At 38.2% G+C, this 53,065-nt stretch overlaps 2 protein-coding genes and 1 long non-coding RNA gene across 3 annotated transcripts; 1 reads left to right on the forward strand and 2 right to left on the reverse strand.

Annotated features, from left to right (window-relative positions):
- The first annotated feature begins 2,293 nt into the window (after positions 1 to 2,293).
- Positions 2,294 to 3,180, forward strand: LOC149650589 (zinc finger BED domain-containing protein 4-like). The gene is made up of 3 exons (XM_089849105.1): positions 2,294 to 2,378; positions 2,503 to 2,937; positions 2,996 to 3,180. Exons 1-3 carry the CDS (start codon positions 2,294 to 2,296, stop codon positions 3,178 to 3,180), a joined length of 705 nt encoding a protein of 234 aa, XP_089705231.1.
- A 19,044-nt stretch (positions 3,181 to 22,224) lies between these two features.
- On the reverse strand, positions 22,225 to 23,067 carry LOC149650590 (uncharacterized). Its single transcript, XR_016371519.1, has 3 exons — positions 23,019 to 23,067; positions 22,804 to 22,952; positions 22,225 to 22,258 (listed from the first exon to the last, which is right to left on the reverse strand). It is a non-coding gene; the product is annotated as an uncharacterized LOC149650590 (long non-coding RNA).
- A 260-nt stretch (positions 23,068 to 23,327) lies between these two features.
- On the reverse strand, positions 23,328 to 24,004 carry LOC149650591 (uncharacterized). Its single transcript, XM_089849091.1, has 3 exons — positions 23,968 to 24,004; positions 23,634 to 23,909; positions 23,328 to 23,558 (listed from the first exon to the last, which is right to left on the reverse strand). Exons 2-3 carry the CDS (start codon positions 23,902 to 23,904, stop codon positions 23,365 to 23,367), a joined length of 465 nt encoding a protein of 154 aa, XP_089705217.1. The 5' UTR covers positions 23,905 to 23,909; positions 23,968 to 24,004; the 3' UTR covers positions 23,328 to 23,364.
- Between the last annotated feature and the right edge of the window lie 29,061 nt (positions 24,005 to 53,065).

A 53,065-nucleotide genomic window follows, 5' to 3' on the forward strand; every position in this document is an offset into this window, starting at 1 on the left:
GTATCCCCACTTACAAAAGCGCGCCTAGAGGGAGGGATACACAGTCTACTCCCCCCTCTACCGACACTACTCTATGGTATGACGTTTGCATAGTAGAACTGACATTACTCGTGACGTCACAAATTGTTAAAATTATTTATATAAAAATGATTCCACATGTTTCGTCATGTTTAGTTAATGCATAATGTAAAATCCCATATGAAAGAAAGTAGTTACCACCAATATATGACCTACACATGTACGCGTATGGGGTATGCGTATGCTAAATCTCTCTAATTTCTTAAATTATAAAATAAAAATAGTTGTAAATCATTACCATATCTTGTAGTTTAGTTGTCTCATTAAGAGTAGTTAGTACCCCGCACAGCACCGTCTCAATCTGGAAATAGATCGCCTCTTTTTGTTTCAATTCTTCCGTACATCTTGTGGAACGTTTAATAAACTCGTCTATACCGAGCACAAAGGCACATTCCTCGAAATTTACCTGTTTATATAAAATTACAACTGTTAGATTATCCGAATAATCATAGAACCATAAAAAATAGAGTGACATTGAAGAATAGCTCCTCGACCTCATGCTTAAATCGAAAAGTGCAGCTATTCTTCAATATAGCGGAAAAGCGAAAGGGAGCTGTAAGGCTGTTTCAGCCATAGACATTAGAACACTATTAAGAACCTAGACAAACTATTGCGAGGGGGGTCTCGCGGCATTCTGTTACGAAAATTTCCATCCCACCCCTTCGCGTGTGTGATAGGGTTTTTGATACGTGGCGCCCCTATCGGCGAGCGAAGGAGCTATTCAATTTGAACAAAAAATAAATACCGTAATGTTTCATCTTGCAAATGTTTTAATTCTCTGTTAATAAGCATCTCTTTATTTTACAAACACTTTTTCTTCCATTAATTAATACGGAAATTGATAAAAATTAATTAAATATGAAACGTCCCCGGCGGGATTCGAACCCGCGTTGTCTCCCTCCCAAGTACTAACCGCGCTCGAAGCTGCTTAACTTCGAGTGTTTACATGGGGTTACTAATATTTTAGTTTACCTCGCCGCATGTAGATGGCGCTGCAAGCAACTCACCCTATCACACACGCGAAGGGGTACTTCCATTGAACCCGAATCAAAGCTGAAAATTCAACTGTTCCTCTTGTATCTCTATGGTTTCAGCCCTAGCTCGTCACTTAAAAGTAAAAAAAAAAGAAAAAATAGAAGGTCAGACGCTGATTTCAATTATACGGTGCTGTCAGAAGGCTCAGTGTGACGTCACCCATGCTATTAGCCCATTATAGAACTATCTCAGAAGACTTAGTCGTCACCCATGCTATTTGTTCATAGAACCTAAGCCAAATCCAAGCCCGTGACGTTTTACCTAGGCACTGACGTCACAACTGAGATATCTCTATTAAGATAAAACTTTAACAGTCATAGCCGCCTATTACCAGCTTTTTTTTGGCGCTTAATGCCAAAAAAAATAATTGGTATTATGGGTCTAAAAATCCAAAATTATAGGATATTTATAGGTCCAAAAATGATTAATTTATAAGTTCAAACTTATGTTAGTTTTATAAGTTTCAAATTTTTACTGAAAGTGTATGCCTCGGGGTTTTTAACCAACGTATAAAAAATATAGATATTTATAGGTTAAATTTAGAAATTATTGGTTTGTATAGGCCCATTTCGGAATTTTAGGTATTTATTGGTATCTCCCTTAGATAAGACTTAATACTGCCTTTAATGTATAAGGGAGGTTTATGCTAAGGTCTTCCGATAGTTAACTCACCAGTTGGCTTATGTTGTTCTATTTTTTTTAATAATTGCACTGCTTTCCTTTGTCTTTGTTTTCTTTGTTTTTGTTGGTGCGTCAAGAAATAACAACAATGTTGCAACTTGGAGAGCAAATGAGTAATCCCAGTCCCGGATCGTGCGCAACTTTGACGTCGTAGCACGTTGAGATCACGTGGTACGATTTTATCGTTTTTATATTCTTTGGTGAGAGATGGAGAACAAGATTCATGGCTAGGGGCGTGCAGACTATTCGTTACTATTTGGTCGGACCAAAAATTTAGGATAGTTTTATATACATTGAAAATTAGGTAGGAGAGTTTTATATAAATTGAAATTTGGTAGAATTTGTAAACGTAACAATATTTGGTCGAATTATTTCGTCATTTTCCTATTCCGACCCGAGAGATAACTCCCAAAAATAGTGCTATTTGGTATTCGACAAATACCTTAAAAAGTAATATTCCAGAGTCGAACTGTCTGCAAAATCTGCTACTACTTCAAATATGATTTCGCATTTAAAATTACACCATAAAGAGGAGCATTCCAAATTTTTGGAAGAAACTCAAAAGTTGGCCCCAGTTACCAACCGTAAGGAACCAAATCTTCACGCTGCAGCATTCTTCCCAACTCACACTAAGTGAAGCAATTGAAAGGAAAAAAACGTTTGATCCTGATTATCCTCGCGCTAAAGAAATTACGAAATTAATTTCAGAGTTTATTGCCACAGATTTTCAACCGTTTTCTGTGGTTGAAAACATCGGCTTTCGGAAGTTGATTTCAAATTTGGAACCACGATATAACTTGCCTTCTCGGCGATATTTTAGAGATGCAGCACATCCACTACTGATGCAAACTGTGGAACAAAAAGTAAGAAACCAACTGGAAGAAATAACCATGATAAGTTGTACTTCCGACTTGTGGACATCAAACGCCAACAATGACGCTTTTATAAGCTTGACGGCACATTTCATCGGTCCTAATTTTGTCAAAAATGATGTAGTGCTGGCGGTGAAAAATGCACCTGGCCAGCACACATCTGCATTCATAAGCGAATTGTTCAACTCAGTTTTTGCACACTGGAACATCACAGAAACGAAAATTCACGCTGTTGTAACTGATAATGGTAGTAACATAGTTCGAGCCGGCCGTAAAAGATAGCTCTTTCCACCATCTTCCCTGTATGGCGTATTCCTTACAATTGGTAGTTCAAAAGGGCGTATTAGTTCAAAAGAGTGTTTCTGACCAATTGGCCATAGGCAGAAAGTTAGTCGGCCACTTTAAACACTCGCAACTGGCTTGTAACCGCCTAAAACAAATTCAGTCGGATTTGGGACTGGTACAGCACGCGCTTATTCAAGATGTTCCTACCAGGTGGAACAGCAGTTTTTAAATGCTCGAAGGATGTCTAGAATAAAAAGAGGCGTTGACAACCTACTGCACCGAAAACAAGCTTAAATGTTTCAGTCCATATCAGTGGTCGTTAATCGAAAAAATTCTTAAATTACTGCAACCTTTCGAAGAATTAACAAGAACTGTGTCTCAGAAAAACGTTACCGCTTCTGTGAACATTCCAGCGATATACGCTTTTGCGAAATTTTTGTCAAGTAACGATAACAACTTTAGCAGCGTTCTGACTACGAAATCTGAACTTTTGCAAAAACTCAACGAGCCATTTGTTTCTTTAGAATCTAACAAAATTTGTGTGATTGCTACTACTCTTGATCCGAGGTACAAGGACAAAGTTTTCAGAAGGCAAGAAAATACTACCATTGGCAAAGACTGGTTGAAGCACTTGGTGGAAAACGAGAAAAAACTGATATGGAAGCCCCATTGTCTAAACCTACGCCGGCGAAGATGAAGAAAACTTCCGGTTTATGGAGCTTCTTAGAAGACATCGCTTCAACGACCACAATGTGACTTAGCCCCGTAGCAAACTGTATATAATGAAAAGTAAAAAATAAACATTTTGAATTTGAATTTGATTTGAAATGACCCCGAGCCTCAGAACCCACAAGTTCATGAATTAGCCAAATATTTCAATGAACCTCTCGTTTCAAATAATGTTTGTGTTTTCGAATGGTGGCGTGCGAATAAAGAACGCTTTCCAATTCTGGCCAGCCTCGCTAAAATATATCTGTCGGCACCAACATCCAGTGTTGAAAGCGAAAGTACAACTGGGAAAATACTTATAAAATTAAGAAACCGACTAAACCAAACATTGTGGAAAACCTTGCATTTTTAATGGGAAATGTTAAATTGTGGGAATAAATAAATTTTGTGTTATTTGTTTCAATTAGTATTCATTGAGTACCTTATATCTTGTCAAGTTTCTACCGGAAATATCGGTTTACATTAAGCCGATATTGGCCTATATCGATATGAAAAAGATAGGCCGATATATCGGTAACAGATATATCGGTGCATCCCTAATTTCCAGTGAATCATCAGCTGTTCGATATGTTCCAAGGACAGGTTAGCCCTTCTAGCCCTCTTGTAATTACCAGCCTTTGAAAACATTCTCTCTGTGTTAGCTGATGCCAAAGAGATACCAAAAATACTTTTAAGCCATCTCTGCCAGCGTTGGATATTTTTTGAGGTTCACCTTCCAAAACTCTGAAATTTCGCCTCTTTCTGGAATTCCAGGACCATCAGAGCTTGGAAGCCTTAACAACATTTCATCGAAATAGCTTTCCAATTCTTGTTGGGGCAACTGCTCCACTACTTCCTGTATTTTATTGAGAAACCTTAGAGGTCCTGATTGTTTACGCTGCGATTTTGGTTTTTCCATAGGATTAGTCGTCTTGGCTGACAAATTAAAAACGTCCTTCAAAAAATCTTTTGCCTCTTCTTTTGTAGGTGTTTTGAAGTGAGAATACAAGTTAGCCCAAGCAGGGGCGATGTAGTATTCTGAAAAAAATATTTTAATCAGTAATTTTTTTTAAGTATGCTTGGTTGAATATTTATTATATTTAAAGTTTATTAAATTCTGAAATCATGTGTGTACTGTTTTGTGACAGACTGCACACCCCTTGATTTAATACTTGTATGGTGTAGGTCACTGTTTAATGGGAGGATGAAAAGGATACAATTGAATTTTTTTTTTCAATTCTTCCACTGATTGTAAGACCAATCTGTAAAGGGAAACATCCAGAAATAAATACTTCCAAATGATTAAAACTCAAATTAGTTTCAGATTTCACGGATATTTTGAAAAAAGCACCTTCGACAAATCGCGTAACACAATGCCTTCTTTTTAACAAAATTTGAGTGGTACGCTCTTAACCTCACATGGCAAGAAATTTTAATCAAATCTCGCGCTAAATTTCATTCCACATGGAGCAGGGTTGGCACTGGTATGGTTTTTTGCTGGTTTAATCCGGATTTTATTGGATTTATCTGGCTTTTTTTAAACTACTCTCTAGTGCTTAATTTTAGCACTTCTTTTTACATTTAGTGCGCTAGTTGTCTTCTGCTAGGCCGTCTAATTGAGAATCATTTTTATTGTACATAAAAGTTAATAAAACTATAGACATTCCCCTTAGAGATGAGTAGGGCCCCTGATTTAATAGGGATTTTTCAATCCAACCCGATCCATATCGGGTCGGAAAATCCTAGGTCGGGTTGGGTGAGAAAATTACTTAAAATGTTTTGCTGGTCGGGTCGGGTAGGGTTATCATACCGTCTACCCGGGTAGACATTTTTATTATCTTCAATAGGGCTCTCCTCTATTTTTGTGCTCACTGATATTATCAAAGATACGTGCAAGGCTATTTGGAAAGCATTATCTCCCATATATGTCAAGTTACCTTCTTCCGAAGAAGATTGGATAGAAGTAGCCGAAGGGTTTAAAAAACCGTGGGGCTTGCCCAATTGTATTGGTGCAATTGATGGGAAGCACGTAGTGATAGCCAAACCAGCGAACTTTGGATCAATGTTTTACAACTATAAGGGAACGTTCAGCACTGTACTGCTTGCACTTTGTGATGCTCATTATCGTTACTTGATGGGGGATGTTGGTAGCTACGGTTGCCAAAGTGATGGTGGAATCTACTCAACCTCAGAACTTGGAATTTGTATGCAAAACCAACTATTAAATATTCCTGAAAGCAAGATTCTCGCAGGCTCAAACACAAAGTTTCCCTATTTCATCGTAGGGGATGAAGCATTCCCACTGTCATGTGATATTATAAGGCCATATCCTGTCAGATGTGTTTTAGCTAGGACAATTTTTAACCTTCGTCCTAGTGGTGCCAGAATAGTCATTGAAAACACATTTGGTATCATGGCGGTAAGACGGCGCATTTTCTCACGAACTATACAGGGTGTTTCTGATAAGTCTGCCATAAATCAAGGGGCGTGTTCTTTGGGTCAAACTGAGTGGAAAGTGTCAAAGAACATGGGGTGTACAAGAATTTGCAACGAAGATATGGCCCCCCAAACATTGGCCCCTAAAACAAGAAAATATTCGAAAATGTAGACTAAAACAAATTCAGCCTTATCAACTTGTTTAGAAATATGAGACAATTTCAATAGTTTCCCTCTAACATCGTTATTGAACTTTCACCTGGCAGAAGTGTATTAAATGAGTAGAAGTATGCCTACTCTAGTAAAGTAAATTCAAAGTATCATGGTACCTTTCGGTTGGTATTACTTTTATTCTTAACAAGTTAACATGGACGTTACAGGTATTGTTCAAAATGTCCACCAACGGCGTTAAGACAAACATGAACCCGTCTTTCGAAAGATTCTTGGACATGTTGGAAGATTCCTGGCATGTTCCTGATTGTTTGACAACCTTCAATAATTCGTCTTCGCAAGTCTTCCTCATCACGGACTTCATTCTTGTACACGATGTCTTTGAGATGACCCCAAAGATAGAAATCGCACGGATTTAAATCCGGAGATCTGGCTGGCCACGCAACTGGTCCTCCACGCCCAATCCACCTCAAATTAAACGTAGCATTAAGATGTTCTCTAACTGCACGGCTGAAATGTGGGGGTGCCCCGTCGTGCATAAACCACATGTCACGAAGTAATGCTAACGGTATGTCCTCGAGTAGTTCAGGTAAAGTGTCTCTTAAGAACGTGAGATATGCTTCATTATTTAGTCTGGGTGGAAGAAAATGCGGACCTAGTAAATGATTACCGACAATGCCGCACCATACGTTTAAAGAAAATTGCTGTTGGTGACTTCTAACACTAGTTGCGTGTGGGTTTAATTGGCGCCATTCGTGGTGGTTGTGATAGTTCAGAATTCCATCCCGGGAAAAATGTGCCTCGTCGGTTACTAAAAGGACCCGTGGAAATTGATTGTCCTCTACTCTGGCCAAAAACCACTCGCAAAAGTCGATGCGTCTTGGATAATCTGGAAACAATTCTGACAGTCATGACGCAAACGTAAAAACTAAACGGTGGTTTGCTATAAAGTAACGCGATGTTGTTGATAACGTCACAGTATCACTTCGAACGAACGTGTGGTAGTACAGTATGGCGTATACCAATGCAGAATATGCAGACATGCATCTCATGTATGGACTGGCGCAGGGCAATTCAGTGGAAGCACAGCGGCGATACCAGGAACAATTTCCGCAACGACGCATACCAAATCGTCGTACGTTCGAGGCTGTTGACAGGCGCTTGAGGGACATCGGACAAGTACAACCCAACAACGTTCGAGAGCGAGACATTCCAGAAGACATGGAGGAAATCAAGGAAGACGTCCTTGCCATGTTCGATGAGGACCCCTCGACAAGTACCAGACAAGTTGGACGACAATTACATGTTAATCACGTTTTGGTCTGGCGAATTCTCCGCGGACATCAGTTTCACCCGTATCATATTCAAAAGGTGCAAGCAAGGTTTTTGGCCAGAGTAGAGGACAATCAATTTCCACGGGTCCTTTTAGTAACCGACGAGGCACATTTTTCCCGGGATGGAATTCTGAACTATCACAACCACCACGAATGGCGCCAATTAAACCCACACGCAACTAGTGTTAGAAGTCACCAACAGCAATTTTCTTTAAACGTATGGTGCGGCATTGTCGGTAATCATTTACTAGGTCCGCATTTTCTTCCACCCAGACTAAATGGTGAAGCATATCTCACGTTCTTAAGAGACACTTTACCTGAACTACTCGAGGACATACCGTTAGCATTACTTCGTGACATGTGGTTTATGCACGACGGGGCACCCCCACATTTCAGCCGTGCAGTTAGAGAACATCTTAATGCTACGTTTAATTTGAGGTGGATTGGGCGTGGAGGACCAGTTGCGTGGCCAGCCAGATCTCCGGATTTAAATCCGTGCGATTTCTATCTTTGGGGTCATCTCAAAGACATCGTGTACAAGAATGAAGTCCGTGATGAGGAAGACTTGCGAAGACGAATTATTGAAGGTTGTCAAACAATCAGGAACATGCCAGGAATCTTCCAACATGTCCAAGAATCTTTCGAAAGACGGGTTCATGTTTGTCTTAACGCCGTTGGTGGACATTTTGAACAATACCTGTAACGTCCATGTTAACTTGTTAAGAATAAAAGTAATACCAACCGAAAGGTACCATGATACTTTGAATTTACTTTACTAGAGTAGGCATACTTCTACTCATTTAATACACTTCTGCCAGGTGAAAGTTCAATAACGATGTTAGAGGGAAACTATTGAAATTGTCTCATTATTTCTAAACAAGTTGATAAGGCTGAATTTGTTTTAGTCTACATTTTCGAATATTTTCTTGTTTTAGGGGCCAATGTTTTGGGGGCCATATCTTCGTTGCAAATTCTTGTACACCCCATGTTCTTTGACACTTTCCACTCAGTTTGACCCAAAGAACACGCCCCTTGATTTATGGCAGACTTATCAGAAACACCCTGTATATGGGACCCCAGTCAACATTGATGGGTTAGTCAAGGCTCTGTTTGTCTTCACAACTATCTCATGGCAGATGATCATGATAAACCCTCCACTGAAAGAAGGTATGCTCCCGCGAGGTTTGCAGACTATGAAGATGACAACGCGATTTTAAGAAATGGAACATGGAGAGAAAATTTGGAGCCTTGCGTCATTAAAGATTTCTCAGAACGCAGGCCACCAAATAGACACAGCCATTTTGCAGGTATTTAAGAGACACTTTAGCTGCCTATCTTAGTAATGAAGGCACGCTACCAGCTAATAAACAGAAGTTATTATTACTTTTTATACCTTAATGACATCAGTTATGATTACTTGAGACGTTGTAGTAAGGAAACTATAATAATTGTACATAAATATGTGAACTAGTTTGTAAATAATACACAATAGGAAATTGAAATTAACTGTTGTTCTTTTTATTGAGATCTTTAAGATGGGCAATAAATATTTAAACTGATAATTAAGCTTCGTAATACAATTTTTCAATTCCAAACCGCAACTTAACTTGTTCTTTTTTACTGAGGCTCTCGTACCTAAATAGTAGGCTCATGAAGTACAAAGCATTTCCAACATTGTTCATATTTTTGCTCTCCTTCTGCTGCAAATTTTGGTAGCAGCGTCTAAAAATGAGATCATTCTATAATCTACGTCACTAGACTTTTTTGGCAATGGGGTGTTTCGTTGAATCACAGTTTTTAGGAACTACAGTTTCTGTCTTTGATGAGTGAGCATCTCTAGTTGTTTCCAGTAAGATGTTGATTTGAAGGAGCTGTTCATTGGGTTACTTTCTGGTGAAGCTGGATCTTCAGAAATTGTACTTTACAAATTATGCGTTCAGCGTCTTCGTCTGACTCTTTATACAAATCCTGGAGGTTCCTTTTAAATTATAAACATTAATGACAATTGAAACCGGGTGTTGATAAAGTTAACTGACATACATTTCTTCAAAGGAACCTCCACCATTGCCCATGGCGTTTAAAATTGTAGAAGCGTTTTCACTACTCTGGCTAATTTCAGTACCATCGATGTTGGTTATGTTGTTAATTTTAATACGAAATAGTTTAACACAATAAAAATTTGTTTTTAAATTTAAAATAAATGTAGCAGTAGCATATATTACCTTCAAGGCTCTACAGTAGAGCTCAACAATCCATCCAAAACATTATACAGTTTGCCTTTAGGAATTGATACTTCTTTAGATCCTGTTCCGCTGGACGTTTTTCCAAAGTATTCATTTCTCAACCTCAGGTACCGGTCTCTTAGACCTTTCCAGTTCGTAATAACCTCATTTTCTGATAAAGAATTTAAGAAATGTGTATGTATTAGTTATATTGATAAAAAAGTACATTAAATAATAACTTACTTGTTAATTTGAACATTGCGGCGATGGAAGTCATCCTGTTGTCTTTCATAATCACGTCTTTGTAGCTAACGTGTTGTTTATCGTAAAGATAAGGATACTTCCTAATTTGTTCGACTAATATAGTGGGGTTAAGCCTATTACGGATAATTGATTTACCCGAAAGAGTCTAGGCCTTAGCTTTCTTCTTGAAATAAGGTGGGGTGGCGTAGCGGTTAGCGCTTTCGCCTCGCAGCAAGAGGATCCCGGGTTCGATCCCGGACTGTGGCACCGGGTGAAAATCTGGGAACAAATCCTTCTGCGTAGAGTTTGCAAGTTCTCTCCCTGCTTGTTAAAGGAGTTTTCCTCCGCGGTCTAACCCGGTTTCTCCTTTCCATCAAAACTTGCAGAGGTTAACGGTAATAGTTAGTATAGGGCGCTGTCGGTTAGCTGTGGCATAGGGGCTAGCCACCATCCCTCTATGCATTGTAAAGGGACCCTCCTGTAAACAAGCCTAAGGCTTAGTGTGGAAATCCCTTCATAGGCGAAGCTTAGATTATTATTATTATTAATAGTTTTATATTCAATTTCGACATTTAAGTATCACAATTGGCTCTATCAGACTATCACAAATTGACTCTATCAGACTATCACAAAAACTACCAAGTACTAAAATGGCGACTTTTTTTTAAATAAATCTAAGATGCAATGAATGACGTCAAACCAAGAAACCATATGATTGGTCGGTTAGTACGTATGAAAAAACCGCATGGGAAGAAAAAACGGAAAATAGAAATAGAACCTTCGACGGCAAAACGCGTATTTCGCAAAAAAATAATAATTTTTTGACATTTACTCGAAATTTTGCGAAAAACGCACGAAACCGCCCAGTGAAAACCGAGTATTAGTATATGTGCTGTCAGGAGTTTAGCTAGCTTCTGGGCGACAAAGTTTTGAGGGAATAAGGGACTTGTCAGCATGCCTACCCTACAGGAACTGACTACCCCGCGTCCGCGGGTGGTGAAATACCCCAAATCCCCCCACCTTCACCACTCGATTAAACCTCAAGTACTTCACTCGTCCCTCACCGTGGACTTTCAATTCACTTTGCATTGAAACTTCGTAATTAAAACCATCGCAAAGACCGTTTGACAAAGAAAACAAGCTCCATGAAATCGGAAATTAAAATCCCAATTAATGACATTCACTCGTCAACCACTAACGCTATCATGCAATAATAATGAATAAGAAAAAGGTTTATGAAATAACTCTCATGTTCTGCATCAACTAATCAGTACGCTTTAGAAAAGCAGGAATAAATATTTTACCGGGCGGTGATTCTTGAAACGTCTTCTGTAAAAGTTGACCTTAACTAATATTTTCACAATATACGATTTACTTGCATTAAATAACGTAGTTTTCAAGTTTAACCTTGGCTGTGATTTTTCGTTGGTAAATCCTAGAAAAGATATTTATATATGTACGGCGCTATATTTTGTCAAAGTACGATAAAACAATCACCAATTACTTTGTTCATTGTCACATTCAAAATATTCGAACATGTTTTTACAACATCGGCGTTGAAATACGCTACAAAACCAGCTTAATTTGAGATTTCTAGTTATTAGTATATTTCCTATTACCAAATGTGGATGAGAGGGAAAGTATGACAAAGGCCATATAGAATAGACTGTGTTAAAAAACGCGGACATCAAAGTTTCGCCAATAACTATTTTGTTTACTAGTGGCTGATGGACTTGCAAACTCGCGACTGAAAGTAGTTCAGACATTTATGCTCATTGGTTTAGCCCTAGTCCACTCGATCACGCGCATCACGACGCAGGCTGCTCGCGCTATAGCTAAATTACCGAGATTTGTTTTAAGCGTATCTAGTTTTATGTGCTCTTCTATTGCTTCGATAACCTTACTTAAAGCCATATTGTACCTTCAAATACCTTTTAAACATTACCAGCTACTCTGTCCTGACTACAAACACAAATCGTTCTATCATACACAACAGCAGACGACGGTAACCGCGTAACCGCGAATTAACACAAGACCTATTTTAAGGGAGTGAACAGGCCCTGTATAGCTACGCCATTAAAACGGTCAACTACGGCGAAACTCTGATGACTCGCGACTGTTGGCCATTTTCATACTTTTCCTCTCATCCACTTTTGGTTACACCTTCATCCGCTGTCTAACAACCAATTGTTTCACCCAATGCCAACCGGTATTTAATGGTTTCTAACAACAACATCATGCACTAGTCTTTGGTGTACACCACATATGCCACACGTGAGACATGAGAAACGTCTAGCCTCCTAATGGCAGAGCTTCCACCAAAGGTTCACGCAATTGCGCATTTCTTATCTCTTAGTGTGAATCAATCACCTTATATACCGAAAATTTACTAAAGTTCTGATATAGGTGTTTCCTAGAAGTATAACTTTATAGATAGCTATGTTTAAAATTATTTTAGGAATTAAGTTTCTTAAACCGACCTAACTATAATTATCGAAAAATACTGACAATTAAAATAATTCATATCACTTACATTTATTTAATTATTTCAGACTCCTGTTTAAGATAAACTTCTTTCTTTCGAATGACAAAATTGAGAGTTTATATAGAACGAGTAATGAAGATTGCATCTGAATCGAGACACAACACGCATATCAAAGTTAATATAAAGCGAGTAGGATGATAAGATCTCTTACAAAACGATAACATTTTCTTTTTGCAGAATATTAAATGGAAATATTTTAAAGTTTTTTCGGCATTACGATTCTTTTAGTAGTGTGTAGCTATAAAGCTTTGATTATCTCAGACACACAGGTACGTCCAGTGTTATACCTTTCCGTGACGTCATCGTCACTCGGAGAGATTAAAACCTGTGTCAAGGGGAAATTCAAGTGATAATTTTATTAATTACTCTAATTCCAAGACATTCCAGCATATTGAACTCTTATTATTTTCCAATGATTGAAAAATCAAAATAAGTATAAATTCCTTCAAATATTAGAATAAGCTAGTCCTAAGAAATGTTAAATAATTTAGATTTTTAAAATCTTTGGGTTATTTTTAGGATGCTTCAGTATGCAGGTAGAATTAGTAGATTATTTCCCTCTTAGCTAATATCAATAACCTTTCACTTAAAAAAAACACCATATCAGCTAAAATGTGTAAAGTAAAGCCCAAAGGTGTTTATTCGCACCATTCGAACAGATTTATATTAAAAACACTATTTCCGTTTAACAAAACAATTTAATAAGGGTCAATTAACACCTAAAGGTGTGTCTACGTACCAGCGAATCACAATTTCCTTAAAAAATACCTAAAAAGAGTCAACTAGCACCTTTTTACGGAGAAAACACCATCTCAGTTAAAAAACACTCGAAAAAGAGTGTATAAACACCTCAAGGTATTTCCGAACACCCATGAAACACCTTTTTTTCTAACAGTGTATCTTCAACCCCAACGTGCAACCGTTGCGGCCTGACTCATACCTACAACTCCTGCCCAGCGGAAGGCTCGCAATGCAGATCATGCGGTCGCATGAATCACTGGGCGTCAACTTGTCGCTCAATACGCTCACTGGAAGAAATACCACCAAGTTAGTTTCCAACGCCAGCCGAAACACATTGCCCTACACAACAGGAGTTTTCACCTTATAACGCTTATGACGCAACCTTGGAGCCACTATACCTGAACTCGCTGTCACTCCACACCACAACATCGGATGATCAGCACCAAACGTCGGCAGACACCGTATGGAAAGCTAATGTCCTGGTATACGGACGAGCCATTATCTTCAAAATAGACACCGGCTCACAAGTTAACGTCATACCCATTGATGCCTTCAACAGCCTACTAGATGCACCACCTCTAATGAAACCAAGACATACCATACGGGCCTATTCTGGTCACACTGTCTCCGTAATAGGAATAGCGTTCCTCCCATGCTCGTCACAAGTCGCATCAAGCTACAGCCAATTCTACCGATGCGACGCCAATTTTGAGTGGGCAGCTCTCCATGGCAATAGGATTAATAGCTAGACTACAAGGCAACATCATTAACCAACCAAAAACAAGCCAACGACAAGGAAGAGCTAACAAACCATCATCGACGATAGCAACGCATACACCTCGTCGCATGACATTGGACTCGTTAGGTACTCCAGGAAGAAAGAGGACACGGATCCATTGACGACCTCAAACCCGAGAGAGATTATAGCAGATTATGACGACGTATTTGACAAGATCGGTAAATTACCCGGCCAGTACGAACTTCGCATAAAACCTCACACAAATTCTACAGTTTGCCCACCAAGACGAATACCAGTATAGCTACGCGACGACGTGTACAAAGAACTGCAGCGTATGATGGAAAATGGCGTAATAGAGGAAGCTAAAGAACCATCTGAATGGGTACATGGTGGTTGTTCGGAAAGATAACCAACAAATGAAGAGAAATCAGGCGGAAAGCAACGACCACACAAGACAGAAGTCTCCAGATGAAACCGGGGCAAATGAGGAACATGAAGAGAAAAGGACCAGAGTCAGAATATGTATCGATCCGAGGAATCTCAATCCGGCGCTACTAAGATCGCAATTCCAAATGCCCACAAGCCAAGAAATATTTGCTGACCTGGCGGGATGAAGACTCTTCACTGTACTCGACGCACAAAGTGCGTTTTGGCAGATCCAATTGACAAAAACTAGCTCCCAGAAGGTTTCGGTTCAAGAGACTACCATATGGAATTGCAACCGCCTCCCAGCTGTTCCAAGAAGTGATGCAAGACATCTTTGGTGATATACCAAATGTCCGGATATCTACGGACGACTTTATTATCCATGGACCTGATCTGGAAACCCACAACAAGACATTAATAGCTGTACTGAAAAGAGCCAGACAAGTAGGACTGACATTCAGCACAGCCAAGATGCAGCTAGCAATACCACAAATAAAGTACCTCGGGCATATAATCAGCCAGGACGGCGTGAAACCAGACCCAGCCAAAATCAAAGCAATCACGGACCTACCACCACCGACCGACAAAGGCGCCCTAAGACGATTCCTCGGTATGGTGAGCTATCTAGCTAAATTCGTACCTTCTTATTCAGAGCGAACCGCCCAATTACGAAGCCTACTGAAAGCTGACGTTGAATACTACTGGGACGCCAACCTTCAACGCACGTATGATGATGTTAAAGCAGCAATTGCCTCGACACCAGTACTGAAGCTATACGACCCCAAATACCCTGCATAGTGTCAGTAGACGCAAGTCAAAACGGTGTCGGAGCTGTACTCTTACAAGATAGCCAACCAATCGAATACGCCTCAATGACTTTTGATCAAACCCAAGTCCGATATGCTCAGATCGAGAAGGAGCTTCTAGCCGTTCTTTTTGCGTGTGAACGCTTTAATTTTTATATCGCAGCCTCGAACGTCACGGTACAAACTGACCATCGTCCTCTCCTGGCGTCCATTAAGAAGCCGTTAAACATGATGTCCTCCAGACTTCAACGCTTGACGCTTCGCCTAGCTCGTTACGATCCCACATTGATCTATGTTCCAGGCTCGCAGCTGTATGTTGCCGATACTCTATCCAGAGCTACTTTACAAGATTCACGATACGACACCAGCTTCCTGAAAGAGCCTAATGCTACGGTCTACAGTCTCACGACCATGTCGCACACCAGGGAAGAAAAGTTCCGAACAGAAACTGAAAAGGATCAAACTTTGCAAGCTGTCATCCGCTACACCAGTGAAGGCTGGCCGACACACAGGAATAAAATAACTGATAAGACCGCCCAGCAATACTGGCCAGTACAAGAAGAGTTACACTTCAAAGATAGACTCCTGGAAACTCATCAATATATGAGACGATTCCGGTCACATGCATAGTTGCGTTCGGTTTAAAGATGAGAAAAAAATCGAAATCTTTGGTTTAGAAGAAGATGAAGGAATATTCTATTTATGGATTTTAGGAAATATTAATGCCGGATTTACAATTGCAATTGAAATAATAAGGAATGCGAAGAAGAAACTCAAATTAGTTATAAACTTTTAACAAAATAAGGTTCGAATCATAATCTCGAAATAATATTAGATTTCATTGCAATTTGTTTATATATTTATACGTATATGTATCTTGTGGATATATTTATAAGTAAATGTAATTTATGGATCTATTAATGCGCAATTTGTGTATATATTTATGCGTATATGTACTTTGGGTATATATTTATGCGTATATGTACTTTGTGTATATATTTACATGTATATGTACTCTGTATATATATATATGTATACATGTATATGTACTCTGTGTATATATATATATGTATACATGTATACGATTATGCAATTTCTGAATTTATGCAGATACGAAAATCAGTTATGTTTATTTACGGTCCATTGTTGGTTGAAAGTGATCTGTTGCCAGCATCTTCCACCGGTCGTAGTAGACCGGTATATTGTTTGCATGACACGCGTAACTCGAATACCAAAGTACACTTGACACTTGCTCGCAACCGACATATTTCGAATTTTAAATTTGGGGCTACACTTGACATGTGCTCGCAACCGACATATTTCGAATTTTAAATTTGGGGCTTTAGCCGAAAAGATTGGCCACCCTGCTCTTAATTAAACATGGTTCACGTCTTACAAACAGTTAATTTTAGGGTTGTAAATTTTCTGGAAAAATAAAACGCGGAAAATGTTCCGGAAACTTTTCCGCGAAGAGCAAAATTTTCCGCTAATCGGAAAAATATAAAACTATCAATTAAGTGAGCTTTGAGTCAATTTATCAAACTTTTAAAGATTTAAAGCATTCTCCAGTTATTTTGCCATCTTTAGAAGATTTATTAAAGTACTGCCAAATATAGTGGTTGATTTTCCCATATTTTGTGACTTTAAACAGGGTTAACAAACTTAATAACATTAACAACATAACACCTCGTTTCCCTTACGTTGACGCAGACGATCACTATCCTTTATGCCTGATAACTTTTAGTTTCAGTTGGGTCTTTTAACGGTTAGGACTCGAATCTCTAACGCCTTATACCGTCATAAGAGCAAACAGAAACCCTATGCATGCAAGCGATAGCCAATGAGTGAGCTTTTGCTATAGAGAATAGGGGTCACTATACTTTGTGCCCTTGGACAATTTTTGCCCCTCCGAATTCACCGAAAACAAAATAATGAGTGTTTTGAAAAGAAAGGCAATTGAAAATTGTCTGGACATTGATGTGGTGGGACCAGCGTATGATCATTATGTTGAGGAAACTAATGATAGAAACGATTTTCAAATTCACGAGTAAGTAAACAGATTTTTCAGTTTTCTTGGAGTAAGTACCAAATCTTGCTATTTTTAGAAAATACAGATATGTAGCATATAGGCAGTTCACAAGGATTACCTACAGGAAGTTAGGAAGAAATAGAAGGAAACCAATTCCAAGTTGCGTTGTGGCTAAAATAAGGGAAATATTTCCAAGCGAGGATTATGTTGGGTTTCGTTATCCCAGATTTGAATAATAATAAAATTAAAAACCAATGTAATCAATTGTTTTATTAAACATTTTTTTGGACTATTTTGTAAATCTGCTTTTTCTCTTCACAACAACTTCGTTTTTTCTAACACCGTCAGAATATTTTCCGGCTAGAGTATCAGCGTGACATGCTGGTGCCATTAGTTCACTTTCTGAAGTTACTTTCAAGGCATTTTCGTAGGTTTCATTCAGAAGCTTTACTACGTATTCTGTAAATAATTTGACAGAATTAATGGGATTAGTGACGTTGTAGTAAAACTGAATATTCCAACCAATTTTTAGCATATAAAATCTCAAGTTAGAATGTTATTTACCGTAAGTGTTATCCTTTGAAAGCTTCTTTGCTGTAGGCTCACCCCTTTTAGCTTTAGGAAAAGCTAAAAAAATACTTCCTCGCCATGCTCATTTATAACTTGCTGTTTGTGGCCATTCTCGTTGTAGTGCATTACCGTTAAATAAATTCTATAGGTAGAAAAAATACACCGTTTTATTCTTAAAACGTTCACCCTCGCGTTAATAATAGGGTACATTACCTTGACTTTAGTGAATCTTGGTGAAAATGAACTCTTTTTGTACAGAAAGAATTCAGGACAGAATGAAATACCTACACTGAATAAGTTTGGTAGTCACTTGAGAGATTTCAATTGCAGCCAACGTGTAGTATGAATTCACAATTTTGCTAATGCTCCAATATAGGTCTGATTCTATGATAATTGGGTTTTTGAGAACTAGGTAGATTTTTTATATCTCCATTTGGCACAATTAAGACTAGTCCCTAATTTTTTTCTTGGCGATACTATGGGAGACATAAAACTAACCTTTGTCAATCCAAACTTTTGTATCTTCTGCGGGTATAGGACCATGGTTGCATTTTGGATAAGTTTTGCTATGACCTTCAAGAATGTTACAAATATGATTTGTTAGGGACGTCCATTTGTCAATCCGTTCTTCTTTAGTTGTCCATGTGTTGGCAATCCAATAAACATGATTTATTATCGCTTGAATCCAAAGTTCAAGGATGCTATTAGATTTCTTCTTTGCAAGAGATGCAAGTTTGGTCTTGATATCTAATCCAAAGAATATTTTTAGCAAAATTGATCGAGAATATTTCATGCATTGATTTGAAATATTACTTTTACAAACATGCCAGTTGTCTAATTCATGTTTTACATTAGGGAGATGGTCTCTCACGTATGCCGTAATACTTGGGTGCTTGTCTGTTACGATTTTTTTTACTTCCAAACCAAATAAAAAAACAAATATGCCAATCCACGTATCAAACCCTCAATTTCCATTTAGTTTGAGCTGCTAACTTCTGTAGACTTTTTGAGAATATTTATCAGTAAATTCAATATAAAGTATACCCACTGTTATTGTTGACTTACTTGTAGTAATTCAACGTGCAAAATTTTATGAGATGCAGCTTCCATAAAAGTATAGGTGCCATACTTGGCTGAAAACCCTGGACTGTCAGCTCTACCGTCACCACAGATAACTATTGGCTCGGATAAACAAGCTGCCAGAAGTTTTTCTTGTTCACCAAGCGAAATCTATAGTCATGCATTTTTATTTTTTAGTAAAATATGCGGTGTAAAAACTAATATCTGTTAACTGTTTATGTAACATACCCTTTCAAAAACAGGGTGAAACATTCTTTGGTATTAGAAATACATTCTAGTTGAGCAAATTTTTAGGTTGAATTGTTTCAGGGTTGTTATGAACTTTGTTGGGAGAATTGCAGCGTAAAACATGGAAGCTACTTGCAAGTAATTTCCCCAAAATGTAAGGCCAAATTTAGGTTGACTGTCCCAAATGAAAACACAGCCATCTAAACATTGTGGTTATTTGTAGAGCTGTGCCAGCTACTTTTTTTGTTATTTTTATTATCGGCTGTTTGTGGCAAATATGGCAGATTTTAAATAACATCAACAAATTTTAGGCAAATACTATGTATTTGTCTTCATGATGAGGTACTGGATGCGAGAGAAACTCTTCCTCCCTAAAAGTAATGTAAAATTGATAACATCAGGCTAATCCGAGTATTATCACGATTTACCCTTCAGATTCTGATGCTTCTGTATCCTCATCTCTTGACTAGCTCTGCTACTCTGAGTAGGCTCATACGATGAGTCAAAGTTATCATTTACATCCATTGAAGAGCATGTCTGCTCAGTTTCTTGGGATAAAGTTTGAGAACACATATTTTCTAAACACTGAGCGCTTTCTTGAGAAACTTCATTCTCCAGTACTGCATCACATTGGACGTATCGAGAAACACCTATTATTTAAGTATTTCTTATTTAAATATTTCTTATGAAAGTGAAGTACAACAGTGTACCTTTTATCCGCGCTTGGATGCCAATGTTTCTACAAGGAATTTTTGCCTGTACAGATACAGTTTTTTTATGTCCTGCAAAATAGTTTACATTTGCTATTAGAGAATATGCAGCCATTATACCGATCCAAGATGGCGGCCACTCAAGGGGGAGGAGTCGGGTTTTTTCGATCTCCTCTCTTTACCTGTCAATATTTGATTGATTGTATAGGCTTATAACAAAAGATGGTTTTGTAGGAATAAAGACCATAATATAAAGTAAAAAAGTTATTTTATTTTCTTTAAAAGTATAGGTTCTAATATTAAAGATATTTTTTCAATTTTCATTTTAAAATGCATTTGATTTATTCTAAAATAATTCCTTCTATCTTCGTAAGGAAGAAGATAAATTTTAATATTATTTTTAAATCTTACGTAAGTCATTAAGTTTTTCTTTGATATACAAAGCGTTAAGTTGTTTCCCAATGTAGAGTTCCAAAACTAATCTTTCGAGATCTTTAGTTTTGACTTTAAAGGTATGATAAAGTTCTTCCGGGTTTTCTTGAGGTTTTTCCGGTGGATTTTCCTCAGTCTTGACGTTTATATTTTTGGTGTACGTTTCTGTTTCATCAATGGTAAAGGGTATGTTTTTAGTATGCCCACCTCTGATAAAATTACATTTAGGGAAATGTTTTAAATGTTCTTCGTAAGGATTATCGGTCGGTTTCCATGCTAGCAAAATCCCGTTGCATTCGAAGCATTGTACTAGATCATCGGTATGTAATGAATAAAATCCCGCTCTGCTTAAAGCTTTTTTATAGTTTTCATCTTGTGGCCAGGAGTAAAAAGAGTGATATCTTTGCAGCTCGGAGTTCATGATAGTGAATGAATATGATGATAGGATTATCTGAGTTATATCCTCCTTAAATTTACTACCCCCCCTTTATTACTTTCCCCCTTCCTTAATATACGAAATAAAAGAAAGCAGTATTAAAAAAGGTGACACATTTATTTTTTAAAAATACAAAAGAGATTACAAAGAGTATTTTCTAACAAAAGGATTAAGTTAATCTTTACGGGCGCGCTTCAACATGTTTGTAACAATGACGTCATTTTTCAAGCAATCTCGTCCAAACTGTCGCATGAATGATTTGTGGCTCTTTCTTTTTGTTCTTTGTATTATATACATAATACAATATAGTCCGCATGTCGAACTTGACAAGTTTTGAAGTCTTCTTTTGTTAAAGGACCATTTTCTTGAATTTCTTTTAACAAATTCTTTAATCGAGGGGAGAAAGTTCCCTAAAGCCAAGGAGTCAAAGTAATAACCCCTTCTGTTTCCATCAAAGTAAACGGATACCCAGTCAATTTTTTCGGGTAATAAATCACTTGGGTAAACACCTAGGAAATGTGGCGTGAATCGTAGAAATCGTGTTATCTGATCGGCGTTCATTATTTGTTTAACAAACGATTGACACGTTTCTATTTTTATCTATTTGTAACAAAGCCTGGAATTCGGCTAATACGATACGTATTGGCCGTGGGTTTTTCAAAGCCCAATTCTAATCTTAATTGTCCTTGTTTCGTGGGACTCCAATGATCTGAATGACTCGTGTAACCGTCAGGTGTTAAGTCTAAACAGTAAATGGCGTAACCCGAGGCAAAGTCGTCCATAGAGATATTGTTCCCCTTGTCATTGTATTGGCACTTTGACCATCCTTCAAGTCGGCTAGGAATTTGATGATCCGATAATTTTAAATTGCAAACTGTTCCAAGTTTCTAATCCTGTAATATTTTACCCCGTTAAGTCCCTAATTTTAACTGTAAATCAATCTCAATGTAGAAACCTCCGGAACCGAAAAATATTAAGCTGCTGTTAAGAACAATATCAAGCTTATTAAGGATTTTCGTTTAAAGTTCAAGGCTACGACCAAGAAAGGTGTGAAAGGACGGAGTTCAATACTTTTTCCTTTCGTAAAAAGGAAGGTAACCCCTTTCGTATTCTATACAATGGTATGTAAGTTTGCTGTAATACATTCGGTGTACGTAGGATTAGAGATAAAGATCATAATATAAAGTAAATAAGACAAGAATGAAGACTATGTTTTGGTCTATTCTATTGTAATAGGGTTAGTTAGCGAAGTATTTGGAGGCCAGTGGCTACTTGCATATAGTGCATTTCTGGTTCTTATTGCTTATTATAGATTTTTTTTTTTACATACAATCCAAATTTATATGATTCTCAGTTGACGAATTTAAGTAGAAAGCAAAAACTTCCGTAATATTTCCCATTCATCTGTAACTTCATCCTTTCATATCTCTATGGGCTTATAGATGTAGGCCCTAATTTAAAGTAAAAGAACTTTTCATGTTCCTCCTCTATTTTATTTTGCTATAAAAGCAAAAGATCTAATTATGAAAGGAAATTGATATAATATAAACTAATTTCTCCAATCTGCGTAACTACGGTATAAATTTATATACTATTATCAAGTAACAATACAAGTCTGTTTCACTAAAGAATATCTGAGCCTAGATTGTCACATCTATGTCATAGTGGAGGGGGGGAGGGAGAAGTTAGTATACTCCCGTCACGACTGTATTATCTATGCAGTTAGCCCTTTAAGCAGAGTTAACTTCTTAATACAAAGGTAATTAAAATTGCGTTGTATAAAATTTATTTTGGAGTATAGGCCATAGTTTACCATTCTTTATGACTCTCATGATAAGTAGTACTTGATTTATTCTAAATTAACTTCTTCTATCTTCAAAAGAAAGTTCATATTAACTATCATTAAATTTAGTGTAAGGCATTAATCTATTTTTTAATTTAAACTGCTAAGTCAAATATTTTTGAGATGTGTGGTTTTGAAATTAAAAGTAATTACCAATTCAATTGATCATTTTCCTATATCCCTTTGTTTTTTCTTCGTTGACATCGAAAGGTTTGTTTGCTGGTTCAGCGTATTTTCCATGGAAATCAATGCTGAATTGTATGTTTATCGTTCGGCAAGCGGCTCTTATAGAGTTTCCCATGCTGCAAACGTTCCTTTATATGATAGACCTTATATATTGTCAGGTAGAGAATAAAACCTTGCATTACTTAAAGATCTTAGATCAGTGGCTTCTCTCTCGCTCGCAGTCCATGGTACTGAGAAAGGTACTGAAGCTATTATAGTATCTACCCGTTATACGAAGGTATTTACTACCCCTTCCCCCCCGCAAACCACGTTTTTGAGATGTTTACCCCCCAATAAACCCCCCCCATCTGTGACGTATGCAATATCTTTGAAAATATTCTTATTTTAATTAAAGAGGACCACTTTAAAAAATGTACATTATACAAACTAACAATTACGAAAACCGTTCTCCTTTATGATCTATTATTATGTATGCCAATAAGAAATCCATATTTAAATGCAATAAACTTAACTTTAATTTTTAAAATTTTACACTATTAGCATAAAATTTATACTGTCCTCGTTCTGGTATACGAAATCAGCGTATAAAAGGCTCTTTTCCAATGCGCACGGACGATGACGGGCTAACGTGTTTCTTTGGTGGTCATAGAGACAGGTGACACGTGTCTCACCTTCTATATCCATGGCCTTTGGACAATCCACGTCATTCAAATTTATGACTTCTTTATTTAAAATATTAAAAAGAAAGAAACATTTTTGATTACCCTTGCAATATATACGGTCTGCGAACCGGGTACCTAACATGAGACAGCGACGAAGATTGTGATAAGGTGTTTCTCTTCGTCCAAATGAGATTCCGTGTAAGTTTCTGGTGATGTAGCTATTGAGTCGTTGTGTAGACGAAGGTAGCGTAGATTGACTATAAGGCGGTAAAAATATCCATGACACTATTCCTGGAATTTTAGTAACAGTAGCACAACTTGGTTCTTTAACTATCAGATCGCCTGCGAGGTTGCATTTTTCGTCCTTCCCGTGTAGATACTCAAAGTCAACTACTACAGATTTCATGTTATCTAGAAGATAGTTTCCTAAATGATGATTCTCCAAATGGTTGGAGTGCGGTTTATATACTTTTCAAAGTCCTTTCACTCAGTATATTAGCTATAGAATATAAATCACATGACGGAAGGTGGTAGCATGCTGAAACACGTATGATAATAGCTCTTAAGAGGTCCAATCGTTGCCCTCAAATTAACAAAAGAACTGTGTTTTCGACAGAAGATTAAAAATGCAGAGACAGCAATCTCCTTTTAATGTCAGGCGGTCAAACATTCTCCACAAAAGGTATATTGACAGATGTCTTAAAAGGGGATGTAAAGGTAAATAATGAACCCATGGCTAAATTTATTAGACAGATAATTATAGTTTTGTTGAGCCTATGTACCCTTAAAGCATTAACGTCTAAAGTACCAAGAATGCGTACGAGATCTTAAATAAATCTTCAAACTTTTCTTCGTGATATTTTGTATACTAGTTTTTAGCTAACGTTTCAAAAACTTTAACATAAGAATACGCCTACAGTCAAACCATTCAGCAATGGGAAAAAATAGGCATTTCAACGTTTCTTATTGTATTGTGCATTTTATTACAATTGTGTATACTAGATTTAGCTAAGGTTTCAAAAACTGACATAAAAATACGCCTACAATCAAACCATACAATTGTGAAAAAATAGATGCTTCAAAGTATTTCGGAAAATGTGTAAAAATGATTAAGCGGTTAGACGAGATCTTTATGAATTTTCATAATTATCCGACAAGTTTTATCACGTTTTTAAATTTTTACAATTTTTTTCTATACTTTTTTCATTTCTCTTTGGAGTTTTTATCCAGGTAAATTCCAATAGCTTAATTGAAACTGAAAACCACGAAAACTATGTCTATAATTACAATGTCTATATTAGTGAGTAGACTAGCATATATTTCTACAGGAAATAACCTAATGGCTAAGTACCCCAGTAGGAGCTATGTCACGGTCGCGACCCTGATACATGGAAAAACTAAAAGCGTTAAAAAATCATATGTTTTTATTTAAATTCCTCTTTTATATGGGTTTTTTAGAACATTTAAATGCTGTTTGGTTTAAATAACCATGATGGCCATATAATTTTATTCTGTTCGAGTCTCCATTTGCCTGTTTAACCAATCAGAGTTTGGTTGAATTATCTAATTTCGTTTATTGTGTATCATATGGTACAGATGACAAAACTAAAAATCCAAAGACATTGTGAAGTATAACAACGCGAATGCGAAACACTATGTAGTAACAATCATAAATATGAATGTTAAAATTCAAATTTGGTTGTTTTTTTTTTTCATTTTATGCGAAATTTCTCAATAGTAACGAATATGTTTTTCAAAACCCCGATTAACCGTAGGTACATACGTTATTATAGCAAAATAATTAGATTGTTTATCTCATATTTAACGTAAGAAATAAAATTATCAGAAGAAAAGGCAAAACCAACGTTCATGCTAAAAAGTCTGCCAATTGAATTAACGCCCCAATTCCTACTAAGCCACAGAGAATGTTAAAAATATATTTAAGTTATAAAACTAAGCGAACTTTGCAAATTACTCTACTGAAGAACAAGTACAAAAACCCCCTCTTTAACTACCTTTTCTTATTTTTAGGGAGGTACTGGTTAAAAATGTTTAGGTATCTAGGATACCCCTGACAATTTATTCATATGATAGCAACACTATTCTTAATGCACGTGGTAAAACAAAGAATAAATAGAAAATGAATACAAGCGATGTTAGAATTGCGTTTCCCCCCCCCCCTCTCCCACAAATAGTAGATATACTACGCCTGGTTTTTTTAACCTCTGTGAGTGCTAGAGTACATCAATTTTAAAGGAAATAGTGAACTATTCCTATACATCAATGGTTGTATAAAATGGATAATTTCTAGGTCTGATTAATCAGTTGGATTTAATGATAGTTTTTTAGTTTTAGAAACATTTGTAAAAATAGGGAATACCCCACTGTTACAATATTAACTTATTATAACATAATAAGGAACATATAGCCATTTATAAAATAAATTTCAGTTATAAAAGTTTACAAGTTTTTTTTTAACTTTTCATAATTTTAATATTTTTTTTTAACTTTATATTTTTAATTATTTTGCCTTTTTTATTAACTTTATTTTAAAATTATTTTACCTTTTTTAACATTTTTTTTCAGTTGTTTTTCTTCGAATATTTTTGAACACTTTTGTATAGCTTTTTTTTAATTTTTTATATTTTTCATGCATGCTAATAACTACCAAAAATGTCGAAGTTGATGAATATTTTAATAATCACTATTACGAATGTAAAAGCCATTTAAGGTTATAACCCAATTCTAGCATTTGCGGCGGGAGGATAGAAAATTGATTCAGAAGTTCAAGTCTGACTTCGAAGCGAAGTCAGTTATCCATCCCTATATAGGGATGCCAAAATAAATAGGGGAAAGTGTCGGACTGCCATATTTTCCTGCCTTTGCCTTACCTTGACATGCATTTCGAGACGCTCAAGCGCTCGAGAGGTGTTTAAAATGGTATCAGCCAATCAGATATGATGTCATTCTTCCCGAAAATAACGCTCGTACGCCACCAAACGGGAGAATTTGGCATAGACTTATCTCAAGGAAGAGTCACAACCTCCGCGCTCTGTTCTATTTTCTTTAGTGTTATTTTCGCGTTTGAACGAGGTTGAAGTTGGTTTAAAACGTTAGCACGTCGAAATTCAATTAAAAATTCTGCAGATGTTCTTGAAATCATCATTTAATTCAAAAAGCACATCGTTAAAATCCTTTAGAATTTCGTTTTAACTTAGGCCCTGGGTTGTCATTATAAGCTTAAACGTTTTAATACTAGTAAATAACATCAAAATTACCCAACTAAATTAATACAATCATGTACATCATCAAATTAAATTGTGACGATAAACTGCAGTGGCCACGGTAAGACTCAGTCAATAGCAGCTAATGTAAAATAAAACCGCCCTATTGGAGTCTACCCATTCAACCGAATACCACTGAGAAGAATCCCATTCGTCCTAAAATTTCTAGCCAGTATTTTAAAATCTAGCCTAATGGCGGTTTTCTATTAAAAGGGAATATTTTCCCATTCAATCGAATCAAATTGGAAAGAATTCTCTTCAATCGAAAGTTCCAAGCTAGTATATGTTTATTTGATTTCGAAGTGGTCTGCGTCCCACCGTGGTCTAGTGGTAAAGCGTCGGATCGTCACGCGGAAAATCTTCGTTCGAATCTCCATCAGGAAAGTGAGTTTACTAGTATCGAATTATAAATATAATTCTGAATAATCGATAATAATCGAATTTAATTTCCTTGCAGGTGCTGAATTTAGAAGGCAAATTTATAATCAGCAGTATTAAGGATTTCACAACGAGAAATATAGCAATGTTAAGTTAGGTAAGTAATATTTTATAAATCATTTAACAATGTTACGCCTTTTCCAAAATATTGATGTTTAGCTTCATTGACTTCTCAAATAATATGCCTTTTCCAAATCATTACTGTTATGTTAGGTTTGGTTCAGTTAGGTTAGTAATATTTTATAAATCATTTAACAATGTTACACCTTTTCCAAAAATTTATGTTTAGCTTCATTGACTTCTCCAATAATATGCCTTTTCCAAAACATTACTGTTATGTTAGGTTAGGTTTGGTTAAGTTAGGTTAGTAATATTTTATAAATCATTTAACAATGTTACGCCTTTTCCAAAATATTTGTGTTTAGCTTCATTGACTTCTCAAATAATATGCCTTTTCCTGTTATGTTAGGTTTGGTTTGGTTAGGAGGACGTCTCTTCCTCTTTTGAGCGGTTATACACCTCAAGTAAGTGTCTCCCTTATGGAATGAAAAATAAATAAATAAAACCATCAAATTCTACTCTATTTGAGTCTTTTTGGGTATGCAATATTGGGTTAATTGGAATAGAGAACTGGGAATTGGGTTGAATGAGGTTTGGATAAATTGGAATTGGGTTGAATGAGGTTGAGATAAATGGGAATTGGGTTGAATGAGGTTTGGATAAATGGGAATTGGGTTGACTGAGGTTTGGATAAATGGGAATTGGGTTGACTGAGGTTTGGATAAATGGGAATTCGGTGGTTTAAATAGGGTGAAATGGGGGTTAACCTTAATTAGTACCCAAAAAGTTATAAGTGCAATATGACCATTAATTTTTCATATATTTACGTACAAAATATAAAATCATTAATTGGCTAAATCATTTTTATAAGAAAATAACTATAGAGGCTTTTTAGACCAAATTACTGCAATAATTTACCGCCAAATTCGGCTACATTTCGGTCGAAAGGGATATGTTGAATGGGTTCCGGTCGAATGGGCCAGGAGCGCACTATTTCTTCACGTGCAATATCAAAAATTATTTTAGGTACGTCGTAGATAGGTGAGGGGGATGGAACACATTTCGCGAGTATGCATTCACCAATCCACATGCATGTCATAGACGAAGGAGGCAGTCCGACACTTTCCCCTATTTATTTTTGTTTATACCCTCTTTGGTGCTGAGTGAGCTCCAAGAGAGAAAGGAATAGGATATAAAAGCGGTACGAGCGGGCGAGGGTTCTATTGACGCGCTCTTCGGCGATTTTGACCTTAGATCTATTGATTTCTTTTTAGCTTAAAGGTATAAGTGTGACTAATAATTTTACCCGAGTAGTAGTAGTAGTAGTAATTAAATAAATAAATATTTCACGTTGCCAAGCAACCATTGAAGAAATATCCCCGGACCGGTAAATTAAAGAATATTACCCTAGAAGTATATTTATTGTTATAGGGTTATCTTGAGTGCGTAAACGATGTGGCTTAATTATGGGCTAGACCATCTTGTTTTACTTGGTGAAGGTAATCGAATTCTTTGGAAGTGTTTCTATAGCGCAAGCAGCTTTCGTCGTTGAGCTCGTGATCGAGTGGGCTATGGTTATATATGGTATATCGGAAGAATCAGAACTTACTACTCTGGGAAACGCCCCAAATACATCAGAAGGAACATCCGTCTTACGTATATGCGCTGTTAATATTGTCAAATCTTTATAATAAAATTGCATGGATATACCTGACAATTCGTCTTTTTTATAGGGACAAGGCAGAAGCGAATGATTCTAAAAATAAAATTAATGTTTTGAAATTTGTAACTTAAACTGCGTACGTTTACGTTTTTTGAAGTTGAAACTTGTCTTACAAATATTAAAACATGATTCCTGAACTGTTCATACCTGAAAATAAAGAAATTCATTATATAACTTAACAATTACACGTATAAAGTTTTCGCGGCTCATTCCAATTTTAGAGGCCGTTTTCCATAGTGGGAAATGTTTTAGTAGGATAGTAGGAAAAATAATAGTATTCCCCCTACGCGGAAAAGCAAAACCTAGGATGTAGAAAATAGTATGAATTGCTACATTGTGCCGACTAAACGTAGGTAAATGTGCTCCTGTTTTTGTTATGAACAGTCTCATAAGATGCCGCCTTTTCCAAAATATTGCTATTTTACTGTCTTTCAACCGTGAAAAGAAGCGCATACTTAGTCGTTCGTGAATAAACAGGAAGAACGAAATAGGGTTTTACATTGGCCTTTTAACTAGGCGTTTTAAGTGTCCTAATTGCGAGGCCAGCACAGAATGAACATGCAAAACGAAATGTTGGAGTAATGCATGGGCCTTTTAATCAAGGGTACTTAGAGACCTAATTGCGAGGCCAGTACAGATACGCCCTTTCGTTCAAAGGAGATTAGACCAGGTTAGGTTATAGAGAGCTGCACGGAACGGAATTGTTTCCGTTTTCCGCGGAGTCCGTTCCGTTCCGCCGGCTTAAAACGGAATAGGAAGGAAGAAAGATCTATATAACGGAAACGGATCGGAATCGGAAAAACTAATGAAGGAGTTGTGGAAACGGAACGGAAACGGAAAAGCTAATGAACGATTTTGTGGAAACGGAACGGATTCGGAAAAGCTAACGAACGATTTTGTGGAAACGGAACGGAAACGGAAAAGCTAACGAACGATTTTGTGGAAACGGAAGAGGTAATGAAGGAATTGTGGAAACGGAACGGAAACGGAAGAGCTAATGAGCGATTTTATGGAAACGTAACGGAACCAGGAAAAAATGTGTTATGTTACGGCATGGATAAAGAATACCCCTGAGGAGTTTTCACTCTACAGGATAGGCAACTCCCTATCTCGAACGACAGCTTATTCATATACTTTATTACAGCATCGGTTTTCAGCACGCGCAAAGCTAGGTCTCTTTGTAACTTAACTTTGTACGTGATGTCACGAGACGAAAAACTTCAGGATTTAATGTATCCGCGAGTTTTTTTTAGCTCGAGTGTAAGCACCTCAAGGCCTTAGTTTCAGATGCGTGTGAAATTGCATACAGCCTGCTGCGCGTATTTGAATCTAAGGCCTGAGGTTTTTCGTCTCTTGTAAGCACGCACAAAGCTAAGTTACTTAGAGACCTAGCAATGCGCGTGCTGACAACCGATCTTGTAATAGCGTATGTACAGAATAAGCTGTTCTTCGAGATAGGGAGTTGCCTATACTATAGTGTGTAAAGAAATTTCCTCTCGCGCATTTTTTATCCACGGTTAAGGAATTAAATAGGATCGGACACAGATCTTTTGTTCTCTGCAGCTCTCTAGTGAGCTGCACCGAAAGGAATTTTTCCGTTTTCCGCGAAGTCCGTTCCGTTCAGCCGGATAAAAACGGAAACAGAACGGAACCGGAAGAGCCAATGAAGGAGTTGTGGAATCGGAACGGAAACGGAAAAGCTTATGAACGATTTTATGGAAACGGAACGGAAACGGAAAAGCTTATGAACGATTTTATGGAAACGGAACGGAAACGGAAAAGCTAATGGACGATTTTATGGAAACGGAACGGAAACGGAAAAGCTAATGAACGATTTTGTGGAAACGGAACGGAAACGGAAGAGCTAATGAAGGATTTGTGGAAACGGAATAGCTAATGAAGGAGTTTTGAAAAACGGAACGGAAAAAGGAAAAAATATCTTATGGCTACTGAATCGAAACGGATCGGACACAGATATTTTGTCCTCTGCAGCTCTCTATTAGGTTAGGTTTAAGCGATACGGATGAAAAGCTTGTTTTTAAAATTTCATGTCGGGCCTCTCAAGTAGGCGTCGATAGTCGGAACCGTGGACAATTGCACGGGCCTCTGAACTAAGCGTAGAAGACGAAGTCCTTACTATTTTCGAGAACGAACCAGAAGCAAGTACCCGCCAGGTGGGTAAGCGATTAGGCGTTGGTCACGTGCTCGTGTGGATAATTCTCAAAAGTCACCAGTTGTCATTTTCAAAAGGTTCAAGGTTTGAATCCCGCGGATAACCCACGACGTACGGCGTTTTGCCAGTGGTTTCTGCCTCAGATAAACGCCATTGATTTTCCGCGTAGTCTGTTAGTCACAGACGAAGCTAACTTTTCGTGAGATGGTATAATTAACCCGCATAATAAGCATCAATGGTCCCAAAAAAATCCTCACGCATCGTTCGTTAAATCTCACCAAGTACAATTTATTTTTAAACGTTACGTTCAGCATTAGTATATAATAAGGCACTTGTGCATAGTAAAATTGGTGTTTTTTAAGGTAGTATTATATAAATGCCAGTATTTTAATCAATATTCATGTGTATTTTGGTAGTATTCGTATGAAAAAACGGTAGTAATATTTCTTTGAAAAATCAGATTTTCGTGCTCATTATATGTTCTAAATCTAAAACAACCTCTGATTCTTCCGCCTAGGCCCGAAATCGTTAATCAGTTTTCAGCGGCAATTAAATAATGGCTGATACTCTCGGTTCTCTCTCTCTCGAGCTGAATGAAAACCAGCACGTGTCCCATGACGTAATAGCCAATGCTTATTGTGATTGGTTTGCTCCCTCTCTGACTTTAGTCGGCCCGACTCCAATCGCCTACCTACCCGATTAAAATCCGAGCTTGAACCTGACAATAGTACGGTTGGGTGAAACGTTCATATTGCCTGACAATCTGTCCTGACGGGTCAGATCGGCTTTGTCAGCTGACTAAAGTTGGGTAATGTGAACGGGCCTTTAGTTCGTGACAAAAACTTGACAAGTAAGCTAGAATTTAATAATTTATTCAACATTTGCTTAAATAACGACGCGTACAGTCTGTTATAAAAGTCTTTGCCCGTTGATTTTTTTTCCGAAAATTTTGAATAATTCAAACACCGTTGATCTCAGAGAATTGATATTTGACAATATGATAGATATTTTAGTTCTCCATCAAATGAGACCAAATTTGAAGTCGTAAGTCGAAGCACGTGCTAAAAAAAGCGAATTTTTTGAAAATCTGAAAATGTTCAACTTTTTAAATATTAGTTTTTGGCGAAAATAAATGGGATTTTCGTTATCAGGGGGGTCAGTTTATATGTAGAAAGTGTCTTCAATTTCCTTATATCTTTAATATTTCGCAGGATATTTCAATTTGTTTAAATTTATAAAATTGAGAACCCTCTAAGTTCCACAAAAAGTGAAAATGAAAACCGTTTACCCAGATATCTAGAACATCCCATATAGGGTATTTCTACCTATCTTTTTGTTGATATGACGAATTAGTAAGTTCCAGCTAACTTTAACTTTTCATTATGTTTAAAGGGATACATAAATGTTCTAATTTTAAGAATTTAGTCTTTCACTTCAATATTACCTGGCCGTTGTAAATGTCACACGGAATTTTTCTTAAATATAAAGACTACTTTCCCATTGGTTTAGTAGCCGGGCCTGAAATAAGGTAAAATTATTATATAACGTGTGTCCAGTAACCCCTCCTTTGACTGGAAAATATATAGAACCCTGCCCTCCGGAGTGTCCAAAAATAGTGTCGAAACCTAATAGTCAAGCTATCTCAACTTCGGAAATATTTATCGGTCAAAATGTGAAGTGACCTTAATTTTTTTAAAAAAATATGGGGCATTTTCAAATTTATTTGGACAATGTCCTGTGTCCTGTGCTTATTCCCGGCCCTGTTTAGTAGTGTTTACCTGTTTGGATTAAATCTCGTAATCTAAGCTGCAAAATCCCCCGGTCATTTTCCCTCATCCTAGAAGAACGCAAAGCCCCCCTCCATTCTCAAGGCAAAATCCCCCGGTCATTTTCCCTCATCCTAGAAGAAAGTAAAGCCCTCCCCCCATTCTCAAGGCAAAATCCCCGGTCATTTTCCCTCATCCTAGAAGAAAGTAAAGCCCCCCCCCATTCTCAAGGCAAAATCCGCTGGTAATTTTTCCTCATCCTAGAAGAAAGTAAAGCCCCCCCCCCATTCTCAATTCAAAATTCCCCGGTCATTTTCCCGCTATCTTAGAAACACCTCACTTGGATAGACTATTGGATTTCTTACTTACGGTTTCAGTGTTACTTTTGCCAATTAATACTAAAAAAATTCCTTTTTATATAAAAATATTTTATTTTCATAAGTAATTATGTGTTGAACTCCTTAAGGTTTTGAAATATGATGAGGGCCAATAAATTGATAAAAGAGGCAAACAAGATAGAGACTGCGGCAGTTATGATAAACGTCCTGCATGGTTCGTGTGTCGAAATTACCAAGATCTACTTAACATACTTTTTAAATTTTTAGTTCAATAGCTCAAGTTGCTCAACTCGGCTCGCATTTTGGCTTGATAAAAACACTGAAACTAATGAATGGAGTTTTGTGGAGAGTTGTTTATTTGGCCAAGAGAAACTTTGGAGAAATATCTCTTTTCTCGCGAAATAGTAATATATCGTAGTTGTTGTTCAATAAGCGTTTAAACGCTCACTTTGAGATATCCATTTTAGACCTTCCAGAGCTCTTCTTCCGCGCCAATTGTGTCGGTATGCAGGAGGCGCTCCCAAAGAGCGCAACAGCAGAACATCGAAGAGACTAGGACGAGTGGCCGCTTCAGTGGTGTTACTTGGGAAACAATCAAGCCGGAATCCTCCACCATATCCAGGGCAGGTTGGCCGGTAGCGCTTACATAAACGTTTTGCCGGAAGCCATGATTCCATCGGCAGCCGCAATTTACGAATTGGAACATGCAGGAGAGTATTACTAATTTAATGTTTTCCCCGAAGGACCATGATGTTTTATAAATATTTTTGGTTTTCAGTTTCCATTTCATGCAAGACAACTGTCCAGCGCACACTGCCAGGGTCGTAACAGCCTTCTTGAACGGTGGAATACAGACGTTGAGCTGGCCTGCCAAGTCCCCCGATTTGAACCCGGTTGAGAACCTTTGGTCAGCAGTAGTTCAACTCAGTTTTTAAAAATTTTGAAAAATATTCATTAGTTTCAATGTTTTTATCAAGCCAAAATGCGAGCCGAGTTGAGCAACTTGAGCTATTGAACTAAAAATTTATAAAGTATGTTAAGTAGATCTTGGTAATTTCGGCACACGAACCATGCAGGACGTTTATCATAACTGCCGCAGTCTCTATCTTGTTTGCCTCTTTTATCAATTTATTGGCGCTCATCATATTTCAAAACCTTAAGGAGTTCAACACATAATTACTTATGATAATAAAATATTTTTATATAAAAAGGAATTTTTTTAGTATTAATTGGCAAAAGTAACACTGAAACCGTAAGTAAGAAATCCAATAGTCTATCCAAGTGAGGTGTTTCTAGGATAGCGGGAAAATGACCGGGGGATTTTGCCTTGAGAATGGGGGGGGGCTTTACTTTCTTCTAGGATGAGGAAAAATGACCAGGGGATTTTGCCTTGAGAATGGGGGGGGGCTTTACTTTCTTCTAGGATGAGGGAAAATGACCGGGGGATTTTGCCTTGAGAATGGGGGGAGGGCTTTACTTTCTTCTAGGATGAGGGAAAATGACCGGAGGATTTTACCTTGAGAATGGAGGGGGGCTTTGCGTTCATCTAGGATGAGGGAAAATGACCGGGGGATTTTGCAGCTTAGATTACGAGATTTAATCCAAACAGGTAAACACTACTAAACAGGGCCGGGAATAAGCACAGGACACAGGACATTGTCCAAATAAATTTGAAAATGCCCCATATTTTTTTAAAAAAATTAAGGTCACTTCACATTTTGACCGATAAATATTTCCGAAGTTGAGATAGCTCGACTATTAGGTTTCGACACTATTTTTGGACACTCCGGAGGTCAGGGTTCTATATATTTTCCAGTCAAAGGAGGGGTTACTGGACACACGTTATATAATAATTTTACCTTATTTCAGGCCCGGCTACTAAACCAATGGGAAAGTAGTCTTTATATTTAAAAAAAATTCCGTGTGACATTTACAACGGCCAGGTAATATTGAAGTGAAAGACTAAATTCTTAAAATTAGAACATTTATGTATCCCTTTAAACATAATGAAAAGTTAAAGTTAGCTGGAACTTACTAATTCGTCATATCAACAAAAAGATAGGTAGAAATACCCTATATGGGATGTTCTAGATATCTGGGTAAACGGTTTTCATTTTCACTTTTTGTGGAACTTAGAGGGTTCTCAATTTTATAAATTTAAACAAATTGAAATATCTTGCGAAATATTAAAGATATAAGGAAATTGAAGACACTTTCTACATATAAACTGACCCCCCTGATAACGAAAATCCCATTTATTTTCTCCAAAAACTAATATTTAAAAAGTTGAACATTTTCAGATTTTCGAAAAATTCGCTTTTTTTACCACGTCCTTCGACCTACGACTTCAAATTTGGTCTCATTTGATGGAGAACTAAAATATTTATCATATTGTCAAATATCAATTCTCTGAGATCAACGGTTTTTGAATTATTCAAAATTTTCGGAAAAAAAATCAACGGGCAAAGACTTTTATAACAGACTGTACATTCGCGAATTAATTAATTGGAATTGATTGTGTTCAATAAATGTTTTTGATTTAAAATCTGAGTCGTAATAATAATAAGCCTAGAATAACCTAGCATAAGCCTGCCTTACAGAATCTACCATAGCATAGCATAAGCCTACCAGGATCTACCATAGCATAAGACTATCCTTACACGTATCAGCCACGTGACGTCATCAAAAATTAGCCGTGACGTCATCAAGAAAACCACCACTAGGTGGCGCAACAATTCAAATTTCCCGCCAACAACATCATGTGACGTCATCAATTCAACCCCTATCTTCCCCCCCGCCAACAACATCACATGACGTCATCAATTTCCCCCATCCCACCAGGGATGTCGGTATAAACCAAAAACTTTTACCCCCCCCCCCTCCTGAAAGGGGGGAAGGATAGGGGGGTAGAATTTTTGGGTTTATACCGTCATCCATACTATCTATTTCATGTTTCATAATAATGTATCTAAACTGGACATTTTTGATATCTGCGATGTTCTTTTACTTTTTTTACCTTTATCCACGAAGATAAATTTTTTTTTCAAATAAATAAATGTTTTATAATCACGACTTTAAACTCTAAATTTCAAAATCCAGCCCAGCAAAATGGGGGCAGTCGATCTGGTGGCAGGCTGAGAACATGTTGGCGATTCGTTGGCAGGCAAAATGGGTGTTGGCGATCTGGTGGCAGGCTAAGAAGATGTTGGCGATTCGGTGGCAGGCGAAATGGGTGTTGGCGATCCGGTGACAGGCGAAATGGGTGTTGGCGATCCTGTGGCAGGCTAGAAGATGTTGGCGATCCGTTGGCGGGCAAAATGGGTGCTGGCAAACCGGTGGCAGGCAAAATGGGGACAGTCGATCCGGTGGCAGGGAAAGAAGATGTTGGCGATCCGATGGCAAGCGAAGTGGGTGCTGGCTATCCGTTGGCAGGCGAAATGGGTGTTGGCGATCCGGTGGCAGGCGAAATGGATGCTGGCGATCCGGTGACAGGCAAAATGGGTACTGAATATCCGCTGGAAGACAAAATGGGTGCTGGCGATCTGGTGGCATTCAAAATGGGTGCTGGCGATGCGGTGGCATTGAAAATGGGAACAGTCGATCCGGTGGCAGGCAAAATGGTTGCTGGTGATCCAGTGGCATGCGAAGAAGATGTTGGCGATCCGGTGGCAGGCAAAATGGGTGCTGGTGATCCGGTGGCTAGCGAAATGGGTGTTGGCGATCCAGTGGCAGGCGGCACAGATGTTAGCGATGCGGTGGCTGGCAAAATGGGTGTTGGCGATCCGGTCTCAGTTGAAATGGACGCTGGCGATCCGGTGGCAGGCAAAATGGGTGCTGGTGATCCGGTGGCAATCTAAGATGTTTGCGATGCGGTGGCAGTCGAAATGGGTATTGCCGATCCGGTGGCAGGCAAAATGGGTGTTGGCGATGCGTTGACAGGCGAAATCGATGCTGGCGATCGGGTGGCAGGCAAAAAGGGTGCTGGCTATCCGGTGGCAGGCAAAATAAGTGTTGGCGATCCGGTGTCAGGCTAAGATGTTGGCGATGCGGTGGCAGGCGAAATGGGTGTTGGCGATCTGGTGGCATTCAAAATGGGTGCTGGCGATGCGGTGGCATTGAAAATGGGAACAGTCGATCCGGTGGCAGGCGAAATGGGTGTTGGCGATCTGGTGGCATTCAAAATGGGTGCTGGCGATGCGGTGGCATTGAAAATGGGAACAGTCGATCCGGTGGCAGGCAAAATGGGTGTTTGCGATCCAGTGGCAGGCAAAGAAGATGTTGGCGATCCGGTGACAGGCAAAATGGGTGCTGGTGATCCGGTGGCAGGCCAAATGGGCATTGGCGATCCAGTGGCAGGCGAAATGGGTGTTGGCGATCCGGTTTCAGGATAAATGGGTGTTGGCGATCCGGTGGCAGTTGAAATGGAAGCTGGCGATCCGGTGACAGACAAAATGGGTGCTGGATATCCGCTGCAAGACAAAATGGGTGCTGGATATCCGGTGGCAGGCAAAATTGGTTCTGGGTATCCGGTGGCAGTTGAAGATGTTGACGATGTGGTGGCAGGCAAAATGGGTGTTGGCGATCCGGTGGCAGGCTAAGAACATGTTGGCGATGCGGTGGCAGGCGAAATGGGTATTGGTGATCTGTGGCAGGCGAAATGGGTGTTGGCGATCCGGTGGCAGGCGAAATGGGTGTTGGCGATCCGGTGGCAGGCAAAATGGGTGCTTGCGATCCAGTGGCAGGCGAAGAAGATGTTGGCGATCCGGTGGCAGGCAAAATGGGTGCTGGTGATCCAGTGGCAGGCGAAGAAGGTGTTGGCGATCCGGTGGCAGGCAAAATGGGTGCTGGTGATCCGGTGGCTAGCGAAATGGGTGTTGGCGATCCAGTGGCAGGCGGCGCAGATGTTGGCGATGCGTTGGCAGGCGAAATGGGTGTTGGCGATGCGGTGGCAGGCGAAATGGGTGTTGGCGATGCGGTGGCAGGCGAAATGGGTGTTGGCGATCCGGTCTCAGTTGAAATGGATGCTGGCGATCCGGTGGCAGGCAAAATGGGTGCTGGATATCCGCTGGAAGACAAAATGGGTGCTGGCTAGCCGGTGGCAGGCGAAATGGGTGCTGGCTATCCGGTTGCAGGCGAAATGGGTGTTGGCGATCCAGTGGCAGGCGAAATGGGTGTTGGCGATGCGGTGGCAGGCGAAATGGGTGTTGGCGATCCGGTGGCAGGCGAAATGGATGCTGGCTATCCGGTTGCCGGCGAAATGGGTGCTGGCTATCCGGTTTCCGGCGAAATGGGTTCTGGTTATCCGGTTGCAGGCGATATGGGTGTTGGCGATCCAGTGGCAGGCGAAATGGATGCTGGCGATCCGGTGGCAGGCGAAATGGGTGCTGGCTATCCGGTTGCAGGCGAAATGGATGCTGGCTATTTGGTTGCTGGTGAAATGGGTGTTGGCGATCCGGTGGCAGTCGAAATGGGTGTTGGCGATGCGGTGGCTGGCGAAATCGATGCTGGCGATCGGGTGGCAGGCAAAATGGGTGCTGGCTATCCGGTGGCAGGCAAAATAAGTGTTGGCGATCCGGTGTCAGGCTAAGATGTTGGCGATGCGGTGGCAGGCGAAATGGGTGTTGGCGATCTGGTGGCATTCAAAATGGGTGCTGGCGATGCGGTGGCATTGAAAATGGGAACAGTCGATCCGGTGGCAGGAAAAAAAGATGTTGGCGATCCGGTGGCAGGCAAAATGGGTGCTGGTGATCTAGTGGCAGGCGAAGAAGATGTTAGCGATCCGGTGGCAGGCAAAATGGGTGCTGGTGATCCGGTGGCTAGCGAAATGGGTGTTGGCGATCCAGTGGCAGGCGGCGCAGATGTTGGCGATGCGGTGGCAGGCGAAATGGGTGTTAACGATCCGGTCTCAGTTGAAATGGATGCTGGCGATCCGGTGGCAGGCAAAATGGGTGCTGGATATCCGCTGGAAGACAAAATGGGTGCAGGCTATCCGGTGGCAGGCCAAATGGGCATTGGCGATCCAGTGGCAGGCGAAATGGGTGTTGGCGATCCGGTTTCAGGAGAAATGGGTGTTGGCGATCCGGTGGCAGTTGAGATGGATGCTGGCGATCCGGTGACAGGCAAAATGGGTGCTGGATATCCGCTGCAAGACAAAATGGGTGCTGGATATCCGGTGGCAGGCAAAATTGGTGCTGGGTATCCGGTGGCAGTTGAAGATGTTGACGATGTGGTGGCAGGCAAAATGGGTGTTGGCGATCCGGTGGCAGGCTAAGAACATGTTGGCGATGCGGTGGCAGGCGAAATGGGTATTGGCGATCCGGTGGCAGGCAAAATGGGTATTGGCGATCCGGTGGCAGGCAAAATGGGTGTTTTCGATCCAGTGGCAGGCAAAGAAGATGTTGGCGATCCGGTGACAGGCAAAATGGGTGCTGGTGATCCGGTGGCAGGCCAAATGGGCATTGGCGATCCAGTGGCAGGCGAAATGGGTGTTGGCGATCCGGTTTCAGGAGAAATGGGTGTTGGCGATCCGGTGGCAGTTGAAATGGATGCTGGCGATCCGGTGACAGACAAAATGGGTGCTGGATATCCGCTGCAAGACAAAATGGTTGCTGGATATCCGGTGGCAGGCAAAATTGGTGTTTCGCGTTCGCGTACATTTTCGCAAATTTAAATTACGCGGCAGAGCTCGCCGGAATTTGATTCACCACCGCAATAGCGACATCTATACTAAATTCGATCATATACATTTTCGACTAGAAAATGCGGACTCTCGGAGGTAGCGGGAATCGAACTGACGTTGCCGGTGTGAATATCCCTAATTTCGGGTTTTGTTAAAGGGTGCATGTGTTGTTTAGCTCTGGCGTGCTGATTATAACTAACACTACTAAAGTAAAACACATGATATAATACTTCTAGTCCAAATTCTCTAACACTGACACTTCACCGTTAGCACTAGTAGTGGGAGCGTAGAAGAAATCTCTATTGGGATATTATATATAAACATAAACATAAAGAAATGGTTCGGTAGGGTAGAATAGGGTAGTGGTTTTCTACCCGAGATTTAAATTTCAATCTCAAGTTTCCTAGCTAGTGGTTTTAATTAAATATTTAATTACATGTAATTAATAATAATTATTTTATTTCACAGTTATATACACTAGCATACGTTACATCATTTAAAGGCAATACAATTATGATATAAGGCATACATAATTAATATAAAGGTTTGAATCCGAGATAACGCTTTCAGTCGCCATTCAGAAAATATCCATGTATCTGAGACCCTGAATTACCTTTACACTATAACAGTATCACACCTTCCTTAACAAGGGGAAACAAAATTTAGTATCGGGAAATCTGAGAGTGGCTGATTCCTTGCTTACTATGCGAACTCCCACGATCCCGCAAGCCTACAGCGCAGACACTAAAAGGCGAGATGGAAGGCAAAATTTTCCCTCGTTCCGTAAGCCCACAACACAGACCCTAAAAGTTGTGATGGAAGGAAAATTTTACTGGTGTCTTTCCGTCTCTTTTACATCGAAGTGGTGTATTGCTTACCTTGTCTGAAAATGATTCAAGCCCGGGGTAGTTATGGAAACATTTACCAGTTTCAAATGTGCTGCAAATATTTTTGATTGCGCGAAAGTATAATATAGACCTGTTTTTGGGTTTTATTTGACACCTAATTCGGTAGCACAAAATACCTTTAAAAGTATATTTTCGAACCCTTTTGAGTGTTAACAGGTACCCCTTATGGTAAAAAGGAGTACCTTTCAAAATTTTAAAGTTTTATTCTGACCTTTGTTGAGGTTTAAACTGTTCCCATTACGGGATCACAAAATACCTTGTAGTCCTCAAAAGTACCATCTTTAAGAGGTATTTTAGAGTACCTTTACTCAACGCTATTTTGTGGTTACTTTACACAACGGTATTTTGTAGTTACTTTGCACAACGGTATTTTGTTTTAAATGGGGATGAATCGTAAAGTACCTTTAAAGGTACTAGACAGTACGGTTGTTTTTTACAGTGTATATAGCTGAGGCTTAGACAATTAGGCCTTCACAAACACAAAAAAGTAATATCTCTCCAAACTTTTAACACTTCATTTCCTGTTTTTTCCCCATTGGATGATTTTAATGTTTACAGGACATATCAGTAATGGATGTAAAATGTCGTCTGCTTTTACTTTACTGTATATGCGCTAAGCTTTCAATACTGCTTTAATAATTCGCAAATTTTTATTTCAAATAAAAGAGAAATATTTCCATATCAGGGTAAATAAGTTTGACTCGGAGAGGTAATATTTTGGTTTTCCCAACTTGTATTAGTTTAATGTAACATGTTTAAATTTTAAAAAGGTTTGTTTTACGAATAATTAGAATATTTTAGGAAAACCAATAAAAGGTCGCGGTATGCTTTACTAAAGAGATGGTCACTCAAATGGTTAAGTTAACGCTCTTTTTATTTAAATCGGGAAAAAAATAATAATTTAGCTGTTAACGCTACCGTGGTTGACTATGAAAAAATCCTAAGCATTTAAACCAACGCACATCGTAACACCAATCAAAAGATTTTAAGATTAATCCGCAAACTAGGCTTTTAAACCTCTAACTGGTTTTAAAACTAGACATAAGAACATGAAAGTGTTCAAACCTAAACGTACAAACCTAAAAAAACGTTTTATGCAACTAGGCATATAATCGTGTAAACATGCCTTAATACTAAGCATTGTTTAGCATTATGGTAGAAAAACATGACATCTACCACATTAAACAAGATTAAACGCTAGAGATGAGAAGAAATCAACATATTGTGAACCTAAACATAAGGTGTTGCAAATCTAAGCTATTGAAACAGTGTTTTTAAACATGAAAAAAAATCTGTTTTTAAACACGATAAAAAATCTGTTACGTATTCTTGTTTAAGTCTCTAGTTTCTTAACACTGTTTTTTGTGTACTATACGTTAAAAGGGTAGATTTGGAGTGACGTAACGTGCAGTTATTTTGAAGAACAGACACAATTTGTGAATCTTCGAGGAATTCCATTTCCTTTCGAGGCGTATTTAGTTTGCATCTTTAAAGTTAAATAATGGAAGATAATTTCTGTTATAACAACGACTGCTGTTCCTGACAAGAACATGAAGAGAAAGTAGAAAGGAACGCAGACGCTACTCAGGTCCAAATCATTCACGCTTTTCAACGGTTTTTCCCCACTTGAGCTGTTCAATCCTGTAGTCGAGCTCAAAGTTCAGAAATTTGAAAACTTTTGTTTCGAAAATGGGTGCCATACTGCAATAGAACATTCGTCAAACCAACTTATATTTTTACGATAAAATTCTTACAGACCTCAGTTGGACGGACTCGTGCAGTTGGGGACTGCTTCTCACCCAAGAGGTGTTGAACATGGTGTGTACGTAGTCGAACACGACGTCTTCTTGCGAAAAGTAAAGTCCCCCTTTGCTCTTGATGAGCTTTACGAAATTTTTGATGTCCTTTTCGAAATTGTGTAGGCCCGTGTTCATACTTAAATGTGGTAGCATGCAAAGCAGCATTTCGACCGTTACTATCATAGCTTTTTTCCCGGAATTAACGGGTTCGAAATTTTTCTTCAAAGTAATTCCAGTTTCTTCTTATACTTTCGGCTTATCGAATGCGCCAAGCCACTCTTTAACAGCCGGGTCCTGGGCTGCCTGTAGACACGCAACAATGATGTCAGAAGAATTGGTAAACTTAACATACATATGGATATTCACCAAAACTCGGAGGTGATCGTATGTTTCCGGCAACATTGTAGGTGCAATTTCCGATTTGATCAAGTCCGAGAGAGTGTCGATGCAATTGTAGCTTTCCGTCGTGAACTCCGTCCGCAAATAACAACCCAAGTAGAACAGAATGAAAGTCACTCCGATCATCCACGACGAAGCCAGCAGACGACAAGTAATGCGAGGCAAAACGGAGGGAATCGCTGTAGGAAATAAAATTATCTAGTTCGCTTTACCATAAATGGTTAAAGCGCCAGCCATATTTCTTTATCGGGACATTTTCTTTGTTTAGAATGTCTCTCATTGGAAACTGGTTCGCTTGAGGGTCGATTGTTATCAACTGTTAGGGGTGCGCTTAATCGCTTACGTTCAGCGCAGAAGAGCGACACGTTCTCCCAAACATTTTTCAAAGTTTCTCGGGCCATTTTCTTGACAACTTTCCTGCAGGATACCGATTCGTATTTGTTGGTTACGATAGAGTGAACGACGAGCAAAAGTGAGAGAAGCACCAAAGTGAACACAATTAAAATCACCACCTAATTGAACGGAGAGTGGGAAAAGAAAATTATTTGGTGGTGAATGGAATGTTAATTTAGCGAAATTTACTGGCGTGTCCATGTTTAAGAAGGACAACGAAGTGCACGTGACTATGTCCATTAACTTGGCCCCCCAGGTGCTCAAATCGCCACCAAACATACATGGATCAATTGCACCAAGCATGCACCATCATGCACCACCCTTAAAGATTTTGGGGGGGCTGACGAAATGAAAGCCCCCCAGGTATCCGAAATGGAAAATTAATGTCATATTCTATGTGCACCATCCTTGCACCAACATGAAGAGCCATTTTTATTTTTCTCACTGTTAATTTATTACTAAAAACTGCAATCGCCACCAAACATACATGGATCAATTGCACCAAGCATGCACCATCATGCACCACCCTTAACTTAGCTTGCACCACCACGGTTCGCCTCTAGTTCATTAATGTTTTTGGGGGCTGACGAAATGAAAGCCCACCAGGTATCCGAAATGGAAAATTAATGTCATATTCTATGTGCACCATCCTTGCACCAACAAGAACAGCCATTTTTATTTTTCTCACTGTTAATTTATTACTAAATACTGCAACCGCCACCAAAAATACATGAATCAATTGCACCAAGCATGCACCATCATGCACCACCCTAAACTTAGCTTGCACCACTATGGTTCGCCTCTACTTCATTAAAGATTTTGGGGGGCTGACGAAATGACAGCCCCCCACGTATCCGAAATGGAAAATTAATGTCATATTCTATGTGCACCATCCTTGCACCAACATGAACAACCATTTTTATTTTTCTCACTGTTAATTTATTACTAAATACTGCAACCGCCACCAAAAATACATGAATCAATTGCACCAAGCATGCACCATCATGCACCACCCTTAACTTAGCTTGCACCACTACGGTTCGCCTCTAATTAATTAAAGATTTTCGGGGGCTGATGAAATGAAAGCCCCCCAGGTATCCGAAATGGAAAATTAATGTCATATTCTATGTGCACCATCCTTGCACCAACATGAAGAGCCATTTTTATTTTTCTCACTGTTAATTTATTACTAAAAACTGCAATCGCCACCAAACATACATGGATCAATTGCACCAAGCATGCACCATCATGCACCACCCTTAACTTAGCTTGCACCACCACGGTTCGCCTCTAGTTCATTAATGTTTTTGGGGGCTGACGAAATGAAAGCCCACCAGGTATCCGAAATGGAAAATTAATGTCATACTCTATGTGCACCAACCTTGCACCAATATGCACAGCCATTTTTATTTTTCTCACTGTTAATTTATTACTAAATACTGCAACCGCCACCAAAGATACATGGATCAATTGCACCAAGCATGCACCACCCTTAAGGTCGAGCTAAAGCCAACTTGGGAAGGGGGGAGGGGTTTTTCATATGCCTTTAGTTTCTGCTCATTTCCAAGCAAGTGTTTCAAACAAAAAATTTCAAGACTTTATAAACCGAAAGACAACATTTCAAAGATTACAACAAAATTGTGAAAAACTTTTATTTTTGAAATTACATTAAGTTAAATGACATTAAATTTAAAGTTACTAATTCCAATATATCTTGTCTTTCCGTCGTTTAAATTGCATAAAATTTTGCATACACGCGCATTTACACCTACGCTAGTGGTTAATCGAGACAGTTTTGGAAAATGTCAATTATTTAACTAATTAAGTCAAAAATTAAATTAATTTATTCGCTTAATTAGTTACATAATATAATTCCCAAGTTGGCTTTAGCTCGACCATAACTTAGCTTGCACCATTGCGGTTCTCCTATAGCTAATTAAAAAGGTTGGAGCTGGCGAAATGTTAGCCCCGAGAAAACTAATCTCATATTCTATGTGCACCAATATGGGCCTTCATTTTTCCCCCACTGTGAATGCATTGTTAAATACTTCAATCTTTATTACTCTTTTAGAGTATTTTCTCTGGTGGAAATTTTCTCCATAGTTGTCTAAAGCCGGGAAGGGGGGATCCGAGGAAAGCCAAAATAAGGGGTTTATGTACGACACGCATGATTGAACATGATTCAGTTTATGTTTACAATGATATGTCATCCTTTCCCATAAAATTACTAGAAGCAAAGGATCCGGCGTTCTCCGTAAGAAGGTTTTGGTTATTTCATGGTCGCCATTTTAAAATATGGTTTCTCAATTAAATTTAATAATCATAAAGCCCGTCGAAAGGATATTGCGAACCAATATACAAACTGTTGATAAAATCGGTTGAAACGTTATTACTTTATTTGCCTTACGTTTGTGAGCCCCATTTTCTAAGATGGCCGAGGATTAAAACCAAAAACTGCACAGCCTGCCATAGTGTGAATAGTGGCTTCACATACCTTAACATCAAATCTAAATTGTTTCTTCTATAGACTATAACAGCGAAATTTCATCCCCCTTTAATAACGATTTAAAGTTATATTTAAAGGCTTATTGCCAAATAATCAGCTAGTATTTAAGACTCCGAACAGACTTAGTAGCAGATGATCCTATTTTGATTATAGTCTAAAGAAGTCCATACTTATTTCGTATTCGTTAGCTTCAAGCAAGTTTGAGTTTCAGTGACTAAATTGAGAAGTACACGTTGTTCTTTCTGGAGAGAAATAAGTCTTGGCTACAGTATTATAAGACTTTGAATAACATACTTTACAAGTTTCACAAATGGTAAGTAAATGAACCACGTGAGCACGATAGATAACGTAATATATTTAATTGAAAATTTTAGTATGACAGTTCAAGTGTGTGCATTCGTAACCCAAGTTTATCTAATAGCAGGCCTATGACAGTTAATTTGCTACTTAAATTAATTTACAAACATATTAAGAACATACATATTAGGAAGTCTAATTGCGTAGGTTTAAAGTATTATTTGAATAATTAATTGTCGTTAAAATTAAACCATACTTCGTTTTACACAGAGTCGTAGGGAAATGTTGCACATGCGTATTCACGACGGAGATAAACCTAATGACTGTTTTGACTAATAATATGTACTTATTGAAATTAAAATTAAAATGAATTTGGAATAGTAACGGGGCATTCCATGCGATTTCGACCAGTGATGTCACCATAGGTCAATAGATTTTTTTCAAATTTTGTACAGCATTAGATACCAGTAAGAAACTTAGGTTTCCAAGTTTTAGCTTAAAAAAAATTTGAGAACTTTTTTAATAATGCCAATTTTTCAAAAACCTACTATTTCTAAAACATTTTCTTTCAATTCTGGACCCTTTTACTAAAGGTGCAATAACTTCTGTTATATTTATTTGTACTTAACACAATTTAGCAGCCTTACGCAGTAAAGCAAGGGCTATTCAACGGTGAAATCAGCGAGGTTCTATTACGAAGCATTGTTAAAGGAATAGCGACGTGATTTAAAAATTATCTCAAATCTAAAGAAAACCTTACTTTTTTGAGAGTTTAAACTCTTCTGATTCCAAAAATATGCTTGATAAATATTTAAATATGAAAGAAAACACAGAAAAAACACTTCAAACATTTGAAATTTGGTTGGGCAAAAGGAAATTTGCGGAGAATATTTTTGGCGGGTTTTTCTCCTTGATACGTCACTCACGGCATCTCGCGGGAAAGCCAAGCGCGAGCGCACGAGACTCCCGAGTCTACTAATGCCCCGCGAATCTGAATAAAATAGGCTTAACAAGTCGCGGAGACACTAACAGGCGTCACGTGAGCGATATCTAGAGAGAAAATTTCTCCTTACTACGTCATCAAACGAAACAAAATTTTAACTAAGCCTTTTCCAAACACAATACTTTGATTGCAATTTTCTAAATTGCTTCGAAACCAAATAAAAAAGTAAACATATCATAATAAACTAGATTTTTCAAGGATTTTTTTCGCATATTAAGTTTGTGGATGACGAAAATTATGTCACTAACACTTTAAGTCATTAAAAATATAATATGAATATTATTTTTTCGGGGGGTTCCATTCAAGGCGGGTTTTGGTCATGTGGACAAGTGATATATTGGAATATTCTAACATCGTTAGATACCTCTTGGAAAATGAAATCTTTTCGTATTGCAAAGTATGACTTTCAAGATTTCGTATTGCAATTTAATTAACGTTGCACTCGAATTTACGCTTTTATTAATACCAGAGTTTTCCCTAGTACACTGGTGAGGGAAGGGGGGTAAAATTAATTTTTTTTTCGCGAATTGCGTGTCTCGTACGCTCTTCTAACTACCTCAATTTCAGATATTTTTATTGCCATTGCAGCCAAAGTTAAAAAAATAAAATCTGAAAATGTATTAAAATCAAGAATTTTCATTTTGGTCTTTAAAATCAAAACTAAGAAAAACCATATTTTTTTAAGATCTTATTTTAAAGATCTTTCCAAGAGGTATCTAGGTAACGATGGTAGAATATTCCAATATATCACTTGTCCACATGACCAAAACTTCGCTTGAATGGAACCCCCCGAAAAAATAATATTCATTTTATATATTTAATGACTTAACAATTCTTCGTGATAGAACCTCGCTGATTTCACCCTTGAATAGCCCTTGCTTTACTGCGTAAGGCTGCTAAATTGTGTTAAGTAAAAATAAATATAACAGAAGTTATTGCACCTTTAGTAAAAGGGTCCAGAATTGAAAGAAAATGTTTTAGAAATAGTGGGTTTTTGAAATAATGGCATTATTCAAAAAGTTCTCAAAATTTTAAGCTAAAAACTTGGAAACCTAAGTTTCTTATATATAATGGTGTACAAAATTGGAAAAAAATCGATTGACCCATGGTGACATCACTGGTCGAAATCGCATGGAATGTAACTAATATGAAGAAGGTGGGGGAATTTAGACTATATAAAATGATGTTTGTTAAGGGCAATTCTCTAACTTTTTAAGCGTGTTATCGCAAGTGATAACTATCGTCTAAAGGGTTGGTGTCAACTCGTGCGTTCTATGAGTGCGCGATATCTGATTAGGTGATTAGTCTTAGGTGCCATCAAACCTTCAACGAAAACCGACGGATGTCTCCCGAATTTACCTCGTGCCAATGAAAAACAAGTTGGTAAATTAAAATTTTATCGTTTTCAGTTTTAAAGCAAGCGATAACTTATCGACCAGCTTAACCCAAATGTACCACTTGCAATTCTAAGTTTAAAGGAATAATAGAAAGCCAGCCCAATGAGCTTACAAGAGTACATATAAAATGTGTTTACCAGGGAAATTACAATATAGATCACGACACGTCTATGAAAAGAAAATTATCAGGATCGGCAAGAGAAGAAGCATTGAAGGAAATAATTGACAAAAACGTTGCACCCAGTGCTTTTAGACGAAAAAAAGCTAACGAGCTTATGTCATTTGGAGATCGAGAACCTAATGACCTCCCTACAACCAACGTTTTGAGAGTCGCAAAACACAAAGCCTTAAAAAAGAAACGGCTAGATGCAAATCCGGTAGTGGCGTTAAGTATTATGATGGATCAAAGGCAGTTTAAAAGAGTAATTAGAGAACTAGGCTTTCGACCATTCAAGGTTTTGTACTGGTTACCTTCTCAGATTCACGTCTTCAAAAATATTTGTCGCAATGGCGCTCCAAATATCATTTTAGCTATTGACGCAACAGGAAAGGTGGTAAAAAGAATCATTTGGAGTTCAGGTGAAAAAAGCTCGCACATTTTTTTATATCAAGCTGTAACACGTGATATTAATTCCGGAAAATCATATCCTGTCTTGGAAATGCTTTCTGAATCTCACAATACCGAAGTTATATCTTATTGGCTAAACACTTGGGTTGGCCAAGGTGGCGTTGTTCCAAATACTGTCGTAACAGACATGTCTGTCGCACTGCTTTCGGCAGTATGCAAATCATTCACCGGAACTACATCACTTTCTAGTTACTTGTCTCTGTGCTTCGATATTGCTATATTGGAAAAAGTAGAACCATTGCCTTCTTGTTTTGTTCGCTGTGATGTTGCCCACACGATGAAACTGATATCAAAGTGGCCTTCATTGATTAAAAATAAAAAAAGAACCAGAGAATTTTATCTCCGTGCAATGGGGCAGGTGATACAGAGTTCTACCGTGAAAGACATGAAATATTTAATCCAAGCAATAGTTACCGTTGCTTTAGCCGAAACCGAGGGCCAACGTCCAAATTCCACCGAAGAAACTCTTTGTGAGAGTCGAAAAAAATGGTTGATTCGAAGAATATCAAGTGGCGTGAAGGAAGATCTTGAAACAGAAATTTCTAAACACTTGAATTTAACGAAAGACCAAGATGATGCCGAAAGTGCACCTATGTCATTTAGTACCTCTTCAAAATTTGAGAAATGGGTTAAAAAAATTGTGAATGAATGTCGGTTAGAGCTTGCTGATCCAAAGGAAAATGGTGACAGAAATGTACACTGCAGTTTAGTAACGTTTGTGAGAAAGATATGAAATCACGGGGAGATTTAGCAAGTTTTGATAAACCACAGATTTCAAAAACCAATTGTTCTCTTGTTTACTATCCTTTTCTGTAATGCGCTGCTTTGATGATTACTTTCAACGAAGACACCGCAGCTTTGCTGAAAAGAAAATATTCGAGTAAAAAAACCGGTAGGCCTATTTAGTCGCTTGAACGATCCTCTAATTAGTGGGGTTGTGCTTGACCATAGTGTGGAACTCAATGGGGTATTTAAGTTATACTAAAATTGTTAAAAATTTTACTGAAGAAGTTACCCCAATAATCAAAGGCAAATTTTACAAAACTTTGACCACTATGGAGAATAATATAAAATAACTATCTCAAACAGCTATTAACACAGAAAGACGTCTGTAATTTGTGTTTGAAAACATTGCTACGTGTTAAAAGTAAAGAAACAGGTAAAAAACATTTCCAATATATTCGATTTGTCTCTCTGTCATTGCATACAAAAAATAAGTATTCCAGAAAATAAAAGCTCAACCAAAAATGATGAAAAACTAACAACCATCGCCGAAGATAAGGATGCATCGAATACAAACTATACTAGTATAACAGTTCATAGTTTTTCGTAATTGGCATAACAAGAATTGGTTCTGTTATTAATGTTTCCTATTTCTAAAGGCGATAACTTGGTAGAAGCTGAAATTATTTCTGAAGAAGACATTTTACAAACGCCTGCTTTGATGAGAGGTTGGTACATAAATACAGTGCTATTATTTACTAGGCCTTTACACTTTTTCGGTAACTTCTAAATAAATTATGCATTAGAAAAAGATAATGCTCCAAACTCGAATATGTCCATGAGTTCTGGTGGAGTCGAAATTAAATCAAAGCTATGCGATAATTCATACCAGCTGAAGAAACATTTTTGTGATTCGAGTTCTGACAAAACTACATGTCCTTTGGCAAATTTGCCTACGTCTGGAGACTATGGCGAACTAGTAATTTCTGGGCAAAAGACAATGTCTAACGATGGTGATGAATCAATAGGCATTTTTCCACAAGAAAGTGCGTCTGAGAAATTTCATCAACCAGAAAATAATTTGGAAAATGTGACGAAGAGGAAACCAATGGTTCCATTTGATAATAGTATATCCAATGAAGGTATGGTTCCGGATAAATTCTGTGTACAAATTTATCTGAAATGAACAGAGAAGCTTTTACAAGTACCTGTTTCTCCCTACTATTTGAGGCTCGAAATATGTATTAAGAAATATATAAACTTCTTCGCCAATATAGAGGTTTACCTTCTTAAAAGACCAGTTCCATCTAAAATCGAGTTTTCATTAAAATAAATCGTTTTCGTTCAAATCGGTTCAAAACTCTCAAAGATAATAATTTTTAAACTAAGTAAAATGGTCAATTAATCTCTGAATCCACTTAGATTTGTTAACTCGTGACCAATATAAGTATATACGTCATAGTTTGGTTCTAGTTTCGTTTCGACAGGCTCAAGCAAATTTTTCGATATAAGAGTAAATTCATCGCGCAGGGAAAATTAAAGGCAACTATCGCGGCGTTGAGGAAACAAAGCTTGCGTCAAACAGTAAAGTATATGCAACTAGTATAATAATTCATGCAAGTTAAGAAATTGAAACCGATTCAGAGATTAACTACTGTTTTAATTAGTTAAAAAATTAATATCTTTGCGAGTTTTGAACTGATTTAAAAAAGGTTTTATTTTAAAAAGCAAAACTAAATCAACCACTCTAAGTCGTCATTGAAAACTTGACCAAGTGAAATACGGTCTTGAAAGGACAACCTTTCAAGACCGTTTTTCACTTGGAATAAAATAAAATTGGCTTTTCTTGTGATAGTACAAATCAAGAGCTAGAAACTTCTATTAATTTAGTCCAATTTAAATTTCTCCGCTATCTTAATTTGTATACAGGGTGTTTCTGAAAAGTCCATCACAAATTAAGGGGCGTGTTTATGGGACCAAACTGAGCGGAAAGTACCAAAGAACATGGGGTGTACAACATTTTGTTACGGAGATATGGCCTTCCAAACATTCGCCCCTAAAACAAGGAAATATCCAAAAATGAGGAGTAACACTTAAGACCGACTAACCAGCTTGTTTAAAATTACTAGACAATTTCAATAGCCTTTAATCGAACAATTGATTTCTACCTTTACTAATCAGAAGCGTATAAATGAGTAGAAGTATGCCTACGGTGGTAATGTAAAATTAATCCCAAGTGACATGATGTTTCAAGATCTTCCCAGCACCAAGTAAAATGGTTCTGATTGAAGGGACTTTTATTAGCACAGCGTAAACAACGTTATTTTCAGGAATTAGTCCAAATGTCCACGGGCGGCATTACAAAAACGAGGCAGTCTTTCGAATGATACTTGGACATGTTGGAAGATCCCTGGCTTGTTCCTGTTATCTCAAACCGTAAAAAGCTACGCAAATCTTCATCATCACGGACAACACTCTTGTACGTTAGGTATGACCTTGAGAAAACCCAAAAGGACATCTCGAATGTATTTGAAAAACCCATCTCCAATTAAGGGGCGTGTTGTTTGTTTCCAACAGAGTAAACTCGCCCAGAGAACAATTACAATGCAGAGCCACGTTTCGGCGTTAATGGCCCACAAAGGTGGTCCCAAACAAAAGAACAAACTTTAATTTGTTTCGTTCAGTAAGTGTTTCATGTGTCATAGATAAAACGCCATGATTAATGCACAAAGAAAATGTTATTGACAAGTTTTCGGACCGCGATGCTGAAATGTGGTGGTGCACCATCGTGCATGAACCACATTCTGTTTATTAAACCTAAGGGTACGTCTTCGAGTAGTTCTGGTAAATCGTCCCGTAAGAACTACAAGTAAGCCACACCGTTTAACCTGGGCTCTAGGAAATATGGCCCAATTAAATTGTCACCCACAATACTACACCACACGTTTAAGCTGAATTGTACTTTGTGAATTCTAACGCAAGTTGCGTGTGGTTTTTTCTTAATCAGCAAACCAATTGGCGGCTGCTTGTTTTTGGATCGTCCTCGAAAATAG

Source organism: Phalangium opilio, unplaced genomic scaffold, assembly GCF_054372755.1.
Source record: "Phalangium opilio isolate 3A_F unplaced genomic scaffold, DU_Popi_V2 ptg000085l_1, whole genome shotgun sequence".
Classification (NCBI taxonomy): domain Eukaryota; kingdom Metazoa; phylum Arthropoda; class Arachnida; order Opiliones; family Phalangiidae; genus Phalangium; species Phalangium opilio.

What these genes read in the sequence shown, in the direction of transcription:
- LOC149650589 (XM_089849105.1), top strand. Translation starts at nt 2,294, where the DNA reads ATGATTTCGCATTTAAAATTACACCATAAAGAGGAGCATTCCAAATTT. An exon ending in GTTGGCCCCAGTTACCAACC is followed by an intron (nt 2,379 to 2,502) that starts GTAAGGAACCAA and finishes AATTAATTTCAG; the next exon opens with AGTTTATTGCCACAGATTTT. An exon ending in TAACATAGTTCGAGCCGGCC is followed by an intron (nt 2,938 to 2,995) that starts GTAAAAGATAGC and finishes TACAATTGGTAG; the next exon opens with TTCAAAAGGGCGTATTAGTT.
- LOC149650591 (XM_089849091.1), bottom strand. Translation starts at nt 23,904, where the DNA reads ATGAAATCTGTAGTAGTTGACTTTGAGTATCTACACGGGAAGGACGAA. An exon ending in TCGTCGCTGTCTCATGTTAG is followed by an intron (nt 23,559 to 23,633) that starts GTACCCGGTTCG and finishes TTTTAAATAAAG; the next exon opens with AAGTCATAAATTTGAATGAC.